This window comes from Mercurialis annua, linkage group LG8, assembly GCF_937616625.2.
Source record: "Mercurialis annua linkage group LG8, ddMerAnnu1.2, whole genome shotgun sequence".
Taxonomy (NCBI): domain Eukaryota; kingdom Viridiplantae; phylum Streptophyta; class Magnoliopsida; order Malpighiales; family Euphorbiaceae; genus Mercurialis; species Mercurialis annua.
The window spans coordinates 3,634,980-3,706,307 of record NC_065577.1 but is presented as its reverse complement, the minus strand read 5'-3'; the positions used below and the strand labels follow the sequence as shown (position 1 = coordinate 3,706,307).

The following is a 71,328-nucleotide window of genomic DNA, read 5'->3' as shown; positions in this document are numbered from 1 at the left end:
ATCTGAGTTCACTTACTAACAAAAGATTTCAAAACATCCTTTGGCTGGCCAGCTCTTTTAAATCACTTTTCATAAATCGTTTGAAATCATTAGTACAATTGTAGCTCAGAGTGATGACACCTCTCATCACCAAAGAGTTGCTCAAAATCGCATTTTTCTTTATCATTGTAAAGATATGATGCATGATCTATATTTCGAAAATCATTTTCTTATGCATTCCTATCGTGATTATGCAATGTCATATGCGATGTCTGAGCACAATCGTACTTTAAAAAAATCTTAAAAATTCTTCATACTTTTCATAAAACATAAGTTTACTCCAGATTGTACACTCTGCGACTATTAACGGCTTTCTCTATTATTATTGGGTACATTTTAAATTTTTGTATTGCTGTCACCTTCTGTCATTTTCCTGACTATTCTCCTATCACATCAATTCTTTCTCCATATCTCCGATAACTTAATTTAATTCAACATTTTCTACTGCTGTAATCACCACATCTACTTCTGCAACATTCTATTGCTGTAAAAACGCAGGTACCGATGTTTCACATCGATTCCCTGTCGATAATCCATCTCTTTCTTCACAACTTCTAAAACGTAATATAGGGATTACGTTTACAACAAATGTATTATATGGTGTTTATTATGTTATTGCTTTTGTAAGTTATGTTTATATATTCTTTTATTAGTCGCGTGTTTAACAACAGCGCTTCCTATAGGTTCTTACTTCTCTGAGGTATTATCCTATAGGTACATTCTACTCGTTATGCTCTATCATGCATGCAGTAAACATATACACAACAATGCAACATATAAACACAAATACTCAAAGCATATTAATCATTTATACCTCAGGGTGCCTGATGTAGAACGCTAGGTTTCTTAATAACTATTCCAATGTGTCGACCCTTAACTCTTCTACTGGAGTTGGCTCCGCCTCTATGCACGGAGTGGGGGTTACTTCTAATACCAGAGGATCGACAAGTATAATCTGGATAGAACGTACATCTGAAAAAGTAGGGTCGAACAGGATTGCCATCCCACTCGCGGTCAGCCTCGATCCTACGAGCCATCATAGTGAGCGTCCCAAGGTGCTCGTGAACATACTCATATAGCTCATCAAATTCGAGTCCCAAATCCCTAACGTATCTACGGTTAATCGTCCTATTATCTTCATTAAGGTTTGGAGCTCTTTTGTCCATGCGCAGAAAGTCAGAGGAATATAGTCCCACTGGTAGTATTCCTCTAGAAAAGGAGCGCATTTGCCTCCTAACCTGATTCAAAACCACTTGTGCCTGGCCATTTACTAGCCCTCCATCTTCTCTCAAATTGCGGTACCTCTGCACATTGGACCAAAAATGTTCACTTCGGTATTCCTCAACGTCTGACTCATCTAATAATTCTTCTTCCTCTAAGTCCTCCTCTGGATCCTCCTCAGGATTCTCCTCACTTTCTTCACTGTATTCTATCTCTGATGAGTGAGTTCTACCTCTAACCCTAGAAGAACTGTCAATTTCTGATTCTGACATGAAACCATTCTGATATATCTCAGGTGATCTCCTAGCATCTGAGTGTAATCCATTCTGGTGGACTTCAGATGGTCCGCCTATTTCGTTGTGAAATCCATTTTGACAGATAGGAGGTGCTTCCTCCCATTCCTCTGCAGCATGTGACTGAGCTCTGTTCTGCCCAGACATGCTAAAAAGAAACAACTCCAATGCCAGCGACCATCTGAGCCCTCTTTTTCCTCTCTTAACTTCAATATCAACTTATAAAGTGCTATAAATATTTAACATTCAATCATTATGTACGTAATTCGCAAATACGTAATCACTGAATACCCCTTACACAAGTAATAAACACTCAGTTGCCTCATCCGCTCATATACACATATATTCATCACTTCTTCATTTAACCATCTCGGTTTGCGCGCTTTATGGAACTTACTAATAATGCACACATCAATCAAATGCAAACAACTAAGGTTTGACTCTCTTGCTGCAGTAGTTCCTAGGTTTACTTACTGACAGAGTTTCACAATTCAGACAGACATCCAAAACAAACTAGCAGTGGTAACTGGACCAACTGCTCTCAAACAATCATCAAAACAAACTTGCAGTGGTAACTGGACCAACTGCTCTGATACCAACATTGTCACGACCCAAAATATTAAGCCGCAACCGGCGCTAGGGAACGGGAGTGGTAGCTCCGGAACCCGTAGCAAGCCTTAAATCACTATTAATTTTTCGCAAATAATAAACAAATAGCATAAAGCAACAGAAGCAAGTATACATAACATGTATACACAAACATTTACACTAACTGTTCTGTTATCCTCGCGGGCTCTAGTTACCGTACCTCGTACGAACTGGCCTCGCGGTATTATATACACCAGTTAGTGTATCCAACATATCACTGGCACCTAGTGCCATGCACCACATATAAAACACGTAGCCTACAGAAACATATAAACTGGGCAGCAAGTAATATGTACACTCAATGTGTACTGCTGTCTAGGCTACGACTCTGTCACACGGGACCACTACTGCAGCATTCGCAGAAGTCAGATACCAAACATATACAACTGACTTCTGGACTTCAAAATTGGCCTCTAACTAGGTCCACATACTAAGTACCTGAAAACATCAAAGGTGAGGGGTCAGTATTTGGGAAAATACTGAGTGAGTTTGCATTTACTAACGGTATTATTATAGAAATATAGCATCGCATTTTAAATCAACATTAATACAAAAATACATATGAACAAGTACTCGATCCTTTCGAAACTAAAATCCTGAAACATAACGTAACTCACTATTATTCAAATCATACTGATTCCATTAGTCTGACCCGGGAGCGTTCACGTTCAACCACGTCAGTCAGAACATATCTCTTAATCCCAAAGAGGTGGGTCCAACCCACTGGTAGGTCCAACCTACTAGATACGGGGCTCAGGTTACACTGTAACCGAGTTCACTCTCGTATCGCATCCATATCATAGCTTTCATAATCAAACCATGCATGCATCTCAAATCATATCTTATAGTCAGACACGCTAGACTGACTCAATTACTGGTGATCACACAGCCTATTGACACCCAATAGGTAGCTAGTTTCGTTGGATCGTATACTAGATTCTCGTACATAAAACTTAATCAAAACATGTAGCATATCAACAATTCATATATATATAGTGCGATGCATATAAACAATATATATATATATATATATATATATATAATATGATATCAAAATAATATTAATCGACAATACACGAAAGTAAAGTGCAACTCACAGTGACCGCAATCCAATCACAAATATGGTCGATGCAATGATATGCCCTCGCTGTCCCACATCTACTGACCTCTCTGCTCGCTGACACGTCTGATAAATAATTAATGTTTAATGATTAGACGTGAATCTCGTATTCCTATACGTATAATGCTTTTAAGTTTTAAGGTTTAGTTTCATTTCGATGAAGTTTTAAGGAGTTTTCAGGACAATGCGCAGGTGCTGCCTGCACACTGACACTGTTTAGTAAAACGACGATCTCTCCCAATTGAACCGTCGGATCGAGCTGAAATTTGACAGACGCGTTCCTAAGAGGCAAATCTATAAACTGACCGTTGGGATTTTGAATCTGCCAAGTTTAGGGTAGTGTGCGAACGCACACAATGAGTGTGCGAACGCACACCCTAAATTTCAAGGAGTGTGCGAACGCACACTCAATGTGTGCGAACGCACACCCTTGACAGCCCCCCGGAAAGTCGTTTTCCGGGGCTTTTCAGCTATCCCGACGTGCTATACATCCAACTATACGAAACCCGCATCTCGGTTTTCATTAAAACGCTATCAAAACTTCAAAAACGTTAAATTCGATATCTAATCCTTATTTCCTTAAAACAGCCCATATATATCGAATTTTAACCAAAATTCTCGAAAATATACCTTGAAACGAAGCTTAGGATCGATAGAGGATTCGATTCTGAAGAAATCGCCGCGAAAATCACTTGAATCGGACGTCGAACGGCGAAACGGCGGCGAAACGATCGAGAACGATGATTTGCTTCTGGAGCTTTCCTTTCTCTTCTGATTTCTTCATTCAAATGGAAATCTCATATATGTATGGTTAAAAGTATGTTTTAATCCCTCTTTTCTTTCTTTGTTACAACTTATCTTTAAAACTTTTCTTTTATACGATTTAGTCCATAACTAAATCGTTGACTTCTCTTATTATAACTTATACGTATTATTTATATCCAATAAATAATACGAAGCTCGATATCAATACTTTCCCGTCAAAATCTAAAATTTCCATTTTCGATACAAAGTGGCTAAATTACCACTTTGGTCCTTATACTTTATTTTGGACTTTTCTTGACATTTTTCCTTTTAATTCCAATTCTAATTTTAGAATTGAAATATAACCTTAAATTTTCTCATAGTTAATTTCCCAAAACCGACCTACTTGAAACTTATTTACTTTATCTTTTTCAGAAATTCTTCTGATTTCACCATTCTGGCGAATCAAAACTGGACACGTGGTCCAATTAGCTAATTAAGTATTTTGGGGTATTACATTATCCTTCCATATGTAGAGTTTGTGACGCGTTTTGGGCGGATCATGTGGGATTCGGTCTTTATTAGCATATCACCGAATCTTAAGAGATTCGGCGTCTCCTTCATATCTTCGGATCTTCAGGGGGAGTCCGGTATCACCTGAGAGTGGATCTCCTGCAACTCGGCTCCATTATATTTACAATAGGATTCGGTATCCATCAATGACTATAAAACTTTTATTTAATAGTAAACTGAAAAGGATTATTCAGTAAATTTGCCTGTCCACCCTCCATCCGTATTTTTATATATAGTATAGATTATGTGGATGATTTGTATACATGATTTCTACTTTTTTGTTTGGAATGTTTGTTGATGATTTGTGAATGAACGTGTGCTTTTGATTTGAATTAGGAAGAATGAGTTATGATGTTTTGACCTTTGGATATTAGTTATTTGGTATTGATGGGCTGAGTATTTTTTTTTGTTTTTGTATAAGAGTGTTTAGGGCATTTCCAACCCAAAATCCATTTTTGAATTTGAATTTACACACTTTTAAGTTTGCTACAATATTTTTACTCCAACACATTACCCTATTTTTCACATTAAAAGAATATTCTCTATATATTCTTCTTTATATTTAATACTACTACATTCAACTATTTACCATTTCACATCTCTATTTATATGTTAAACACATACATTCTCATCTATTCATTTATTTAATAATGCTTAAATAATATTAAATTAAATTTTAATTTTTTTACGATATTGGTGGATCGAGGGGAAATTTATCAGATTATTAATTAAATAATTTTAATTTTAATAATTAATATTGTTTATTAGCTATTATTTTAATTTCCATTTTAGGATTAGTTTAATTTTAATATTTATCTAGCCGCTTTAATGTTTAATGTAATGTAATGTTTATGTTTAATGTAACGTAATTGTTATGTTTAAATGAAAAATATGTTGTTTAAATTTTATGTATTTAATTTAAATAATTTAATTATTTGTTTTATTTTTACCAATAAAAATAATTTAGATTACATTATTAAAAATTTAATTGGTATTTAATGAAAAGTTAGACCAAAATAAATATTTACAAAGTTAGCTATATAAATTGTAATTAAAACGTAAATATTTAATTAATAAAAAAATGGGTTTATGTGAATAGTGCATACCAAAAAGTGGGTTGCTACTATTCACAAACAAAGAAATGGGATGAGAAGTAGGTATGGGCTGGGGTTGAAAAAGAAAACCAATACCCAAAAATGAGTATGGGTTGGAGAAAGTCTTATATACAGCCCAATTTTTTCGAGTTAAATTTACAAAATCAGTTGAATTGTCGTTTGCACCGGTTGAATAAGGAATCAGTGGGTAATAAATCCAACTCGCCCACTAATTCGGTTCTCAAAATATTGGCTCAACCACTATTTCAATTTTCAAAACACTTGTATTTATTTTTTACAACTTAAATTTTATTTTATTCACTTATATTTATTTAACAGTTATATTTATTTAAGAGTCATATGAATTTCTCTCTAAAAAAAAACAGTCAAGTAAAATAAAATCAAAATAACTGTAATCTTTTCTCTTACATTTTTATAACAAAACCCTAAAAGGTAAATGAAGTGTGCAAACTTGGATCCGAACTCAATCGGGTCAAAACCTAACTCCACTGTATAAAAGCAATTCAGGGTCTCCTTTCACAATAGAAAACTTCATCTTCTCCACAGCCGCCGCTAGCTTACCCTAAATCAATCTCCCGGTTCATATTGTTTTTGCTCGATCTATGCGCATAACATGTTTGTGTTAAAGTCTCATAGATTCTAAAAATTCCCGATCTTAACTAGTTTTTATTTTTAGTCATTTTTATGTGTGAAGAAAAGGCAATAAATTAGAGTCTCTGGATTGCAATTTCAATTGCAATTGTAGCGCTGTACGTTGCCGATAATAAATCAGGTCACTGAGATTCTGGCATTTTCCTTAATATTTTTACTGAGGTTTATGCATTCAGATGTGCTCAAATTCTTATAAGCTTGCAAACTTTAGGTTATAATAATTATTTTGTTAGATCTTGCTGTTAATGACTAGGCCTTTGATGGATACAAATTTGTCCGTACCATCTGAAGATTTTCTTAATCTTTTGATGTATCATACATATTAATTCTGAGGCCTGTTGAAATATTTGATTGTGCTGTGAAGAGTTCTATTATACCATCAAACTTTGAAAGCTCATAGAAGCTTGTTGATGTCAATTTTAACTGAATATTCTGAGCTTAATCTTGCTAATTTAGTTCATTTATTTTAGATTGAGAATTTGTAAGTAATTTTTTTTAATTTTGGTGATTTGATTTTTTGTTGAAGGCAATAATTTAGAGTCTCTGAATTGCTGATTATAATAGCAATTTTAGCGCTGTACGTTGCCGATATTAATTTCGGTACTGAGATTCTGGCATTTTCTTTTTCTTATGAGATTTATGCATTCAGATGTACTCACATTTAGGGAAATTTTTATTCAATTTGGTTAATTTACTTTAGTTTTTCGTATGAAATTTCTGAATTAAACAAACCAACGAATTTTGTAATGCTGTTTTTGTAGTTTTTTTTTAAAAAATTAATGTAATTTTCTAATATTTTTTTATTTTGATACTAAATGTCCTGGTATTGTATGAATTAGTACAAAATTATTTATTAATTTGAAATAGTTGTTTAAATGAAATTCATTCATTTTGGTTAATTGAAATAACATACTTCAACTCCATGTTTTTTTCGAACTGAAACTAAAATTCTTGAACAATCATTTGATGAGAAAAAAACTGCAACAATATGATGGATTTTTATCCGTGATTCTTGGTATTTAAGTCTCTGATGATTATTCACTGGCTGTCTATTTAATTTTTTACTATTTCTTTTGAAATTGAGAGAGATATGATGAAAAATTAATTGGCTGTGGTTCTGATTTCACCATGACTGAATACCTAATTTTCGCACACTGTCTGATCTCTCTTTATTCAAAATATTGTTCTTTTGTTTTCTTTAATTATTTTTAAAATTTTGTTTTCAAATGAAATTAATCCGCTCTATGATTATATTATGATCGTTTATTTAGGGTCGATAATCAAAATATTAAGGGCTTCTGCAATGATGATTATATGATAACCAATTCACATGTCAGACTTCAGAGATTTTTCAAATCAATGAGAAGAGATTTCATTCTTCTGAGCAGATTATAATAGTATATTTTATGAAGTCAATATAAACTACTACATATTTGTATAAACTATTTAATATTTATATCGTCAATAATCCAATATAAAAAAGTTACTATAGAAATGGACATATCGATGACATTTTCTTGTTTTATTAGCTCGGCTTATGTATTTGTCCATTTAATTAGTGATTTTTTTATTTTACTTCTCTTCAATTCTCATGCACGTTACAGAATTATTTTGTAGTAATTAGAATAACTTCTGTGTTACTTGTGTATATGGGTTTTTGACAAAAAAATATCCCTTTAGTTTATTAATTATGTTTTTGTCTCGGTTCGTAAAAATTATATTTTTATGTCTGCGGTCCTATCAGTCTGCATTAGCCCATTGTGTGCTGGTACTACATCAGATAAAATTAGATAAAATCAGCCCGTAATTACCTATTGCGGGCTGGTAGATTTCTAAGCACAGAAATATAATTTTTGTCGGTTAGGGCACAAAAACATAAATAGTAAATTTTTGACAAAAAAAAATTTCCTTAATTTATTAATTATGTTTTTGTGTCTCAGTCCGTAAAAATTATATTTTTGTGTTTGCGATTCCATCAGCCCGCAATGGCCCATTGTGTGCTGGTATTACATCAGATAAAATCAGCACGCAGTGGCCCATTGCGAGCTGGTAGATCTCTAAGCACATAATATAATTTTTGTCGGCTAGGTCACAGAAATATAATTTTTATCGGTTAAGGCACAAAAATATAATTTTTGTTGGCGAGGGCAAACTCAGAATTTTTCCCATCAGGTGCTAATATAATTTTTGTATTAATAAATAGTGAAATATGTCATTAACCCTGCCCTTGTGTAGCATTCATGCAATATATTGGGTTATTGATATTGTTGTGCCTATAAAGGCCTATTAACAATATGATGGATTTTTATCCGTGATTCTTGGTATTTAAGTCTGATGATTATTCACTGGTTGTCTATTGATTTTTTTATTTGAAATTGAGAGATATGATGATGAAAAATTAATTGGTCCGTGTTTCTGATTTCACCATGACTGAATACCTAACTTTTAGCACACTGTCTGATCTCTCTTTATTCAAAATATTGTTCTTTGTTTTGTTTTTTTTTAAATTTTCTTTGAAATGAAGTAAATCAATATACGAGAGCTTTAATTTCTGAATTTTATTTATTTTCCGATAATTAAACTGTTACTTCAGAGATTTTTCAAATCAATGAGAAGTAATTTCATTCTTCTGAGCAGATTATAATAGTATAGTTTATGAACTCAATATAAATCAATAGTATATTTCTATGAACTATTTAATATTTATATTGTCATTAATTTAATATGATTTGATTTGGTATAAAAGTCAATAAATTAGAGTCTCTGGATTGCTGTATTGATAGCAATTTTAGCGCTGTACGTTGCCAATAGTAATGATTTGATTGCTGAGATTCTGGCATTTTCTTGTTTTCTTAGGTTTTGTGCATTCAGATGTACTCGCATTTTGATGTTTTTAATGGTTTTTTGATAATTAGGATTTCAATACTAAAGATGTACCTTTATATTGTCCTCTTTGATTAGTGTATTTTGTTTTTGTTCTTATTAGCTCGGGTTATGTATTTGGCCATTTGATTAGTAATTTTTTTTATATTAGCTTCCCCTCAATTTTCATGCAGGTTGCCCAATTATGTTATAATTGGGATAACTCGCAGAAGGGTTTTATGAGTTACCTATCTCTGCTTGGTCGCAGAATTGTTCTGCGAGTTACACCAACTCACATAATATTTCGGGACCTGCATAGGGTTTTAAGTGCAGATTCAGAATTTTTTCCATGCAGGGGCTAGTACAAAATTTTTTATTAATAAATTGTTAAATGTCATTATCCCTTAGTATTGAATTGGTCAATTAATTAGTTTAGTTAAAACCAATGTTTTTAAAACCGGACCGGAAATCGAACCGGCTTCATCGGAGGTTCACGGTTCAACCGGTTCAACCGGATTCAACCGGATTTTTGAATTATAATAAATATAAATTATTTAAATTGAAAATATATGTATTATAAATAAAAAAACATGATATAATATTTAAATTAAATTATCTATTAATTTTTTTACATAAAATATAATTATAAATGATAAATTTTTAAGAATATATAGAATAATTTTTCTAAATGAAAAAAATAGTTTTTTTATTTTAATAAATAATAATTATTAAATTAAAATTATACAATTAAAGTTTATAAATAAAAAATATGACAAAATATTTAAATAAAGTTAAAGTTTATAAATAAAAATATGAGGAATATTTAAACAGAATTAATTACTAAACATGTGAAATACAATTATAATTGATAAACATAGTGTATATAGAATAATCATATTTTATGAGAAAGAAAAAATATAACTTTTAATTTAACATGTCATCATATTTTTATTTAAAATAATTTAATATAAAAAAATATAATTATAATTTATAAATGATAATATTCAAGAATATATACAAAAATTATTTTATATGAAAGAGATAAATTTTTTTTTAATTTAGTAATTATTAACTTATAAATATGATATAACATTTTATAAATAAAAAATATGATAATATATTTACAAAGAATTATAATTTATTTTTTGTGAAATATAATTATAAATAATTAATATTTAAGAATATATAATATTATTAGAAAGAGTGTAGTTATATCTTTTGAGTAATAATATATATTAATAAAAATTAAAAGTCATATAAGAGGGAATTAATATGTGTAAGAATAATTAATGTGTGTAAGAATTTATATGAGAGAGAATAAAAGACACATGGGAGAGAGAAAAACAAAAACACATGGGAGAGAGAAAAACAAAGACACATGGTAGGGACCACAAAATGCTTTTTCTATCAAAAAAGAATGCTTTTTGACCAATTTTTACAAAACCGGATTTGGCCGGTTTTTATGCTAAATCCGGTTTTTCCGGTTAAATCCGGTTTTTGACCGGTTTTGACCGGTTTTTAAACTATCAGATTTTAATCAAAAACCGGACCGGACACAGAGCCGGTTCCCGGTTAACCCGGTCCGACCGGCCGGTCCGGTCCGGTTTTCAAAACATTGGTTAAAACTGACCATGTATAGCATTTTATATGCAATATATTGGGTTTTTGATATTTGTATGCTTAAAAGGCCTACTAAATTTTCCGTTTAGTATCTGTTTGAAATTTAATTCTATTTTAGTACCTGAGTCCACGCTTTTTGTATTGAAACAGTGTGGGGAACACTTGGCGTATCAAATTGTTGAAATGTGGAACGCGAGGTCCATGCACTAAATTAGAATTAAATTTCAAATGGGCATCAATCTGAAATTTCTTATGTTTTATAGGCACTAAATTATTAAAACCCCAATATTTTATACATGTCTTTTTTTTATCTAAATTTCAAATACATGCTTATTTATTCTGTATTTGCCATTTGTAATGTTGCATTAGTGTTTTAACATAAAATAAAAGCAAAATTGCGCCATTATAAAAGGTGTATGAGTTATGAATTTGCATACAGTTGAAATATTGAATAAAAATCTATTTGTAATAGTGGTTAAATGGGTTTTGTTTAAAAATGGCCAAAAATCACCTTCCAAATTAATAAGTTAGTAAGTTTTAGCTGTATTGTGGTCTTTGGCTTTTTTAATTTAAAATTATTATCATTGTCATAAACAGATTTTCTTTAATGTTAATAGTTTTTTCTCTTTAGTATTATTAATCTGTTTCTAAAATGTTTTTTTTAATTTGAATTCAGTTACGTATCAGTGTAATATATCTAAGTGAAATGTAGCCTCATTACATTGTAATTTGATGCTAGTTGTTGGTCATTTCATCATCTGCGGAAATGTTTTTCAGGTTTTACTAGCTGCGAATTCGGATATAGTCAGTGTATTTTTTACATATGTTAGTTGTTGTTTTAAGGCCTAATTACTTAAAAACGACCCACCTTATAATTTTTTTTCATTTATACCATGAACTAGGAAAATTTTCAATTGTACCCTATTTTCAATTTTTATGTTTCATCTCTACCCTAATGAGTTAAATTGATCTATTTTTTTTTTGAAAAAAGAGTTTAAATTAGTCATTCATTTTCAATTTATATTATAATAAAACGTTAATTTTAATCATTTATTTATCTTGTTTTTAATATTTTTATCTTTAAATTAATCAAATTATCAAATTTTTTATTTTGGGGTATAAATGAAACATAAAAATCAAAAATAGGTTACAATTGAAAATTTTCCCAAGTGATGGTATAAATGAAAAAAAAATTCAAAATGGTTGTTTTTTAAATAATTAAGCCTTGTTTTAATACAACAACTTTTGATTTAGCTTGTTAAACATTTGTAAAACTGAAAGGATGTAGTTGAGAGTTGTAATAATTTTCAATCGACAAATTTGTTTAAAGTTCGCAAAACTTCTTAAGATCGTAGTTGATAATTTTCAAGAGTGGATGCTGAAGATTGAAGATAAAAAGATAGTAAATAGTACTTGTTATAAATTAAATTATATTTAATGAATTAAATAGAAGTAAAATTAGCTCTCCATATATAAAAACGTTTGTACCTATATTCTGTTCAATCAGTATTCTATTTATTTTGACAAAAATATGAAAAACTGAACAGAAGTCGAAAGTTGTAATTATTTTAATTGATAAATTTGTTTAAGTTCGCAAAACTTCTTAATTGTAGTTGAACATTGTCAGGAGTGTAGTTGCTGAAGACCAATCTTTTAAAAGCCGGACCAGACCGGCCAGTTCGACCGTTTCAACTGTAACAAGGAGGCTAGTCCGGTCCAATACTACCTTAAAACCTGGATTTCCGGTTCAACCGTTTTGAACTGGAAAAACCGATAATAACCAAAAACCGTAAGAACCTGTCAAATTTTCAAAACCGGCCAGTTCTTAAAAAATTTAGCGCAACACTGTGTTTTTTTGTTTGAAACTTAGCACAACACTGGTTTATTCTATTTTTACCATTCAAAAAATTAAAGATCCATTTGTATTTCTTGATTACATTACTATTTTTGAAATAAAAGCGTGAAAATGGATAAGAAGAAGAAAACTACTTGTTGCATTAAACAGAAATTCGGCCAACATGGTTTCAATTTAAAATGAAAGTTACCTATGAAGCATTCTTTTTTGATTCAATGAGATAGATATTCATTTGACAATTTCACATATTAAATCCATAAACTCATGAAGAAAAAAAAACCGGCAGATGATAGAAATAAGAGAATAAAAGAGTTGGAGATTGGAGGGATTTGTAATTTTAAAGAGAGAATAATTTTTTAGCTTGGGCTTTGTAAAAATAATGAACTTGTATAATAGGGAACTGTTAGGTATTCTCATGCACCCAAAATGTGAAATTTCAAAGCATGCTAGTATAATCTGTTTATTATAATAAAAATGGTTGGACCGGCGGTTCAACCGGTTGGACCAGTTGGACCTTTAGCCGGTAGGTATACCGGTTCTGTCACCGGTTTGATTTTTAAAACACTGCTGCAGACAAAAAGCTAGTAAATACTACTCCTTTTTATAAATTAAATAGAAATAAAATTAGCTCTCCATATATATAAAGAGACAAAACATATCTGTATTTAAAATTAATATTATAATATACTCTCTCCTTCCCAAATTGATAGGCAAAATTTAATTTTCTTTGTCCCAAATTATAGGCACTAGATATTTATCTCACTAAGTAATTGTCAAACATATTCCCATTAATTATAGGGAATATCTTGAAAAGACAATAAAAATCACTAAAAAATAAAAGTTATCACTATATTAAATGAGGACAAGTATAATATTTTATTATATATTAAGTCAATTTATTTAGAAAATCTAAATTTCTTAATACCTGTGTTTGTCATGACCCAAAATAATTGAGCCGTAACCAGCGTTAGGAAACGGGAGTGTTAGCTCCGGAACCCGTAGCAAGCATCAAACCACTATTAATTTTTTTTTCTCAATTAATAAACAAATACCCCAACACAACAGAAACAAATATACATAACATATATACACAAATATTTCCACTAACTGTTCAAAACCTCGCGGGCTCTAATTGCCGTACCCAGTACGAACTAGCCTCGCGGTACTATATACATAAGTTAGTGTATCAAACATATCACCGACATCTGGTGCCGTGAACAACATATATCGTGCATAGCCTACCAAAAAGTTATAAACAAGACAGCAAGTAACATGTACAATCAAAATGTACTGCTGTCTATGCTACAACTCTGTCAACACTGGACCACTACTGCAGTACTATGGAAGTCAAAGAACTATACATACGTAGCTCACTTCCGGATCCTAAAATTGGCTTCTAGCTAAGTCCACACTCCAAGCACATGAAAACATCAAAGGTGAGGGTTTAGTATTTGGGAAAATACTGAGTGAGTTTGCAATTTACTAGCGACATTATTATAAAAACATAGCATCGCATTTCAAGGAAACAATAATATAAAATAATATATATAAACAGGTATTTGATCCGTTTGAAACTAATATCCTAGTATGCGACATAACTTTCGAATAATCAAATCATACTGATCCAAATGGTCCGATCCGGGAGTGTTCACACTCTACCTCGTCGATCGCGACCTATCTCTTAATCCCAAAGTGTGAGTCCAGCTCACTAGAAACGGGGACTCTAAGCTACACCGTAGCCGAGTGCTCACTCGTATCGAATTCGTTGTCCGACTTCGAAATTCATATCATATATGTATATCAAATCGGTTATCATATGCAAACATACTAAACTGACTCGATACTGGTGATCACACAGCCTATTGACACCCAATAGGTAGCTAGTTTCTTCGGATCGCATACTAGTTTCTCATACATAAACTTGATAGAAACATATAGCATTTAATCAAATCACATGTAATGCGATGCGTATAAACAATACACGTATATATAAAATATAATATAAAATAACTTTAATATGTAAATCACGAAATTAAAGTGCAACTCACAGAAACCGCAATCCAATCAATGACGTGGTCGATGAAATGATATGCTCTCGCTATCCCACGCTTACTGACCTCTCTGCTCGCTGACACGTCTGATACATAATAGTTTACGTTTAATAGTTAGACGTGAATCTCGTGCTTTTATATGAATAATACTTTAAATTCTAGGGTTCCATTTCATATTTATTCTTATTTACATATTTGGTAACTTTTAAACGACTTAACGAATACTAGTCCCCGTATTCAAGAATCATATAACGTTCTTAACATTTTCTGTTATCGTTCATTATTAAAAACGTCGAGCTTAACTTGAGACTTATGATTCTCAAAGTCTGAAATTTGTATTTTAGAGCCAAATTATTCGAAACGTCAAATGCATAAGTCAACTACAATCCGAATGCACGTTGGTACGAGTCAGGGTGCACGGGCGTGCATTTTTGTGGGTGCACGATCGTGAAACCAGGTACACGTTCCTGCACCTCATGACGTGCTACACACACCTACGCTCAAAACCCATAACTCCGTTTTCACCAAAACCCTAAATTCAAGCTTATATCGATAAAAATTCAAATCCTTAATATATAACTCAAAACAGCCTCCTATTACTCAATTTCGACCTCCAATTTTGAAGAATTACCTTAAAACGAAGCTTGAGATTGATAGATGACGAGATTCTGAAGAGATTGCCGCGAAAATCGCTCAAATCGGACGTCGAACGGAAAAACGGCGGCGAAACGGCGGTAGTCGAGGAAGCTTCTGGATTACCTTTCCTTCTTCCTCTGATTATCTTTCTTTCATATTCAAACCTTTATATATTAAGGTAAAAAGGCTGTTTTGATCCTCGTTTTCTTCTTTTATTACAAAATGTCCTTTGAAATTTTATTTTGTACGATTTAGTCCATAACTAAATCAATTAACACTTCAATTATGACTTATACGTATTATTTATATCCGATAAATAATACGAATCCTGATATAAATATTTTCCCGTCAAAACCTATAAATTTCTATTTTTGAGCCGTAGTGGCTAAATTACCACTTTAGTCCCTGCACTTTATTTTGGGACTTTTCCTTGACATTTTTTTCCTCTTAATTCTAATTCCAACTTTAGAATTGAAATATAATATTAAATTCCGCATAATTACTTTCTCAAAACCGACCTACTGAGATTTTATTTACTTTAATCTTATCGGGAAACTTTCTGATATCGCCACTCCGGCGATTCAAAACTAGACACATGGTCCAATTAGATGATTAAATATTTTGGGGTATTACACTCAACATAAGAGGTCTTTGATCAAAAGTGTATGTTTCAGAGCCAATCACATTCTTACAATCCTCTTCAATATTAAATTTAAATAGAAACATATAAGCATTAATCCTTACCACATTCTTCAAGCCATTTTTACCGCATTTGTTCTTCACAAACGAAGCAATTCTCTCATACTTTGGAAACATCCCCAACACACACCCTACAATTGCATTCTTCCATTTGGATTCTTTATTAACTGTTTCCTCCGTTTTGAAACTAACGATTTTATTCCCATCTTTCACAGTTGGAGAAACAAATTTAAGATCACCAAAAGTACTTCTCAATCGGTTCTCAGGGAAAAGCGCTCTCCATATTTTAGGAGTCTCCTCAATCTGCACACTCACATTTGTCTCCTCAATTTCATTATTAGCAACAGCTTCTTGATTCAAATCCAGATTATCACCAGATTTCTCCAAATTAGGGTTTCTTGAATTACTTTCAACACCAAAAACCTTAACAACTCCAGAATCAACACCAGTATCTTCTTGATTGATCACCATAATATCAGAATCCCTCACTTGAACTGAGCTAGTAGTCACACTAACCTTTTTCATAGGTTTCTTTCTCGCCATTGAAGCAGAGAACATGAGCTTAGGGAAAAGAAAACCGTTTCCAGAGCAGAGCGTTCAGAGAAAAGAAGAGAGAGAAAAAACGCTTACCTAATATTTTTTTTGTCTATGTAAAGCGATATACGAATCAGGCGGCTCATTTATTGGCCCGAAATGTTTGTTTCTTGTCAGGTTATGAGGATTGTTTTTCAAACTATCATGAATTCTTACTTTTATAACTATTTTTTATCTGCTTAATGAAAAGTTTCATTTAATATTCACAAAAAATGTAAAAGACGTTTCTCCTTTTCAAATTTAATGTGAGATTTTACAATATAATCTTATATCTTATTTGAACAATTGAAGAAGTCCAATCGTATATTAATTAAAATTCCAAATGCAAGAGGAATATCCTTTTCAGAACAGTGTCCATAAAATAGAAATAATCTTTATCATGTCTCATTTTGCAACTCAAAAAATATCATTCTATAACCACAAAGAAAAAGTAGTTCCTTTGAAACAAATATTTTATACATACATTTTTATAAATAGATATAAGTTTTTGTTAATAATGATAATTGGTGACCGATTATAATCTTATATCTTATTTGAACAATTGAAGAAGTCCAATCGTATATTAATTAAAATTCCAAATGCAAGAGGAATATCCTTTTCAGAACAGTGTCCATAAAATAGAAATAATCTTTATCATGTCTCATTTTGCAACTCAAAAAATATCATTCTATAACCACAAAGAAAAAGTAGTTCCTTTGAAACAAATATTTTATACATACATTTTTATAAATAGATATAAGTTTTTGTTAATAATGATAATTGGTGACCGATTATAAATGACAAAGAATAAAATGATTAAATAAATGATATCATACTATATATAAAAAATAAAAATACTCTTCCTAAAAAGATATTGATATTTAAGGTGGCAAAAAAAAGACCGCCTAGAAGTCCGAGGATCCACCTTAACCGCCCATAAGTTAGCCTCATGCGAAGTGGAGGTTCAGATTTTGGATGGTGGTCAGCAAAAGAGATCCGAAATCGTAAGCGTAAAAAGAGTCCCATATCCATTTCATTCTTTCCGGATTGGCAAAAACTCCAAATCGGACGAAAAGATGGAATAATAGGGGTGCCTGAAAAATCCAGCCCTTGGAATAAGGAGAGAGACAAGTGACTAACAGTGGTTAGGCACGAGCGAATCTCAGATTCCTTTACCTTAGTATGAGACTTTGACCCTATTGTATAAGTGATGGAAGACTCAGAACTAGACTCAGACATAGAAATGCTTGACGAAGTCAAATATGTATTCATGAAAATGAGGAGGAAATTTCAGATAATTTCGTATCGGCTACGGTAGGTTGGGATAATCGTATCCCTCAAAGGCAAAAGGGTGACCAAAAGTCACTATCAACGATAGATTGATCAGTTGTCTTACTTGACCTTTCAATTGAAAAAAAAACATGGGAAGCAATCCAAAAAGATAGCTTTCAACTAGTTCAGTGGATAAGATGGCTGCGCATGCTATGCTTCCCCTCTTTATTCCCAAGTACAGGGTGAGCCCCATGCAAAACCTTCAATTGTTACGCCTCTAATTCATCTGATCCCATTTATTTCCGTATGAATCCTGAAAGTACAATAATAGAGAGCTATAATCAAAATAAATATGAAGAATTGATGAAGATGGGTATTAAATCAGGAGGTTCAGAAGCGGGTATGAATCAAATCAGGGTCCAAAGGACATGTAGCCGGGGATTTTCAAATTCAAATGAAAGAGAGAGGCAAAGTCTTTGGAAGAACTTATTCCCACTTGCTCGGTCTCCCTTGCACTAAGCTCCTCAGCACAAGAAAGAAAGAGCCTTATGAATGGAATCTTAAGTATAGCTCATCGCCATTCCACTCTCGGTCGAATGAAATCAAAGTGAACATATGTAAAAAAGCAATTTAGATAAGGCTTTTTCATCTTTAGATAAGGGTTTTTTCATCTAAAAAAGCAATTTAGATAAGGGCTTTTTTTTTGTTTCCTAATTTTTTTTCTCTCCCTTCTCTCTCAAATAGAAAACCCTAGCCGTCAAGCATTTATCCTTTGTTTTTCGCTTCGGCTGCCGTCAATGGTTTATTTTTTCCGTTGGCGGTAGCCATTTATTTTTTATTACTTTAGAATTAAATAAATGACCGACTCCTTTTCATCTTTTTTATTTTGGTTGGTAAATCTATCGACGAGGCGCATCAATTTCAATAAATATACAAATAAAAAATCAGAGATGGATCAAGCCCTTTCAAGATTGAAGATGAAATCGTTATAGGTTATATTAGTTTTTTTTTTTATAACTATTTTATAGTGATTGTCTTTCTTTTTTGAAAATTTTATTGTTCTTTCTATATGAAAAATTTGTTGTTTTTTATGAAGAGTTTGTGAGTCTTTTGTTAGACAGAAAAGGATTGGACTTATTGTGTTAGAGCGGTTATGTAATTTTGATTTTGTTTTGTAAGGCGATCTGCGAATCAATGTTTATATCTTGTTTCATGTCAGGTCATTGGAAACGATTGTATCATTTCTGAATTCTTACACCTGTAACTGCTCTTTATTATTAATGAAAAATTATTCGATTGTCAAAAAAAAATAAGGGCTTTTTCTTCACAAAGATTTAAGGTTATTTTTTTAAATTGTTCTCCATTTATAAGTTCGTTGTAATTGTTCATTTTCTTTCCTTTTTGTCTTACAATACTTGTTCATATTAGTAAATTATAACTTTTTTTCTTTCTAAATAGTATTGATTTAAAGTCCACTATTAATTATCATTATTTTCTTAAAAAATTAGTAATAGTATTCTGTAAAACTATAATAGAAATAAATAAAATAATTTTATTAAAAATTAAGATATAATTGTGTTTTGTTATACTATAAAAACAACAAACTTAATAAATATATCGGGACTGCGAGAGTAGTAGATGATTGGCATTATAGTTTCTTCGTACTTCATCATATTTTTTTTTCATATTAGATGTGAACAACACACAATATAAACGATCCCAATAATAGTGAGCGAGTCATTTCAATAACAGTTCCTTGAAAAATAACTATCCTCCAAATCCGTCACTAAAAAAGACTTTTCAATTACATTTAAAATGTATAAAATTAAACTTAAATATTTTAAAATAAAAATTAGACTAAAATATTTATCACTCTAATGTTAGAATTACTAAATGAATAATTTATTCTATTTACAAGAATCACACAATCCCTTTCAAACTTTTTTCTGTTTACAAATTATTTGTGTCAATATTTATTTACTTTTTTTTTTCAGAATAAAAATATTTTAAAAATTTTCATCAAGGTTTATACAATAGACAGATGCAAATATTTATTCAAAAAAGACAGCCCCTGTCCACATGTGAACCAATTATAAACTGCCACGTTCTTAGTCCAGGCATCAGCCAATAACCCTAATATAAAACGCGCTGATTTAAAGGATTTTAGAAAGTCTCAAGAACACAATATCCAGCAACTTTACATCTCTTTCTTTCTCTAGAACTCTCCTCTAAACGCCACCGTTTCAACAACCATGCCTCGCCGTAGCTCCGGTGGTGAGATTTATCGTCTCTTCAAAGATTCATAATACGTTAATTATCATTAATTTGTATTATTATTGGTCACTTTCGTTTAATTATATAGATTTTTCGAAGAGAAAGTTAAGAGATCTTGGTCTGCTATTAGGGTTTTATTTGGTCTGTTATTAAGTGGGTTTTATAGGAATTTGAATAAAGCTAATTTATTGAGTTTAGCTGCATATAGATCTTGGCCTGAAATTAGGGTTTCATTTGATTGTTTGTTTAATTATAAAATTTCACCTTTTCATTTGTATGGGTTTTATCAATTTATTGTTAGAATTATTTTGTGTTGCTGTTGTTTGAATTGAAGAAATAGGGTTGATGCTATAAATTTTGCACTACGTTGAGTTATGTATTCTGTTTGTGTATATTGCGGTTTATTTATTCAATTTGTGTTGCTATGTTTGATGGTATGTTGCGATATTTACGGGCCATTTTCTTTTGCAGGAAGATCTGCTCCTAGGCCTGCTGCTCGTGCACCAGCTCGCAGCCCCCCACCACAAACAGGTACCGTTGTTACACATATTTGCTGATTGAGCAAGTATTTTTCAGAATTAGTGTTTCTATTTTGTTTATTTAGCAGAATAGTTAATGGTGTTTTGATAATTTTATGCAGTTAATCATGCTCCTCCTCCAGCTCCTGCCCAGAGCGGCGGCGGCGGATCATTGCTTGGAGGCATTGGTTCAACCATAGCTCAGGGTATGTGAAGAAAACATTTGCACATCATGGATTGGGTTTTTTGCATGTCTGTTGCTTCTTGATATTTAGTTTGTATTTAGGAAGAACTCTAAACATTTTGTTCTTTTTCTCTCTCGCAACAGGTATGGCTTTTGGTGGTGGAAGTGCTATGGCACACAGAGCTGTAGATGCTGTGATGGGTCCTCGTACAATTCAACATGAAACTGTCGGCTCTGATCCTGCCTCAGCACCCATTGCTAGCAGTATGGGTGATGCTTGCAATCTTCACTCAAAGGCCTTCCAAGATGTATGCTCTCTTTTCTCCTCTAGTTAACTGATATATACTTCTGCAACATAGTTTCTAGCATTGAACCCTAAATGGCGATAAACTTCTTGAACTTCTAATTTTCCATGAAAGATTTTATCTTTACTATGTTTTGGTTGGGGGTTTGTAAATTTATGACCTACAACTAATTATTCATGCACAATCAAACTTGATGATGTCATTTTAGTAGCTGATAGCACTAAAAATGCTTACATTAAGAAGTATAGATAAGGCAACAAATTAGAGTCTCTGGATTGCATTTTTAATAGCAATTTTAGCGCTGTACGTTGCCAATAATGATTAGTTGGTCACTGAGATTCTGGCATTTTCCTTATCTCTACTGAGGCCTATGCATTCAGATGTGGCTACATGCTTACAATCTTGACTATTATGGCATTTATTGATAGATTTTGGAAAATATTTCATGTGTACTCGAATAGTTGAATTGTTAATCACTATGGCCTTTGTTAGATACAAAATTGGCTGTACTATCTGAAGATATCTTTTGATGTGCAGTACATATTAATTATGAGGTCATTTGAAGTGTTATATTAATTTTTGAGTTGTTTTAGTGAAAATCAATGTGAAAGGCTACTATTATATGAATCATACCATCAATTGAAAGCATATTGTTTCATGCGGTTGTCAATTAGTGGATGCATTTGCATTTCTTGTCTTTGAATAGGATTGCCTGAGCTTGATGGAAATGTCTTGTTTTGGAGTTTTTTCTTTAGTTTATAACTTGTTTGCTTCATTTGCCAGTTTAATTCTAATTTTTAAAAGTTGATTTATAGATTGTTCCTTGTTAGAAATTGAATCTCTAATGACGTGATTTGAAATTTCTTTCTTGCAGTGCGTGAACAATTTCGGAAATGATATTAGCAAGTGTCAATTCTACATGGACATGTTGTCCGAGTGCAGGAAGAACTCTGGTGCTACCTTAAGTGCCTAAGCGACGGTATCTTCATTCTTTGCCATGCAATTGGACCATCAGCTTGAACTGCTCCTTTATTTTATTTTATGTTTTAAGATATCTATAAAGCTGTATCCATCTCTGGTTAAGGATTTCATGTCAATAATATCTGTCCGGATCTACTGAACATGGACCTTTCAAGTGTTATGAACTAATTAGCAAATTTTTTACGGTTGACATTTTTTTGGAAAGCTTGTTTTATCAGACTGGATAATTCATATTTGAATAATTGTCATGGATTATGTGATGAATGATTGTTGATGTTTATATCCATGTGCTAATGGGACAAGTATGATAGAAAAGTTATGGTTGATTAGGATATGGAAACTGATTTTTAAAATTTGATATTACAGCTTTTTACTGTTTTATGAAAACTTTATCTTGAAACTATACAAAATCCAAATTTGTTAATAACAAATAAGCTCTTGCCACATGACATTAAAAGAAATATTGTGTAGGGTGAGGCCTGCACCTTTCTTTCTTGGATAGGATTCCCTTATGTTTGAATAGATCATTGTTCATTGATCTATAAATTGAACTAAAAATGAACTTTTTTGATTTACACTTGTGATTCAAATCATTCAAATCATTTTAAAAACCAGCAAGATTATATATATTGCTGCTCCAACATAAGGATTCAGGTCAAGTTCCTTGTGCACCATGAAATCAATTCTGGCAGGGCTTCAATATTGTTGTTTCTTGGAGGGTCAAATTAACTTTGTAACTGTGTTAAACGGAGCCAACATATAAATGAGCCTTAAATTGAGTTGTATTTTGTATTGAATTCTTATTTGAATTATACTTGCACTTTTTTTTTTGATAATTGGGGAGGGGAAGCGCTTATGGGAGGAATCGAACTCACGACCTAACAGTTTGCTGTCAGCGCTTATACCATTTGAACTATACCTCGTTGGTAATTATACTTGCACTTAGACTCATGTTAACTTGATATTTTCTAACATGAGTTGGAGTTAAACTCTTAATTAATCTATTATAATTTTTATTTATTTTATTTTATTTAAATTAAACTTCTAATAATTTTATATTTTAAATATATATTTTACACTTAATGAAATTTATTATTGTAAATTTGCATGTCCCCAAGATAATTATAGATAGATAGATAGATTATCACATAAATAAAATGCACAATCATGAGTATATCAAATCAAAACATAGAAATCCTAAAATAATTATAGGAATGAGATTCCGTTTTCCATTTCCAATTTAAATTTAGCAACCAATCGTGCCCTAATGGTTATTTCAAGATGATCGTAAAGGTATGAAATCTCCTAGACATAATTTATAATAGACAGCTACCATATATCTACTATTTTCTATAAAACACATCTCACCCTCAACAGACCAAGCAGCAAACGCCGCAAAATCAAGGAGAAATAATCTGGAAAGTGTGAGGTTAAACACTTAAAAGTGAAGCAACAAGAAAACATAGCTACCAAATAGCAGAAAGTATAGTTGAATAGCAAGAAAAATCTGGCATATATCAACAAGTTCTAGCATCAACTCCTGCTATTTTCATTAACTGGCGTAAAGTGCGCATCAACTTAATTACAATAGGACATTTCCATCTCATACCTCAACAATTTCTTTAATGAAGCCCTGGAAGATAAAAACATAATGCAAACGAAATCGGAACAATCATAAGCATAGTTTGCATCTGCTTGAAAGTTACAGCAGCAAAGTTGGACTTAGTTTTAGAACTATAACTAGTATGCTAGAAACATCGATCAATCTTGCATTGACTTGACTTTTTCAGGGAGCTGGATTAACTGCTGCTGCACACGTCAAAAAAAAAAACAGATAACATGAGATTGAAGAAAAAAACACACGAGATTGGCAAAAAATACAGGCCGCTCTAAAAGAAAATATGTGGACATTGGCAAGGATTTCATTTCATAAAACAGACAAGCAACTGAACAAAACTACAAGGAATTCAAGAAAAGATCATACAGCTAAAATTGACTCTGAAGAAACAAAAACGTTACCTTTTTCAGTCGAAATTTATAAGACAGAAATTTCCCGGAGATATCATCATAAAACATCTTAGCCTGATAAGTCTTGGCATCACCTTCTTTATCAGTCTTACTTTTAGCCTCAAAGGTTGTGAAGTAAATGGTATGTGCAACCTTATTTGACTTCAAAATTTTTATAAGCTCCAAGTCTGCATTCTGCATGGTTCAAAAAATGAAAATATGCTTAACAAAAAGAGAAAAATGTAAGTGCTATTACAATAATATATAGTACATGCTGCTTGAAATAGAGAAATAAAAAAAATTGTGTTTACCATACAAACGAAAGTTTGAGTGGCATGTTTTCAAAAGGAAACAGCAGAGCATACACATACAATTGTTAAGTTAAACTATTTTACCGATTGAAATTGAGCTTTTGTTATATGTGGTAAAAATGGAGCAAGCTCTTGAGTGTCCGCTTGTATATATTAAACGTCGAAAAAACACATGAATTAAATAAATACTCTTATGCCTCAGCCAAAAAATCCATTATAGCACATTTTGCGAGTTAAAATGCTTAAAGGTACCTTTTTTCAATTTACATAAGGAAGTATAACTTCAATCAAAATGGAACCTAAAATTTAATGGTTAGAGGCAATAGTATCTTGTCACTTTCAATCTTATGAAAGGACCTTTATAGAATATGCTATCACATTGATCGACATCTAAATGCATCTTAGTTAGACATATAGCTACCACTGACGACCACAATGCCTTTTTTAATCTGAAATTTTGAGTTTAAAAAGAAAATATTAAGCATCGATTTGATACGAATTAATGGAAGTTTTGATATTAAATTAAAACATACTGTACATGTTTGGTACCACTCAGATTTAACCTGTGTTTCGTGTCCGTTTCCGTGCTATGTACTATAATAAAAGAGTAAAATTATGGAAATTATACGTACCTGGCGTTCATTATATCTGTTGATGGCCAAATCGAGGCCCTTCCGGCAGCCATTGAGAAAGTAACCGGGATAGTCAAAATCCACCGGAGTTATCATCCCAACAAATCCGAAACTGGGCAAGTCGGTGATGTCAAAACCCTGTAATGTTAGAAGAAAAGGAGTTAGTAAAATCTAAAGTAATTTTTACAACAGTAACCGATTATCTCATGAAAGCAAAAAAAAATGACCTCGGAATGTCTGAATTGGCGTTTGTATATAATATATTCTTCTCTCTGTTGGTCGTTCTCGAAATCAATAATACCACTGTCGCTGCTGATATCAGAATCATAATTAGGTACATCCGAATCCGATTCGGTGCCTTCCACTTCATTCCATTCTTTCGGTTCAGAATCAGAAGATTCCTCATCGTCACATATATACAAACCGGAGCCGTCGCTAGAATCGCCGCCTTCGTCGTCATTATCTAAATCCGAATCAGAATCGTCGCCTTCGTAATCATCAGAATCGCCGCCTTGGTAATCATCAGAATCGACGCCTTGGTAATCATCAGAATCGACGCCTTCGTCATCTTTCCGTACATCCGGATCAAAATCATCGTTGAGTTCCACAGCAGAGTCCTCCTGAAGCGAATCACAATGATCCACCACTTTGTCGTCGGTAGACGCAATATCAATTGAAAGCTCATCGCCCTTTCTGGAAACCATTACAGATCGACTCCTTTAAAAAAAGAAAAACCTAATGTTTTAGAGAAAAACAGAAGCAATTTATATAAGCGAATCAGAGAAAGGCCGTATTTACAAATTTATACCTTATAAATTGACACTCCTAATCCTTAAAGGATACATAAAAATGTATTCGCGGACACTTGACACTCCTTTGAAACTCCTAATTTTTAAAGGATACAAAAGACTTGAACATCTAAGTTGACAATCCTAATCCTTAGATACATATTAAAAACATAGAAAAATAAATATTGATAGGTGTTTTTAATCCTAAAAGGAATTGCACAAACGTATAAACCGCTATAAATACAAGAATATGACAACCTTCACTAACATTAAATAATTATATCATAGCTTTCATATTTTCAATTCTTCTTTGCCTTTTTTCGAATCCATCCTCATCTCCTGTCTTTTCTTTCTCTGCCTTCCCGTATCCATCTCTTGTCTTTCAAACTTTAAAATCCAAAAACTATAAATATATATTAGTTATTTACTATGGAAAATAATATAGATATGCTTTAACCATATAAAAAGAGTGATCTATTGATGTCATGGTAGTTCGAAGCGGGTCAATAAAATCATATAATAATGGTTTTAATAAAAAAAAAGAAAAATCATATTAGTTGATATTAAAGAAACCAAAATAGAAGCTATTTTATTCAATGAAGCGGTGGAAAAGTTTAAAGATCATTTAGAAAGAGGCAAAACTTATATGATCACTAATGGAGTGGTTAAAGCAATTGATTCATATTATCCTAATGTGAATGAAAGAATTGGATTGTCTTTGACACTTTATACCACTATGATCGAGAGTGAGATAATTATTCCAAAGAGATGTTTCATTATTTAACTTTACATTGTTTGATGATGTAGAAATCTTTTTTTGATGAGAAGACTATTTTAGATATATTGGCCATTGTAGAACATGTCAAATCTGCTTTCACGGTGCAAAGAAGAATGGGGATACCTAGAGGTGGCCACGGTTCAAAAAATATTGAAATCGGTCCGAAATCGTCTAAGTGGAGGTTCCATGATGGTTCGGAACCGGCGGGTTTCGGGCGGTTTAGAAAAAATTTTAAAATTTAATTATTAAAAATTTTAAAAAATAAAATGCCACTTGGAGATAATATTATAAAAAATTATAAAGTAGAACAAATGTTACTAACCAAAAAATTAACAAAAAAATATAATATATATCTTATCGCAATAATAAATTTATAATATAAATAAATAATATAATAAAATATATATTTTATATGATAATATATATATATATATATATATATATAATTTTAAATTAAATAATTTTTTTATCGACGGTCGACCCTTAAACCGCCGGTTCCGAACTGGAATCGCCGGTTCACGGTTCAAAATATTTGGAACCGGCCCGGAACTGCCCTGCTATTGTTCTGGGCCGGTTTTAGCTCGGTTCCGGATTTGACCGGTTCCGGGCCGATTCACGGGATGACCCGGCCCACGGCCAGGTCTAGGGATACCAACTCGAAAGATAAATACTTCTTCTTGATGATAAATTGGAAAAACTAAATTTAATTTTATAGAGAAATTTAGGTGACAATGAAAGTGGTGAAATAGAAGCTCTCTTTCAAAATTCTGACCAAAGGCCAATAATAGCTTTATCCAATGTCAAAGTAAAAATCTATGGTGAAGAATTACAACTCAAGTTACAATAATAGAGATTAATTTGGACATACTAGAAGTGGATGAACTACGTGAATAGTATTATTCCAATATGTTGGTAAACAAAAAAGTAAGTTTTCTTTCATCACCTAATAAATATACAAGGGTTTCAGAAGTTACATTGAAAAAAGGAATAGAAAATAAATATCGAGAGATTCAATGTTACTTTAAAGCAACTATATTGTCGGTTTTAAATAGCAATAATCCTTGGTATAGCTCTTATAACAAGTGCACCAAAAAGATATATCCAAGCAAAGGGCATATAAAATGTTTTAACTGTAATGATGAAAATCCTCAATACACTCCAAGGCATATGCTCAAACTACATGTCTCAGATTCAAACGAAGAAGCATATCTCACCATATTTGATAATGCTGAAATCTTGATTGGATGTCCGGTGTTTAAATATATGAAATTAAATATGGAGGGACCAAAAGACGATATGCAATTTACAAGAAATTAATGTCTTTCCAGTCAAAACAATATCGTTTTCTTGTGATGTTAAAAAACATAAGGGAGCTAATTATGTAAGGAAGCAAATGGTTGCATCAGATGTACAGGAAGTTGAAGGAAATAACTCAGCAAAAGAATTCAGAGATAAGGAGAAGTTTAAACACAATAATGAAATTATAGAAATTAAAGACGATGTCCTTGAAGCTGAAGAATATACAAGATTAAAGAAGAAAATCAAGATCGAGAAAGATTAAATATGTTTTACCATATATAATTTCTTTTCTCAAGATTGAGAAAGATTAAATAATTTACTGTTCATGTTATTTTTTTATTTCATTGATATCATTTTAAATAGATACATATGATTGATATACAAATAGTTAGTTATAATAAATTAAAACTTAAAGTAAGAAGAAGAATAGGTGTTAAGGAGCATACCATCAATCTTTTTGAGAAGCTTCTTGATTTTGGTTTTATATCCATCACAGTGACATTGTATATTTACTTTAAGAACACAAGTCTGCTGTCAAAACAAATCCAACAAAACCCAATAACCAAATTAGAGAAAATAAAAAAAAGAATCATGGCTCAATTTTCTAATAAGAACAGCCTTTTTAAAGTTGGAGAGATGGACAAAAGCTGGGCACAATCTATTGTCTAAAATTAATCTTTAGTTCAAAAACGCTAAAGACTTTAAGGAAAAGATTAAGGCTGCTAATATTTAAAACTGAAAAGCAAACCTTTTCTTCTAATTGCAGTCCAATAGCATTATACCAAAAGGTGGTGCACAATATTGATGGTAACCAATGAGAATAAAAATGTTATACCTCCGCGGTTGATGAACTCCTTAATCCTACCGACGAGATGCAAGTAACCATCCGAATCAATATAGGAGTATTCGAGATCTCCTGTATGAAACCACCCAAATGTCACGATCCGATTTCCATCCTGAAACTCGAGCCGAGACCAGCGCTATAGAATAGAAATGTTTGCTCCAAAACCTGTAGTAAGCCTAAAATTTCTATAAATTTTTCGTAAATATAAATTTAGATCGTACCTCGCATACGACTTGTTTTCAGAAAATACTGTTAAAACATTTTTCCGTTTAACGTAGAAACAATTATGAAAATATTCATATAAACAAAATTACGTTTTTAAAAATATCGGTTGAATAATCCTAGTTATTCTAACCTCCGCCAAATTTTGAAAACCTATACAGTGGTCCAGGAATTTAGCTCAAATGCCTTGCTTCATAGGCAGCACTGTCTCAGTCCACGCATCCAGACAATATATTTAATAAAATATATCGAACATTTTCCGTCTCAAAGCGTTATATTAAACATATTAAAAACTTGCACAACAGACACACAAACATAAGACAGTAGAATTAAACATGGGGTATTTGCCGACCAAAGACACAAAACTTGGCCTATCCGCAGAGGGACACAACTAAACATCATATGCCAAGTACGTAGCCACCTAGTAGAGATAAACAAAATTAGGTTCCTATCAGAGTATATCAACAGAAGAACCCTGACATGGCCACTGGCATAGCACTCCTATATACATACTACTGCAGCATCTAAGAGTTTAAAGTGTTATTTACATATTGACAAGAAAAGTTTCCCTCACAGAGAAAGGTGGAAGTTCGACCAGACCCGATAGGTAGGTACCTGAAAATAATACATAATAACGGAGTCAGAAATATAAATATTTCTGAGTGAATAGATAAATTTACAATTAAATACCAAGATCGCATATAGTTAAAATATGTTATATCAAAATATTTCCAGTTCTCAATCCAAATGAAACCCTAGTCCTGTTATGTTATAATACTATCATATATAATGCATATGCTCAGATCTTATTTAATACAAGATATGCTGTATGCATAAGTATCACAATCATTTTAACACTTTATAAGGTTGCTGGGCCGGAACCTAAGTCACTACCACCTCAGGACTATCAGTTAGGTTTAAGCCGCTTTGCAAGCATCTAGTTTCAAAACCTAATTTCAACATATATGCTTATAATATTTACCTCTCATCTAGTTCATTAACACTGGTGATCACACATTCCTATTGTTGTCCAATAGATAGCTCGTTTTAGTGGTTCTTCCTTGGCTAAGTTTCACACTTAGTGCAATTTCTGGATTTAAAAACAATTGAATACTAATATTCAGAAGTAAACAAATGAACTCACAGACACCGCTAGATCTTATACTTATTCCTGTTGTACGTGTGTTAAACTCATGTGGTCGGGGTCAGACTGCTGGCTAGCTAATCGGACTAAACACTCAAAATAAACAGGATAAAACACATCAATATATGTTTCATATATAATTTTTAGGTCCATAAACCCAGTTTTAGGTGAAACATATAATCATTTAAGCACATATCACTTGTAGTTCGTTTCTTTTAAATCCATATTATAAATTCTCGTTTTAAGAAAACGCTCAAACTTCTCTCTATAAGTTATTTTAAATATAGCAAAATCTAAAGAAAACAATTTGTAGTATAGACTTAAAATAAATGAGCATCTGACGGTTTTCAAAATAAACGCTATAAAAGTAGAAAAGCAGAGAAGCTTACAATCCATGATCTCCAATTTTAGCACGTGCTGCTAGTTTACCAAAGCGACGATTTTTATGAAATTGAATTTATGAGAAGTTAAAGAACGTGGACTGTTAGAAAAAAGTGAGCATCTGACAATTTCTGAAGAAACATTATAAAAATAGAAGAACACAATGGTTACAACCCCAACAGAAATCAACAAAAACTCAAAAACTGTTAGAAGAAATCAATGTCAAACAATTTACTTATATAAAATCATATGTACCGCAATAATATTTTTCTTATTTTTTTAACATTATTTTCAATGACAATTTTAATTATAGTGCCAATTTTAGTTTTTCAATTACAAGAGCTCTCTTCAATTTTTAAAAGCTATACGTGGATTTATTTAAGACCTTTTGAAATTTTTTATGTGTCTTAAAAACCGTTACAATTGTTTGATTTTATTTCAAAATCTCTAATTTAAGGTATAAACTTCGGCACGCTTACACATTTAAAAACACTAATCTTATGTTTTCAATTCTTAATCTATATTTTAATCTTTTTCGAAAAATATCACTTAATAATAAGTATAGATATAAATAAATTTTTTATGTTATAAATATAATAACCATATTATTAATTTATGCAAACAATAATTCACATATTATTGCATAAGCAACTCGTTCTGAGTAGGAATCTATATTACTATTATAAAACTGAAGCCATTTTACTGTACATTGAACAGTAAAATGGCTTCACTTTTAATTACACTGCCCTTTGATGCTTCGGCAGCTGAAACAAGGAGTCCTCTACTTTTTATAGGGGTCATTCTAGGGAGAAATACTTGTGTGAACCTAGTTCGCCACGTAGGATTATGAACTCTCCATTAAATACATGACACGTGGCGTAATTAAATACTATAACCAATCAATAAATAGCATTTAATTCTTATTAAAAGATCACTAATTAATGTTATATTTATTGATTGGTTATGATATTTAATTACGCCACGTGTCATGTATTTAATGGAGGGTTCATAATCTTACGTGGCGAACTAGGTTCATACAAGTATTTCTCCATTCTAGGGGGTGTTGTTGGCAGAACTCATCCATGTTTCTTTTGACACCTGGCTTGGTACTAATTGCTATCACAATTATTCTATAGCTTGCTGGCAGCTTTGTGTCCATATACTATAGCATACTACCAATTCTAACCCTGCCATAAACCACTATATAAATCAATAAAGGAAACTAACAAAAACTCAGCTTCTGCTTGATTTCTCTTCTTCATCAATAAATCTTATTTTTAATAGTGTGCATTTTCTATAGCAGAAACGTCTGTTGTTCTTTTCTAATGAAAGTTTTGTCACTTTTTGCAGGATCCATAGAGTTTTAACTGTTTCAAGATTTCTACTGTGTATTTATTTTTTATCTCTTACTTAATCATAATTCATGGCAATGCCTGAACCCTTATTTTGATTTAAATAATTATAATTACATTTACATATGTATTAGATAAGTTTATATGTAGTTATGATGACAAAGAAATTTTTTGCACGAAACTTGGAACAATCGTGATGGACATTGAAATTTCTGAGTCCCAACACAAATGTGATCATGTCGATCTTGCTCACATCAATAAAAATGATGAAGAAACCTATTTCAACAAAGATTATAATAAAAAGAATATCAATTGAAAGATAGAACACTTGACAAAGACAAGGACAAGAACATTAAAATTATTTGTGATGCTAATTAAATGACATTAAGTATAACTATTCTCGCATCGCGGTTCACTAGATCTCTGTTCTCCGTTTAGCAGCCAGTTTGTGCACAACGTTTTTAACTGACTATGCTCTTTCCGCTGTTTGCAGGCGAAACACAGATCTAACTAGCGTCTCCCTGAGGCGGCTTCAGTTAGAAGCTGTTTCGTCGCATCACACTAAATCGAAAAATCGTATTGTTCCAAAAATCCGCGGAGATCCATTATCATCCCTTAGTCTGCCATCTTCGTTACGGAACTTCACTGTTCCTTTATTCTTGAATGTCTGGACGAACTGCAAAACCCATGGGCTAAATTCTTGCATGATTCATGAATTGTGTTTGTTTTTTTTTGTCATTTAATCTTTAATTTCTGAGAAAGGGAAAACGGAGTGTTATTTTGTTTTTCAGTATAAAAAGAGGGTTTTCTTTTACTATACCTTCAAGGTTTTGTATTTAGTTGCTCATTCAACTCATCTGACGGTGTTGGAAACGTGCGCCTATGATCGAATGGCCACGATTGCGCAGTGCTATGATGACTATCATAGTTTGACTGTTCGAATAAACGGCTGAGATCGAGCTCCACTGTTATGAAATATGTTTATAGAGTGCAAATTGAATATATATATATATATATATATATATATATTATTTCGTCCATGCACATAAATTATTGAACAAAGGGTCAACGCGCCTCCTAAACTTGTGTCACGGGATCATCTAATTCAATTTATACTTTTTTTAGCAAATAACCCCAAAACTCTTCATTTTCGGGTCAAGTAACCCTATAATTGTATTTTTAAAACGCGTAAAATACAAATCGGAGGTGAGGGATGCAAAAAAGTAATTAGATTCTTCCCTAATTGTTGCGACAAAATTATCCTAAATCCGTTTTTTAAAATAAAAATATAAATTATGGGGTTATTTGACCCAATAATGAAGAGTTTTGGGGTTAGTTGCTCAAAAAAGTATAAATTGGGCTAGATGACCCCGTGTCACAAGTCCAGGGGGCGCGTTGACCCTTTGTTCATAAACTATTTGTTCCGAGTCGAAAATAACATGTCAAATTTGTATTTTTAAAATTATAAAACAATACTATAGTAACTATAGTTTAACTATTTATATAGACCACATATAAAATATAATTAATAGATTTTTATATATTACATAACACATGAATAATTTCAAAAAATTACTAAAAAATGACTTAGCTACATTTTTATTTTTTATTGAATAATATGACCAGATAAGTATAATAATAATTTATAATAAATAAATATTAAATATTAAAATTCTAGCTAAATTTTTAGGCAAATTTTTTATATTAACTGTCACTTAATTCGTTGAGAAAAAAAATTATACCGAAGCAACGCGAGGGTTCTTTACTAGTAATTTTTTTATATTCGCTGCAATCCTTACCTCTGTAAAATACATACTTGCAAGTAATATTTGCGGGTTGAATTCATCCAATACATTTGGACTTAATTGAAAAATAAAGTTTTGAATTGAGTACAATAGCTAGGGTTAATTTACTATAAAGTAAAGATTAAGGAGTTGAGTGATTATTATCTTTATTAGTTGATGCTTATATGAATGTTAGTAAAAGTAAAAGAACAACAACCTACCCTAGATGTGTTTTCATCTATCATCTTCCCCGTCTCTTTCTGCGAACATAAAATATAACCCAAGAAAAACTCAAACTCTCTATCTTCTAGATCTGCAACAAATTCAACAAAACTGAGCCCAAAAATCTAACCTATTTATGTCCTCTTTCAAATGAGAATATCAAACTAAATAATTAGGGACTATATGTATCTAATTTGAAGATATCTGACATGAAGGTCTAGTTGAATTAGTATGACTCGAGGTATGTTTTTATCATTGATTAGAATTTTATTTTAAGCAGTAATCCTTTCATATACATGTTATTCTTAAATGTAAAAAATTTAATTGGATAAATTAATATCATGTATAAAGAGTTTGGTATAGGTTATGAATATATAATTGAAGATTTAAAGCGCAGAAAGTTCAATTATAGCAGGATTTACGGATCTATAACCGATCCAAAAAAACATTTTGGGCTGATCTTTTGTAGATGAATTGATGTTTAAATTGTTTTTGAATTTTTGGATGTATAGATCTGCTTTGTTTGTAGGCTGTGCATAATTATTTCTGAAAGTTAGCTGTTTGAAACCTTAAACCTGGTGTAGATTTACATCAATACGTTTTTCTGCCGATTAGAAGGGGAAAATCGACGGCGACAATCATTCAGCCGTGAGTTGCGACATCCGACCACCACAGAGGCGGAGATTCTGATGCAGCCGGCAGCATCGACGGTGACGGTAATTAATGGATTTTGAGCAACCGTAGTAATTTTTTTTTAAATCGGAAACCGTAGTAATTCGATTACCAATTTTTTGGCCCTTTGTAGTTATTATTTATTTTAGTGGTCGTCGCCGTTTGTAAACTCTTTCCGTTATAACAGTGCAGGGTTTTGACGTCACCGCCTTCCGTAGATTCTGTCGGCAACTAAGTACGGTTAATCTTGACATTAGTAATTACTTTTCTAAAGGCTGCACAAAGACATTGAGTTGGCCACTAACGAATAAGAATCAAGATAGGTATAATTGACATATATCCTTTTCTTCTACTCTTTTATTTCAATTTAGCCCAAGTACAATTTTAGGAATTGGGATTCCTTGAGGGGTCACGTCTATTATAAAATGAACGAGTACAATTTTAATCAAATTAATATACACCGTTTGTTTTCGTAAACATAATCCCCTCAAGTTTAAAATGAGTTTGACGGAATTCCAATCCCAATTTTAGTACTAATTACGGTTACAAAACTGACTTTAAAATTGGGTACAACTAATCATCATTTTTCATATTTTGATAAATCATTACCCTTGAGTTATTTTTCAGTAAAAACACTGATGCGAACATCACAATAAATACGCTTCCATTTGAAAATAATTTTATTCAACTTACTGTAGAAAAGCAAATTAGTCCAACAAAACAATTAAAATAAGTCATTAAAAGAAACTACACAAGTACCATGTAATTAAACATCGATGATAATGAAATATTGTTATAAATAAATTAATTTTTGAATTTTTCTTTTGCTCGAAATTTCATGTTAAATTTTTTTAGGGAGGGCAACGACTTTGTCAACGCTTTCTTTTGGGATGTACTTCATCTTTGTATAAGAAAATCTATCAAACTGTTAAGTTAACCGTGCAGTAAAAATCTATCTTTTGAATTTTGATTCTCAAGCTGTTAAATTAACCGTGCAGTGTTGGGAGTTGTGAAAGTCAAGTCCAATAAAGTGGGCTTCCTGCAGTTTTCACAGCCTTTGACGCTAAAGTGAGTCTACCCAAGAAGAAGATGCCAAATTAATTTATTCTTTCAATTAAAAGGTAACTATTTGGTTTCTTCATAATTTAAATTTATTTTTTTACCCCTTATGTTATAATTTTATTCAATAAAATTCACCAAATTATTATCTTATTTATTATGTCAAATTCAAGGTTTTATGACATGTTTATTCATTTTTTTAATCCACATAAGATATTTTATAAATAATTATCTTATTTATTATGTAAAATTTATTGTTTGTGATACTTTAAAATTATTCTAATCTCCGTTTGTTTATATAATTATTAAAATTATAAAATAAAGCTATAATTATATAACATATCTAATTTTAAAATTGTAATTAAGTTAATAGTGGTTATCAGTTGGTAGTTTATATTTTAATTTGGTTAAATTATTTCGATATAATCCAACAGCCCCTCTGTCGGATCCAAAAAATTTATATGGGAGGGTTTATATATACACTAAAAATTTAAACTATATAAATATATAATTTGTTTAGTTTGAATAATATTAAAATAAGAAAAAATACTTCTTTATAATTATTCTCAATAACTTTTAATGTTGTCAAAATATTGATAGTTAAATCGTTATAAGTATTATCATATACATTTTTTAAAATTAAAACGCTACTAAACAATAATTCAATCATATATCATTTGTTTTGTTATAAATGTATTGAATCAAAAAATCTAAAAATTAATTAATTTCATAATATCTCAACATGACTCGTTGAAAAAATTCTGAATAAAATTTTAAAAATTGAATAGTCTATATTCTAAAAATTTAGTAATTATTGATCAACACAAAATGCCCTACTTTAATGAAAACTTCAAATTTGTAAGTTTTCATTTGAAAGTCATAATGATGAATAGTTTCACACCTCTCCTACCCATAATCCATTAAAAAGACATGTGGAATTTTGTTAAATATAAAATAATTTTTATTTTTAAAAAAAATTAAAAATTTAAAACCCTTTTGTCTTCCTTCGTCTTTCCCAGATGAGGAAGACGAACATGTCTTGAGGAAGACGAATGGGTATTTTATATTTAGAAAAATTATTTTATTTTTAAGAATTATTGAATATAAATTCCTTTAGTGGGTCGGATAGTGGGACAAAATCATTCAAATATCGGAATATCGTCAAAAATCTTGTAGAGTCGAGACGGCGTGGTTGTGGATATGAATTTTTATCAAATAAATATATTTATTTATATTAAATAAAAGATTATTGTTAAGTTTTATAATTTTTAAAAAGAATAGTTTTATTTTTGTTTTAAATATAACATTAAGCCCTATTTAGATTATATGGTAAAATTTAAAGTATTCATTTGAACTTTTTTTCAAGTGAAAAGAGGTCAATTGGATGCTTAAGGGTGCAATTGAAAGTGAAAGGTCGTAATTTAAGTATATTTGGTGGTTTTACAACGTGAGTTTGCAAATGCAAACAAATTGGGTCTAAAAGGTGGGTTTTTTTTAGAAGATAAACCATACAAAAATAAGATTTACAAATCTAATAATCATAACAAAGAAACTCTAAATAAATTTATTATAAATTTAGGAAACTAGATCCTAGTGTTAAAAATTCAAGTTATAAATAAATTTTTCAGATGTAAATATAATAAAAATCAAATTTCAACAACCCTTGTTTCGGTTGATTTTTAGACCATAAAGAGATCTGAAAGGGCACTCAAAGAGTGTGGTATCTCGGATAATAATAAGACTTGAATTTTCATATAAACATCAAGAAGTACTGTGCAAAGTTCACAATTTAAAGAAGACATAATTCATATGGGTAAATAAATATATAGAATTATAGATAGAAGAAACAAAAAAGAAGACGGAAAAATCATTGATAATATATGACACAGCCATATATATTTAGTGATAGTTGAAAAATTTAAAGAGATTTGATGGCCAAAATCACCTATCTAAAGAAAGATGTGAACTTTTTATCCCTGCACCTTTTTTCTTTAAAATTTATGAATTACCTCCTTTTCAATTTCCACTTATTGAAATTATTTCTCTTTGAGATTGTTATGATCTTACTCTAACTATGATTTTCTTTCTAAAATTTATGAAATATCCTTTTTCAAAGTTTTACCTCTAAAATATATATATCCTCAAAAAAATATCTTAAATATATAATTCTCACACTTTTTTTGGAAAAGGATAAATACTCACACTTAGAAAATGTCTCTCTGAAACGTTCTATGAACTTTCTGTCTAAATTTTTTAGGTCTCTAATTTTTAGGTCTCTAATTCTTTTGAATTATTTCTTTTCAAATTTTGTGTTTTTCTAAAAATTTGAAATTTCACTCTTCGAAATTTTATGAACCTCTCATCAAAATTACCAAATTATCTCTATCCAAAATTTACAAATTTGTACTTTTAAAAAAAAAAACTCTTTAAAATTTTGAATTATCTTATCTCTCTAAAATTAATTAATTGTTATATTTTTCATCATTTGTCTCTATATTTTTTTTTTGAAGAGAATGAGACAAATCTGAACTATACCTTATTTTAACATGCTTTTTAATTTTTTTAAAGGTATTTCTTTTGGAGAACTGAGCCGCATAATTCGTTAGCAAAAGTTTGTAGAAAAATAGTTCACCTGATTATGAAATTCAATATCTTAAACATAATAATAAACTAAAACTTAAGCAATCCTAATATTAGAACGATTTGAAATCTGCCTTTTCAATCATATGAATTAAAAATAGCTACTTGGACAGAAGGAGTAAATAGGTACTTAAAACACAACAAATGGAACGCGTAACAGATCCACTCAGATCAAAGGTAAACAAACTATAGAAAAACAAAACATCATCATCATCATTCGAATGCTAATGTATCAACTGTAGAAAACTTTTGTCACATGATTTTCTGTGCAAATATTATGTGTCAATTCAAATGGAAATCTCAATAAGAAAACTTGTCACAAGATAATTATGTGCAAATAGTATTTTTGTCAGTATACAAGCTATTGTTCTTCGTAGGGTAAAGCATCACTTCTCACTTCTCGGAAACACCCTGTAGATAAAACAATCATCAAGAAATATTTAGAATAAAATAAGATTGTTTGCACCAAAATTAAAAATATGGCTTAAAGGCCATAAAGCCCCTATTCTTTTCAAAAGATAAAAGAGGTATTATTAATGATTGGCTTAGATTAATTTCTAGAGGTTGACTAATGTTGATTTCAGAAGTTGATTTCTAAAGGTTGGTTTCTAAAGGTTGATTTCTAGAGGTTGACTAATGTTGTCAGAAGTTGATTTCTAAAGGTTGGTTTCTAAAGGTTGATTTCTAGAGGTTGACTAATGTTGACAGAAGTTGATTTCTAAAGGTTGGTTTCTAAAGGTTGATTTCTAGAGGTTGACTACTCTAATTCAAAAAGTCCAAGCCCGGTTGCAGAAGATTAAGCCCAAAATTGAGATGGCCATTAAATATTAATTTAAATGGCCCATAAGCCCAAGAAGTCCATTCCAGAAGAAAAGAAGTTAAAAAGCACGTGCAGCAGAAACAAAACACGATTGACAGTTTTTGAAAGTGGGGAAGAACGTGTGCAGTTGAAACATGAAGCAGTAATTTTCAAAGGAAAAAGCTATAAATAAGAGAAGAGCAGCCAATTTGCAGCCCCCGATCAAATCCAACAAAAACCAGCCCAAAGGCAAAAACACTCAGCACTTAGCATTCTCAATTTTCTTCAATCAGTAAAGAACTTTACGATTGAACTTTTGCAATTTCTACTCAAACACTTGTATTTTCATTTTATTCAATTAGTAAACATATTTACAGTTGAATTTCTTTGTTTTAGCATTACTTGATTGGAGTACTTGTTATAAGGTTAACCAAACCCCAATCGCTCGTTTAAGAAGTTAAGTTACATTTTGGAATCCGCTTCCTGGCACGCCCGCATTTCACACGCTTGTTGTTACAAACGCAAAACGCCAGTAACAATTTTTCCAACTTATCGGCTGAAATCAGATTTATGAGATGAATATACACTACTTAAATGCAAATATTGGGCCAAAACATGTTAATGAGTGTAAAATTGAATGAGATAAAGAGATAGCACCGAACGAGGACCTGTTGCTGCTGTTGCCGTGGGTCTGAAAGGTAAGACAGCTGCTGTCCCGCCTGAAAATTAGAACATGGCCGAAGATCTTGAGAAGCTTGTTCTTGCGGTGAATCTTGGTGGAGCTGCTGCCGTGATGATTTTATCGCCGCCGTTGTAGAGAAGGGAAGATCCGCTGCTACTACCGCCGGCGTGAAGAGAACTCCCAGCTGCTGGACTTGTGGAGCTGGTCGGCGAGGGCGAGGAGCTGCCGACTGCTGGCAGCGTGGTGGCCGGCGGTTCCTCCTTCTCAACTTCAAGATTTGACATATTTTGGGGTCTATCAAATTTTGGATTAGGAGAAGAATTGGGTTTAATTTTTGAATTAGGGTTTTGTTTTAAACTTTTTGGAGAAGATGAATTTGAAATTTTTTGATCTTCTAAAACCTTTTCACACACTTTTGAAACATTTGAGACCATGTTTTCTAGATAATTTTCACCTTTCCATAAATTTTTATCAATTTCAGAAAATAAAACCTTAGGCCTAACCATTGTGAAAGCTAAAATTTTAAATTTTGGCTAAAAGAAATACATATAAATGGCTTTATTTCTAAAAAGCCAATTATATAGGGGGCATTGTTTGCACCAAAATTAAAAATATGGCTTAAAGGCCATAAAGCCCCTATTCTTTTCAAAAGATAAAAGAGGTATTATTAATGATTGGTTTAAATTAATTTCTAGAGGTTGACTAATGTTGATTTTAGAAGTTGATTTCTAAAGGTTGGTTTCTAAAGGTTGATTTCTAGAGGTTGACTAATGTTGACAGAAGTTGATTTCTAAAGGTTGGTTTCTAGAGGTTGATTAATGTTGACAGAAGTTGATTTCTAAAAGGTTGGTTTCTAGAGGTTGATTTCTAGAGGTTGACTAATGTTGACAGAAGTTGATTTCTAAAGGTTGGTTTCTAAAGGTTGATTTCTAGAGGTTGACTACTTCAGAAGCTAATTCAAAAAGTCCAAACCCAGTTGCAGAAGATTAAGCCCAAATTTGAGATGGCCATTAAATATTAATTTAAATGGCCCATAAGCCCAGGAAGTCCATTCCAGAAGAAAAGAAGTTAAAAAGCACGTGCACCAGAAACAAAACACGATTGGCAGTTCCTGAAGGTGGGGAAGAACGTGTGCAGTTGGTACATGAAGCAGCAGTTTTCAAATGATGAAGCTATAAATAAGAGAAGAGCAGCCAATTTGCAACCCCCGATCAAATCCAACAAAAACCAGCCCAAAGGCAAAAACACTCAACACTTAGCATTCTCAGTTTTCTTCAATCAGTAAAGAACTTTACGATTGAACTTTTGCAATTTCTACTCAAACACTTGTATTTTCATTTCATTCAATTAGTAAACACATTTACAATTGGATTCTTTGTTTTAGCATTACTTGATTGGAGTACTTGTTATAAGGTTAACCAAACCCCAATCGCTCGTTTAAGAAGTTAAGTTACATTTTGGAATCCGCTTCCTGGCACGCCCGCATTTCACACGCTTGTTGTTACAAACGCAAAACGCCAGTAACAATTTTTGGCACGCCCAGTGGGACACTAAGAGTTATGGCTAGAACTCGAAGTGAAAAAGGAAAAGATGTTATTGTATCCCAGGATACAGTGGATGATCCTACTGCTACAAATGTAGGACATGGAGACTATGTGGCTCACATGGTCAGAAGCATTGAAAAAGAAAATTTGCCTCTAGGAGAGGCGAGTGATGATGTGCCTCCTGGCTTTGGAGAGCAACAGACACCAACTCGGCGAAATTCTGAGCCAAGATTGGTAGAGGCTTTAGACATGCTGTCAAAAGCCATGTTAGACATGAAACAGACTCAGGCTAGCTTTAACCAAGCACAAGCCGAGTTGACCAAGAAACATGAGGTAATGGATAAGAAGCAGTTCGAAATGGAACGCTATTTGGCAGAATTGATAGTTGCTGTCAAAGTGTCATCTCATGGTGGTGATGTACCAGAGGCTGTTAACACGGCCAAACAAGATCCTAAGGGACACGGGGGGCAGCCATCTGGAGGAATCCAGGAGATTGGGAGCACTAGTCATGTGCCAATCTTAAACCCGCCCTCTGAAGAAAGGTACGTTCCTCCTCACAAAAGAGATGAACCTGTGTATTTTAATTCTTTTAAAACTAATAATCAAACTGGCCGGAATTCCAGGCCGTTTAATGCAGGTGCTAATTGTCCGACTTCGGACGACCTAGAGGTTAATCAAAATTTTCCTCAACCTCTGGGCACGGGGGGCAATTACATGCCCCAAGAGAGAAATCAGCCTCAGGTGCCACCCCAACCTTTGGGAAGGCAACTAGACATGGAGGCTGTAAGAGAAGCAATTCAGGAGTTGTATGGTCCAGGTCTAAGGCAGATTGACCGACCGCAATTTCACAAGCCTTATCCAGATGTCATTGACAGGGAGAATCCTTACCGTAGAGGCTATAAAATTCCTAACTTCTCTTTATTCTCTGGAGAGGATGGCCACTCCACCATTGAGCATGTGGCGAAATTCACAATTCAATGTGGGGTCTTGGCCAACCTAGATAACATTGCAAATTTCAAGCTGAGATTATTTCCAAATTCTTTAACAGGTACTGCCTTTACTTGGTATGCTACTTTGCCCAGGAACTCAGTGCTCACATGGCAGGAGATGGAGAGGCTTTTCCATACTCAATTTTACCGTGCAGAGCCAGAGGTTTGCATAGCAGAATTGTCAAGAGTTTCTCAAAGGTCGGGAGAGGATGCCGACATGTATATACACCGCTTCAAAAGAATGAGGAGCAGGTGTAAAATTGTTCTACCAGAAACTGAGTATGTAAAAATGGCTCAGAGGGGCTTGGACATTGAGCTTCGAAAAAAGTTCCAGGGGATGGAATTCAGGGACTTCTATGAGTTAGCTGCTAAAGTCTCTGAATATGAAGAACTCCTAAGAGAAGAAAGCCACAAGAAGAAGGTGGCAATGGGCACTTACTATCAGGAGGTGGGAGCATATGAAACCGCGGTAGCCGACCTCACGGCCACCGGTTCATGTACCTGCCCTATGTTGATCAAAAAAGCACCTGATGGGTGGAAGAAACAGAATTCCAATGCCCAACCTCTGTATACTTTTGAGGTTTCAAAAACAGAAGAAATTTTTGATTTTCTGTTGAAAGAGAAGTTCATTACTTTGCCTCCGGATCATAAAATGCCTTCAAAAGATGAGTTGAAAGGCAGAGAGTATTGCAAGTTCCACAACTCCTGGAACCACTCAACCAATTCATGTTGGGGGTTCAAAAATATCATACAGGATAGGATTGCCAAGGGAGTTTTAAAATTCCCAGAAAAAAAGGAGGCACTGGTAATAGATGAAGATCCTTTTCCGGCTGTGGCGTCTGTGAATGCCAGTGACCTCTCGGAACTTGACTTGAGGTTGTTATTAGATATAAAAAGAAAGCTCAGAATCAGGGAGCAAAATGACCAAAGAGTCAGGGGAGAGCAATTCGAACGGGAAAGGAGAGCAGAGGTAAAGCGGGATTACAGAGGAGAAAGAAGGCAGGTATCTAGAAACTCTAATAATTTTGTTTCTACTAACCGCCCTCTTTTGAAAAAACAAAACAGGGCCTCTTACTATCAAAGGAGGCCAGAAAGGCATGTCTTCCAGGAGAGGCGATCCTTCGTGTGGAAGAGGGAAGAACAGCCAAAAGCTCCTTTGGCACCTAGGGAGGAAAAGCCAAAAGCTCCTTTGGTACTTAAAGAAAAACAGTCAGAGGTTCCTTCTACCTTTGAAAACCGAAGAAAAGAACAAAGATTCGTGGTACCACCATTGGTCTCTCCTAGTCCAAGGTGGCATACCAATTATCACAAGAAGTTTCCGCCTCCACTAACAAGAACTCAGAAGAGGAGGCGCCAGAGGTTGAGGGCTGCTGCAAGAAACGAGTGGCAGTCCAGGCACTTGGAAGATCCTAGAAAAGTTGTTGAGGAAAAGGGGTCAAAGAAGATCTTAATTGAGAAAGAGCAATCTGGAAGCCAAAAATCTTCAGAGGCAGTGGAAGTGAAAAATAAAACTTCCCACGTGCCTTCGAAGAAGGAAATTTCGGATATGGAGTTGGAAGCTTTTCTTGAAGGAGAATTTGCAGGAGATGGCATGAACTTAGATGATCTCCTAGAAGACGACATGGAGTTGGATGATCTCGTAGATGAGGAAATCCTAAAGGAGGGCATGAGACTAAACGACCTCTTGAAAGAGGATACTGATGATACTCCACCCGTTAAAGAAAGCGGCAAATTTCAGAGGAGGTCTCTAGAGAATGGCGACTCAGAATCAGACACAGAAGGTGATAAGAGGAGATCCATCAGAGTGGGTGAAATTGAGATTCCCCTCACTTGTAATGCTTTCTCCTTGATTCTTCCAAGTGATTTCAAAGGTCCTGACAACTCTGAGGAAGTAGAAGAAATTCAGAGAGAGGAGGTATCCAAACCTCCAAAAGATGAGTGCCGCAGCCAGGTCACCATACAAGAAGCTGCAAATGGTGGACCGAAGAGGGTGATTTTTGACAAACCTGCAGAGGCAATGACCAAACATATTAAGCCTTTGTACATAAAGGCTCACTTCAATGGCAAACCAACCTCCAGAGTCTTGATTGATAATGGTTCTGCCGTGAATATTATGCCATTTAACATGCTACAACCTCTAGGAAAAACTACAGAAGATCTCATCTCTACAGAGGTTAGTGTGTCTGCCTTTACTGGAGAGCTCACAAAAACTATTGGTGTTCTCCCAGTAGAGGTAACTGTAGGGAGCAAAACTTCCCTATCGGCGTTCTTTGTTGTAAATTCATCAGCCAGCTACCAAGCTCTTTTGGGACGAGATTGGATTCATGCCAATTGGTGCGTTCCTTCATCCTTACACCAGTTTCTGCTCTTTTGGAAGGGAAATGAGGTGGAGGTGGTATGGGCAGACACAAAGCCATTTACCACTGCCACCAACATGGTAGAAGCCCGTTATTATGACTCATGTGTTGGCCCCATCCAATTTACTGGGAAAAGTAAAAAAGGGCAGAAGAAAGAGAAATCCGACAAACCTCTAAATGTGCATGAAGAGGTCAAAAGAAAAGCAACTGAGATACTTGGATCAACGGCTATTATTCCATACAACAAGCCGTGTTCCTCCATCACCATTGAAGAAATTAATGATTAAGCTCACCTCTAGTGAGTTTGCAGCAGCTGCATCTGCTATCTTAAAAGAACGTATGCAGTACATTATGGAAGGAATTATGGAGGAAAACAACTTGGCAGAGGTTCTAGATGCTGAAGTGGTTTATGAAGAAGAAGAAGTTTCTGAAGATCATGAGATTGGCTTGGAGGAGCTAGAAAAAGCACCTCCCTGGATAGATGATGAAGCCATTCATGTTAGAGAGGAGTTAGAAGAAGTGAATCTTGGAACCTCTGAGGAACCTCAGGTAACTTTTGTTAGTAAAAACCTAGAGGTTGGTTTAAAAATAAAATTAACTGTACTCTTGCAGGAATACAAAGATTGCTTTGCATGGCAATATTCTGATATGCCGGGGTTAAGCAGGACATTGGTAGAACATCGGCTACCTATTAAGCCCGAGTTTCAGCCATACCGCCAACCTCCAAGAAGAGTGTCAAAAGAAGTTGAATTAAAGGTAAAAGAGGAAATTGAAAAATTGTGTAAAGCAGGCTTTATTAGGCCTGCTAAATATAGTAATTGGTTAGCAAATGTTGTTCCAGTGGTTAAAAAGAATGGAAAACTTAGAATATGCATAGACTTTAGGGACTTAAATGAAGCAACTCCTAAAGATATTTATGCTATGCCAATTGCTGACACTCTTATTGATGCTACAGCTAATCATTCTCTTTTGTCTTTTATGGATTGTTTTGCTGGATATAACCAGATTATGGTGGCTAAAGAAGACATCTCCAAAACGGCATTTAGATGTCCAGGATCTATTGGGACATTTGAATGGGTGGTCATGCCGTTTGGTTTACGTAATGCTGGTGCAACATATCAGAGGGCTATGAATGCCATCTTCCACGACCTCTTAGGTAAAACTATGGAGGTTTATATTGATGATGTTGTTGTAAAATCAAAACTAATGAAAGATCATTTGAAAAATCTAGAGGAAGCATTTAGGAGGATGAGAGTTCACTGTTTAAAACTCAATCCTTTGAAATGCGCCTTTGGTGTAAAAGCTGGAAATTTTTTGGGGTTTTTGGTCCATGAAAGAGGCATTGAAGTGGACCAAAACAAAACCAAAGCTATTCGAGAAGCTAAACCGCCTAGAAATAAAACAGAACTTCAGAGGTTTCTTGGGCAGGTTAATTACTTAAGGAGATTTATATCTAATCTTGCAGGAAAAACAAAAGTGTTCTCAGAACTGTTGAAATTAAAAAAGGAGGATGTCTTCAGATGGGAAACCATCCATCAAGAGGCTTTTGATGAAATTAAAGATTATCTAATGAAGCCTCCTGTATTGATGCCTCCCAAAAAGGGTATACCTCTGAGGTTGTACATTTCAGCAGCCGAAGGTTCAATTGGGTGTCTGCTAGCCCAGAGCAACCAAGATGGACATGAACAGGCTATTTATTATTTGAGCCGTTCGATGACATCTACAGAGGTTAGATACACTCCTATCATGAAATTGTGTCTGGCTTTGTTTTTTGCCTGCACTAAGTTAAGACACTATCTGCTTAGTAATAGAGTCTATGTGGTGTCTCAAACCGACTTGATGAAATATATGCTAAACAAACCTGTTTTATCAGGAAATATTGGAAAGTGGTTATTAAGTTTGGCAGACTTTCATTTGATTTATCATCCCCAGAAGTCAGTCAAAGGTCAGGCTCTAGCAGATTTCCTAGCCGACCATCCATGTATAAACCTAGGAGATGAAAGTAAATTTGACTTACCGGTTTTTATGAATGAACATAGACCTTGGATGCTTAAATTTGATGGGTCTAGTACAGATAGGTCTGCGGGTGCTGGAATCATAATAGTATCACCTTCTGGAGCTAAGACCTCCTTGTCTTTTAATCTTGACTTTGAATGTACAAATAATCAATCTGAGTATGAGGCTTTGATTATTGGATTAGAAATCCTCCTAGATCTAGGTGCTAAAAAGGTCAAAATAATTGGAGATTCTCAATTGGTTATTAGACAAGTGTCCGGGGAATATAAATGTATGAGTTACTCTTTAACTTCTTATTATGCTATTGCTATACAGTTAATAGAGAGTTTTGAAGAGGTTGAATTAGTACATGTTCCTAGAGAGGAAAATTGGGAGGCCGATGAATTATCACAGCTAGCATCTGGCCTACGTCTGTCGGAGGAGTTAACTCACCGACTAGTAATGGTACAAAGAAAAACTCACCCTTCAATTTTTAAAAGAGGAGTACAACTAGACATTTTCAATATTGATGATAACTTAGTACAGGATTGGAGGAGAGACATTAAAAAGTACCTGGAGAATCCTAGCAAGAAGATGATGTATAAAGTAAGAGTGAGAGCTGTTAACTACGTGCTCATAGAAGATGTTTTATACAGAAGAGGATTCGACAACCTATTGCTAAGATGCCTTGGAACTACAGAGGCACTAGAGGTCATGAAACAAACTCATGAAGGAGTTTGTGGAGCACATCAATCCGGAGTGAAAATGAGATGGCTGATCCGAAGACATGGTTACTTCTGGCCATCTATCCTAAAAGATTGTATGACTTTTGCAAAGGGTTGTCAATCGTGCCAAAGGTATGGAAACATACAAAGACTTCCAGCTGCTGAGTTGAAGTCTGTCATCAAACCATGGCCATTCAGAGGTTGGGCCATAGATTTGATAGGTAAAATATATCCTCCATCTTCTAAAAATCACAGTTTCATAATTGTAGCTACTGATTACTTTACCAAATGGGTAGTCGCTAAGCCATTGGTAAAGACAGAGCAAAAAGATGTTATTAAATTTATTAAAGAGGAAATTATTCATCAATTTGGAATTCCACAATCAGTAACTACTGACCAGGGCACAATGTTCACTGGTAAGGAGATGCAAGAATTTGCCACTGATTATGGAATAAAATTATTGACGTCTACACCTTATTATGCTCAGGCCAATGGCCAAGCTGAATCTTCTAATAAAATTATCATCAACATAGTTCAAAAAATGTTGGAAGAAAATCCAAAGGATTGGCATCGGATTTTATCAGAAGCACTCTGGGCATATCGCACCTCTAGGCGAAATGCTACTGGAGTAAGTCCATTTATGCTAACCTATGGTCATGATGCAGTGTTACCCATGGAGGTGGTGGTGAGGTCATTGAGAGTAGCTAAGCAGAATCATTTGACTCCAGAAGATTACAATGAAACCATGATGATGGAGTTAGAAAATCTAGAAGAAGGGAGACTTCAGGCTTTAAACAATATGATTATACAGAAGAAGAAAGTCTCCAGAAGCTACAACAAGAAAGTTAGACCTAAGACATTTCAAGAAGATGAGCTAGTATGGAAGTTGATCTTACCCCCTGGTACTAAAGATAGAGAATATGGGAAATGGTCTACTAATTGGGAAGGGCCATTCTTAGTCCACAAGGTGATGAAGGGGAATGCGTACTGGCTATCAAGTCTAGAGGGTGAGCCTCTGTTACTGGCGTTTTGCGTTTGTAACAACAAGCGTGTGAAATGCGGGCGTGCCAGGAAGCGGATTCCAAAATGTAACTTAACTTCTTAAACGAGCGATTGGGGTTTGGTTAACCTTATAACAAGTACTCCAATCAAGTAATGCTAAAACAAAGAATCCAATTGTAAATGTGTTTACTAATTGAATGAAATGAAAATACAAGTGTTTGAGTAGAAATTGCAAAAGTTCAATCGTAAAGTTCTTTACTGATTGAAGAAAACTGAGAATGCTAAGTGTTGAGTGTTTTTGCCTTTGGGCTGGTTTTTGTTGGATTTGATCGGGGGTTGCAAATTGGCTGCTCTTCTCTTATTTATAGCTTCATCATTTGAAAACTGCTGCTTCATGTACCAACTGCACACGTTCTTCCCCACCTTCAGGAACTGCCAATCGTGTTTTGTTTCTGGTGCACGTGCTTTTTAACTTCTTTTCTTCTGGAATGGACTTCCTGGGCTTATGGGCCATTTAAATTAATATTTAATGGCCATCTCAAATTTGGGCTTAATCTTCTGCAACTGGGTTTGGACTTTTTGAATTAGCTTCTGAAGTAGTCAACCTCTAGAAATCAACCTTTAGAAACCAACCTTTAGAAATCAACTTCTGTCAACATTAGTCAACCTCTAGAAATCAACCTCTAGAAACCAACCTTTTAGAAATCAACTTCTGTCAACATTAATCAACCTCTAGAAACCAACCTTTAGAAATCAACTTCTGTCAACATTAGTCAACCTCTAGAAATCAACCTTTAGAAACCAACCTTTAGAAATCAACTTCTAAAATCAACATTAGTCAACCTCTAGAAATTAATTTAAACCAATCATTAATAATACCTCTTTTATCTTTTGAAAAGAATAGGGGCTTTATGGCCTTTAAGCCATATTTTTAATTTTGGTGCAAACAATGCCCCCTATATAATTGGCTTTTTAGAAATAAAGCCATTTATATGTATTTCTTTTAGCCAAAATTTAAAATTTTAGCTTTCACAATGGTTAGGCCTAAGGTTTTATTTTCTGAAATTGATAAAAATTTATGGAAAGGTGAAAATTATCTAGAAAACATGGTCTCAAATGTTTCAAAAGTGTGTGAAAAGGTTTTAGAAGATCAAAAAATTTCAAATTCATCTTCTCCAAAAAGTTTAAAACAAAACCCTAATTCAAAAATTAAACCCAATTCTTCTCCTAATCCAAAATTTGATAGACCCCAAAATATGTCAAATCTTGAAGTTGAGAAGGAGGAACCGCCGGCCACCACGCTGCCAGCAGTCGGCAGCTCCTCGCCCTCGCCGACCAGCTCCACAAGTCCAGCAGCTGGGAGTTCTCTTCACGCCGGCGGTAGTAGCAGCGGATCTTCCCTTCTCTACAACGGCGGCGATAAAATCATCACGGCAGCAGCTCCACCAAGATTCACCGCAAGAACAAGCTTCTCAAGATCTTCGGCCATGTTCTAATTTTCAGGCGGGACAGCAGCTGTCTTACCTTTCAGACCCACGGCAACAGCAGCAACAGGTCCTCGTTCGGTGCTATCTCTTTATCTCATTCAATTTTACACTCATTAACATGTTTTGGCCCAATATTTGCATTTAAGTAGTGTATATTCATCTCATAAATCTGATTTCAGCCGATAAGTTGGTGTCAACTGAAAAAATCTAAATGGCAGCGAAACTTCTTGGCAGGGGAGTCTTCAGTGAGCAGCTTGTAATTTCTGCATGGAATGGCAGACTCCAGCAGCTATTCTGAGCAGCAGCTCGGTAGGGAGCTATGTGGACAGGGGCACTTCCTGCACTCAACTAGAAACAAGTCTCTTCGAACAACTTGTGTTCAACATTGAAGGTATCTATTCTCCCTTTTTAATTGTCAAAAGTTAACATGAATGTCACTATATTTTGTTTACTTCGCAGAAACTTTCAAACATATATGTATAAGAATGCTAGAAATTCATGTGTTTTGCCAATATCTTTGTTGTATAAAATTGAATTTATGAAGTGTGCCGAAGTCAAATACCAATTTCACATCTTTGAAAAACTGAAATTTGGTTCAAATTTATGAATTGGTTCCTTTATATCGGCAATATCAAACTAACAACAAGTTCTAATTTTTCGTTCTTTACGGCTAACAATCCATCTTTTAGTTTAGCCACAATCTACAATCCGACTCAACAAATTATAATAATAGAAAGTAAAATTTTGAATTTCACTTGTTTCTATTATCATGTGTTCGAGTGGTTTGGATATGAAATATTTGGTGTATTGGCAAAGAAACTTTGAAGTGAATCATTATGTGCAATTTTGCTCGAATGGTTGAAGTTTTTGATTAGTCCTTAGAGATTCTGTAAATACTTTGAATCTTTTATCTCTATCAAATTGGCTAATTTTCTTAAGCCGTTTTGAAGTTCAGGAACTCTCCAAATAGCTGAATAATAAAATAATATGTTCAGGCCATATTTGTGTTTTAAGCCTAAACTTATCATTTTAATATGCTATGTGTCTAATCAATTTTGTATAGATATTTGAGCAATAGTAAAAAAATATAAATTGGCTACGTAGTTGGTTTATACACTTAGATGTATCATTATTGAAACTTCCAACTGCACTATTTTTCTTAGCCAATTTAAATTTTGAAATTTTGCACATAAATGATTAACTAAAATTCTCTGACTTACAGGATAAGAAGATGGCATTGTCGACTCCTGAGATCCTGTGTTTTTCAAATTTCAACCTTTGCATGTTGCCATCCAAGAAGAACATCATGTCATTAATTTATAGGCTGTTTGCCCAGAGTTTGTGAAAGTGAAAGCGGAGTCTGCTTGCCGATAAAAATGAGATAAGCTGGAGCTGTAGCATCTCTTTTCAAATTTCCCTCCATCTCACTTGTTGCACATTGCTCAGAACTCCTCCACCAACTTTGACATTATTCAGCAGTATTTGTATATCGAACTAATTAAATAGTTGATAGTTGTAATACTTTAGTATCTTAAAAAGTTGTTGGATGATGTTCCTTCTATTTATCTCAGACATTTTTCTTACACGGCCTTTTGGCCAGTACTTGCTTTGTGACACTACACCTGCACCTATACACTTGTACATGCATTGCATCACAGAGACGCCATTCAGGTACTTTCTAAACTTCAAATGTCTTGGTGTGAAGATGGCTCTCCAGCCATTTGTTTGCTTGTCGTGTTCCACACCAAGATTCACTTACAGGTACAGCCATGCATTGCATTTTCACTATGTGTTTATGTTCCTGGTATGAAGATGGCTTTAGCCATATACTTGTGTAGTGATGTGATGTCCATACCAGGACTTGTTTCACGAACAAATCACATATGTCACTTACAGCCATGCATTGCATTACAGGGCCGTTTTTCTTTGCTGTTGAATGTTGTTGAATTTTCTTTTTATCCCTTTAGCTTAGTTAGCCAAAGTTTAAGAAGTCTTAGCAGAATAGAGACCTTATAAACATAGTAGGAGTTTGACTTTCCACCTTTGACAGTCAACTCGTGACATCAACTTCTAGAGGATCAACTGACCAGTCAACTTGAACTTCTAGGAATCAACTTTTAGAAGTCAACTCCTAGAACAAACCTCTGGAATTAATTTTTAGGAGTCCACTTTTAGAAGTCAGCTTCTAGAACTTCTAGGAATCAACTTTTAGGAGTCAACTTCTAAAACTTCTAGGAATCAACTTTTAGGAGTCGACTTCTAGAACCAACTGCTGGAATTAATTTTCTATAGTCGATTAATTATAGCCTCACCAATTTAGCTAAAGTAGCCAAATTTTAGAATTTTAATTATCAAAAATGGCTAAAAGCCATTACATTACATCTTGTGCCAAAATCCATAAGTTAATGAAAAAGTACAGGTTTAGCCGAAATAGCCAAACTCCTAAAAATCTGATAATACATTTGGCTAAAAGCCACAATGTTACAACTCATGTACTGATATTTGCTAAAACAAGTTACATAATCTGCAGTACATGTATGGCTAAAAGCCATTAAGTCATTTCTAAGTTGTATTTCTCCCAGATGGTGGGAGTGTATTTCTTCAAGTACTTTCCATTAATAAATTTTTTATGAGGCTCACCCTCTAGACTTGATAGCCAGTACGCATTCCCCTTCATCACCTTGTGGACTAAGAATGGCCCTTCCCAATTAGTAGACCATTTCCCATATTCTCTATCTTTAGTACCAGGGGGTAAGATCAACTTCCATACTAGCTCATCTTCTTGAAATGTCTTAGGTCTAACTTTCTTGTTGTAGCTTCTGGAGACTTTCTTCTTCTGTATAATCATATTGTTTAAAGCCTGAAGTCTCCCTTCTTCTAGATTTTCTAACTCCATCATCATGGTTTCATTGTAATCTTCTGGAGTCAAATGATTCTGCTTAGCTACTCTCAATGACCTCACCACCACCTCCATGGGTAACACTGCATCATGACCATAGGTTAGCATAAATGGACTTACTCCAGTAGCATTTCGCCTAGAGGTGCGATATGCCCAGAGTGCTTCTGATAAAATCCGATGCCAATCCTTTGGATTTTCTTCCAACATTTTTTGAACTATGTTGATGATAATTTTATTAGAAGATTCAGCTTGGCCATTGGCCTGAGCATAATAAGGTGTAGACGTCAATAATTTTATTCCATAATCAGTGGCAAATTCTTGCATCTCCTTACCAGTGAACATTGTGCCCTGGTCAGTAGTTACTGATTGTGGAATTCCAAATTGATGAATAATTTCCTCTTTAATAAATTTAATAACATCTTTTTGCTCTGTCTTTACCAATGGCTTAGCGACTACCCATTTGGTAAAGTAATCAGTAGCTACAATTATGAAACTGTGATTTTTAGAAGATGGAGGATATATTTTACCTATCAAATCTATGGCCCAACCTCTGAATGGCCATGGTTTGATGACAGACTTCAACTCAGCAGCTGGAAGTCTTTGTATGTTTCCATACCTTTGGCACGATTGACAACCCTTTGCAAAAGTCATACAATCTTTTAGGATAGATGGCCAGAAGTAACCATGTCTTCGGATCAGCCATCTCATTTTCACTCCGGATTGATGTGCTCCACAAACTCCTTCATGAGTTTGTTTCATGACCTCTAGTGCCTCTGTAGTTCCAAGGCATCTTAGCAATAGGTTGTCGAATCCTCTTCTGTATAAAACATCTTCTATGAGCACGTAGTTAACAGCTCTCACTCTTACTTTATACATCATCTTCTTGCTAGGATTCTCCAGGTACTTTTTAATGTCTCTCCTCCAATCCTGTACTAAGTTATCATCAATATTGAAAATGTCTAGTTGTACTCCTCTTTTAAAAATTGAAGGGTGAGTTTTTCTTTGTACCATTACTAGTCGGTGAGTTAACTCCTCCGACAGACGTAGGCCAGATGCTAGCTGTGATAATTCATCGGCCTCCCAATTTTCCTCTCTAGGAACATGTACTAATTCAACCTCTTCAAAACTCTCTATTAACTGTATAGCAATAGCATAATAAGAAGTTAAAGAGTAACTCATACATTTATATTCCCCGGACACTTGTCTAATAACCAATTGAGAATCTCCAATTATTTTGACCTTTTTAGCACCTAGATCTAAGAGGATTTCTAATCCAATAATCAAAGCCTCATACTCAGATTGATTATTTGTACATTCAAAGTCAAGATTAAAAGACAAGGAGGTCTTAGCCCCAGAAGGTGATACTATTATGATTCCAGCACCCGCAGACCTATCTGTACTAGACCCATCAAATTTAAGCATCCAAGGTCTATGTTCATTCATAAAAACCGGTAAGTCAAATTTACTTTCATCACCTAGGTTTATACATGGGTGGTCGGCTAGGAAATCTGCTAGAGCCTGACCTTTGACCGACTTCTGGGGATGATAAATCAAATGAAAGTCTGCCAAACTTAATAACCACTTTCCAATATTTCCTGATAAAACAGGTTTGTTTAGCATATATTTCATCAAGTCGGTTTGAGACACCACATAGACTCTATTACTAAGCAGATAGTGTCTTAACTTAGTGCAGGCAAAAAACAAAGCCAGACACAATTTCATGATAGGAGTGTATCTAACCTCTGTAGATGTCATCGAACGGCTCAAATAATAAATAGCCTGTTCATGTCCATCTTGGTTGCTCTGGGCTAGCAGACACCCAATTGAACCTTCGGCTGCTGAAATGTACAACCTCAGAGGTATACCCTTTTTGGGAGGCATCAATACAGGAGGCTTCATTAGATAATCTTTAATTTCATCAAAAGCCTCTTGATGGATGGTTTCCCATCTGAAGACATCCTCCTTTTTTAATTTCAACAGTTCTGAGAACACTTTTGTTTTTCCTGCAAGATTAGATATAAATCTCCTTAAGTAATTAACCTGCCCAAGAAATCTCTGAAGTTCTGTTTTATTTCTAGGCGGTTTAGCTTCTCGAATAGCTTTGGTTTTGTTTTGGTCCACTTCAATGCCTCTTTCATGGACCAAAAACCCCAAAAAATTTCCAGCTTTTACACCAAAGGCGCATTTCAAAGGATTGAGTTTTAAACAGTGAACTCTCATCCTCCTAAATGCTTCCTCTAGATTTTTCAAATGATCTTTCATTAGTTTTGATTTTACAACAACATCATCAATATAAACCTCCATAGTTTTACCTAAGAGGTCGTGGAAGATGGCATTCATAGCCCTCTGATATGTCGCACCAGCATTACGTAAACCAAACGGCATGACCACCCATTCAAATGTCCCAATAGATCCTGGACATCTAAATGCCGTTTTGGAGATGTCTTCTTTAGCCACCATAATCTGGTTATATCCAGCAAAACAATCCATAAAAGACAAAAGAGAATGATTAGCTGTAGCATCAATAAGAGTGTCAGCAATTGGCATAGCATAAATATCTTTAGGAGTTGCTTCATTTAAGTCCCTAAAGTCTATGCATATTCTAAGTTTTCCATTCTTTTTAACCACTGGAACAACATTTGCTAACCAATTACTATATTTAGCAGGCCTAATAAAGCCTGCTTTACACAATTTTTCAATTTCCTCTTTTACCTTTAATTCAACTTCTTTTGACACTCTTCTTGGAGGTTGGCGGTATGGCTGAAACTCGGGCTTAATAGGGAGCCGATGTTCTACCAATGTCCTGCTTAACCCCGGCATATCAGAATATTGCCATGCAAAGCAATCTTTGTATTCCTGCAAGAGTACAGTTAATTTTGTTTTTAAACCAACCTCTAGGTTTTTACTAACAAAAGTTACCTGAGGTTCCTCAGAGGTTCCAAGATTCACTTCTTCTAACTCCTCTCTAACATGGATGGCTTCATCATCTATCCAAGGAGGTGCTTTTTCTAGCTCCTCCAAGCCAATCTCATGATCTTCAGAAACTTCTTCTTCTTCATAAACCACTTCAGCATCTAGAACCTCTGCCAAGTTGTTTTCCTCCATAATTCCTTCCATAATGTACTGCATACGTTCTTTTAAGATAGCAGATGCAGCTGCTGCAAACTCACTAGAGGTGAGCTTAATCATTAATTTCTTCAATGGTGATGGAGGAACACGGCTTGTTGTATGGAATAATAGCCGTTGATCCAAGTATCTCAGTTGCTTTTCTTTTGACCTCTTCATGCACATTTAGAGGTTTGTCGGATTTCTCTTTCTTCTGCCCTTTTTTACTTTTCCCAGTAAATTGGATGGGGCCAACACATGAGTCATAATAACGGGCTTCTACCATGTTGGTGGCAGTGGTAAATGGCTTTGTGTCTGCCCATACCACCTCCACCTCATTTCCCTTCCAAAAGAGCAAACTGGTGTAAGGATGAAGGAACGCACCAATTGGCATGAATCCAATCTCGTCCCAAAAGAGCTTGGTAGCTGGCTGATGAATTTACAACAAAGAACGCCGATAGGGAAGTTTTGCTCCCTACAGTTACCTCTACTGGGAGAACACCAATAGTTTTTGTGAGCTCTCCAGTAAAGGCAGACACACTAACCTCTGTAGAGATGAGATCTTCTGTAGTTTTTCCTAGAGGTTGTAGCATGTTAAATGGCATAATATTCACGGCAGAACCATTATCAATCAAGACTCTGGAGGTTGGTTTGCCATTGAAGTGAGCCTTTATGTACAAAGGCTTAATATGTTTGGTCATTGCCTCTGCAGGTTTGTCAAAAATCACCCTCTTCGGTCCACCATTTGCAGCTTCTTGTATGGTGACCTGGCTGCGGCACTCATCTTTTGGAGGTTTGGATACCTCCTCTCTCTGAATTTCTTCTACTTCCTCAGAGTTGTCAGGACCTTTGAAATCACTTGGAAGAATCAAGGAGAAAGCATTACAAGTGAGGGGAATCTCAATTTCACCCACTCTGATGGATCTCCTCTTATCACCTTCTGTGTCTGATTCTGAGTCGCCATTCTCTAGAGACCTCCTCTGAAATTTGCCGCTTTCTTTAACGGGTGGAGTATCATCAGTATCCTCTTTCAAGAGGTCGTTTAGTCTCATGCCCTCCTTTAGGATTTCCTCATCTACGAGATCATCCAACTCCATGTCGTCTTCTAGGAGATCATCTAAGTTCATGCCATCTCCTGCAAATTCTCCTTCAAGAAAAGCTTCCAACTCCATATCCGAAATTTCCTTCTTCGAAGGCACGTGGGAAGTTTTATTTTTCACTTCCACTGCCTCTGAAGATTTTTGGCTTCCAGATTGCTCTTTCTCAATTAAGATCTTCTTTGACCCCTTTTCCTCAACAACTTTTCTAGGATCTTCCAAGTGCCTGGACTGCCACTCGTTTCTTGCAGCAGCCCTCAACCTCTGGCGCCTCCTCTTCTGAGTTCTTGTTAGTGGAGGCGGAAACTTCTTGTGATAATTGGTATGCCACCTTGGACTAGGAGAGACCAATGGTGGTACCACGAATCTTTGTTCTTTTCTTCGGTTTTCAAAGGTAGAAGGAACCTCTGACTGTTTTTCTTTAAGTACCAAAGGAGCTTTTGGCTTTTCCTCCCTAGGTGCCAAAGGAGCTTTTGGCTGTTCTTCCCTCTTCCACACGAAGGATCGCCTCTCCTGGAAGACATGCCTTTCTGGCCTCCTTTGATAGTAAGAGGCCCTGTTTTGTTTTTTCAAAAGAGGGCGGTTAGTAGAAACAAAATTATTAGAGTTTCTAGATACCTGCCTTCTTTCTCCTCTGTAATCCCGCTTTACCTCTGCTCTCCTTTCCCGTTCGAATTGCTCTCCCCTGACTCTTTGGTCATTTTGCTCCCTGATTCTGAGCTTTCTTTTTATATCTAATAACAACCTCAAGTCAAGTTCCGAGAGGTCACTGGCATTCACAGACGCCACAGCCGGAAAAGGATCTTCATCTATTACCAGTGCCTCCTTTTTTTCTGGGAATTTTAAAACTCCCTTGGCAATCCTATCCTGTATGATATTTTTGAACCCCCAACATGAATTGGTTGAGTGGTTCCAGGAGTTGTGGAACTTGCAATACTCTCTGCCTTTCAACTCATCTTTTGAAGGCATTTTATGATCCGGAGGCAAAGTAATGAACTTCTCTTTCAACAGAAAATCAAAAATTTCTTCTGTTTTTGAAACCTCAAAAGTATACAGAGGTTGGGCATTGGAATTCTGTTTCTTCCACCCATCAGGTGCTTTTTTGATCAACATAGGGCAGGTACATGAACCGGTGGCCGTGAGGTCGGCTACCGCGGTTTCATATGCTCCCACCTCCTGATAGTAAGTGCCCATTGCCACCTTCTTCTTGTGGCTTTCTTCTCTTAGGAGTTCTTCATATTCAGAGACTTTAGCAGCTAACTCATAGAAGTCCCTGAATTCCATCCCCTGGAACTTTTTTCGAAGCTCAATGTCCAAGCCCCTCTGAGCCATTTTTACATACTCAGTTTCTGGTAGAACAATTTTACACCTGCTCCTCATTCTTTTGAAGCGGTGTATATACATGTCGGCATCCTCTCCCGACCTTTGAGAAACTCTTGACAATTCTGCTATGCAAACCTCTGGCTCTGCACGGTAAAATTGAGTATGGAAAAGCCTCTCCATCTCCTGCCATGTGAGCACTGAGTTCCTGGGCAAAGTAGCATACCAAGTAAAGGCAGTACCTGTTAAAGAATTTGGAAATAATCTCAGCTTGAAATTTGCAATGTTATCTAGGTTGGCCAAGACCCCACATTGAATTGTGAATTTCGCCACATGCTCAATGGTGGAGTGGCCATCCTCTCCAGAGAATAAAGAGAAGTTAGGAATTTTATAGCCTCTACGGTAAGGATTCTCCCTGTCAATGACATCTGGATAAGGCTTGTGAAATTGCGGTCGGTCAATCTGCCTTAGACCTGGACCATACAACTCCTGAATTGCTTCTCTTACAGCCTCCATGTCTAGTTGCCTTCCCAAAGGTTGGGGTGGCACCTGAGGCTGATTTCTCTCTTGGGGCATGTAATTGCCCCCCGTGCCCAGAGGTTGAGGAAAATTTTGATTAACCTCTAGGTCGTCCGAAGTCGGACAATTAGCACCTGCATTAAACGGCCTGGAATTCCGGCCAGTTTGATTATTAGTTTTAAAAGAATTAAAATACACAGGTTCATCTCTTTTGTGAGGAGGAACGTACCTTTCTTCAGAGGGCGGGTTTAAGATTGGCACATGACTAGTGCTCCCAATCTCCTGGATTCCTCCAGATGGCTGCCCCCCGTGTCCCTTAGGATCTTGTTTGGCCGTGTTAACAGCCTCTGGTACATCACCACCATGAGATGACACTTTGACAGCAACTATCAATTCTGCCAAATAGCGTTCCATTTCGAACTGCTTCTTATCCATTACCTCATGTTTCTTGGTCAACTCGGCTTGTGCTTGGTTAAAGCTAGCCTGAGTCTGTTTCATGTCTAACATGGCTTTTGACAGCATGTCTAAAGCCTCTACCAATCTTGGCTCAGAATTTCGCCGAGTTGGTGTCTGTTGCTCTCCAAAGCCAGGAGGCACATCATCACTCGCCTCTCCTAGAGGCAAATTTTCTTTTTCAATGCTTCTGACCATGTGAGCCACATAGTCTCCATGTCCTACATTTGTAGCAGTAGGATCATCCACTGTATCCTGGGATACAATAACATCTTTTCCTTTTTCACTTCGAGTTCTAGCCATAACTCTTAGTGTCCCACTGGGCGTGCCAAAAATTGTTACTGGCGTTTTGCGTTTGTAACAACAAGCGTGTGAAATGCGGGCGTGCCAGGAAGCGGATTCCAAAATGTAACTTAACTTCTTAAACGAGCGATTGGGGTTTGGTTAACCTTATAACAAGTACTCCAATCAAGTAATGCTAAAACAAAGAATCCAATTGTAAATGTGTTTACTAATTGAATGAAATGAAAATACAAGTGTTTGAGTAGAAATTGCAAAAGTTCAATCGTAAAGTTCTTTACTGATTGAAGAAAACTGAGAATGCTAAGTGTTGAGTGTTTTTGCCTTTGGGCTGGTTTTTGTTGGATTTGATCGGGGGTTGCAAATTGGCTGCTCTTCTCTTATTTATAGCTTCATCATTTGAAAACTGCTGCTTCATGTACCAACTGCACACGTTCTTCCCCACCTTCAGGAACTGCCAATCGTGTTTTGTTTCTGGTGCACGTGCTTTTTAACTTCTTTTCTTCTGGAATGGACTTCCTGGGCTTATGGGCCATTTAAATTAATATTTAATGGCCATCTCAAATTTGGGCTTAATCTTCTGCAACTGGGTTTGGACTTTTTGAATTAGCTTCTGAAGTAGTCAACCTCTAGAAATCAACCTTTAGAAACCAACCTTTAGAAATCAACTTCTGTCAACATTAGTCAACCTCTAGAAATCAACCTCTAGAAACCAACCTTTTAGAAATCAACTTCTGTCAACATTAATCAACCTCTAGAAACCAACCTTTAGAAATCAACTTCTGTCAACATTAGTCAACCTCTAGAAATCAACCTTTAGAAACCAACCTTTAGAAATCAACTTCTAAAATCAACATTAGTCAACCTCTAGAAATTAATTTAAACCAATCATTAATAATACCTCTTTTATCTTTTGAAAAGAATAGGGGCTTTATGGCCTTTAAGCCATATTTTTAATTTTGGTGCAAACAGCCTCATAAAAAATTTATTAATGGAAAGTACTTGAAGAAATACACTCCCACCATCTGGGAGAAATACAACTTAGAAATGACTTAATGGCTTTTAGCCATACATGTACTGCAGATTATGTAACTTGTTTTAGCAAATATCAGTACATGAGTTGTAACATTGTGGCTTTTAGCCAAATGTATTATCAGATTTTTAGGAGTTTGGCTATTTCGGCTAAACCTGTACTTTTTCATTAACTTATGGATTTTGGCACAAGATGTAATGTAATGGCTTTTAGCCATTTTTGATAATTAAAATTCTAAAATTTGGCTACTTTAGCTAAATTGGTGAGGCTATAATTAATCGACTATAGAAAATTAATTCCAGCAGTTGGTTCTAGAAGTCGACTCCTAAAAGTTGATTCCTAGAAGTTTTAGAAGTTGACTCCTAAAAGTTGATTCCTAGAAGTTCTAGAAGCTGACTTCTAAAAGTGGACTCCTAAAAATTAATTCCAGAGGTTTGTTCTAGGAGTTGACTTCTAAAAGTTGATTCCTAGAAGTTCAAGTTGACTGGTCAGTTGATCCTCTAGAAGTTGATGTCACGAGTTGACTGTCAAAGGTGGAAAGTCAAACTCCTACTATGTTTATAAGGTCTCTATTCTGCTAAGACTTCTTAAACTTTGGCTAACTAAGCTAAAGGGATAAAAAGAAAATTCAACAACATTCAACAGCAAAGAAAAACGGCCCTGTAATGCAATGCATGGCTGTAAGTGACATATGTGATTTGTTCGTGAAACAAGTCCTGGTATGGACATCACATCACTACACAAGTATATGGCTAAAGCCATCTTCATACCAGGAACATAAACACATAGTGAAAATGCAATGCATGGCTGTACCTGTAAGTGAATCTTGGTGTGGAACACGACAAGCAAACAAATGGCTGGAGAGCCATCTTCACACCAAGACATTTGAAGTTTAGAAAGTACCTGAATGGCGTCTCTGTGATGCAATGCATGTACAAGTGTATAGGTGCAGGTGTAGTGTCACAAAGCAAGTACTGGCCAAAAGGCCGTGTAAGAAAAATGTCTGAGATAAATAGAAGGAACATCATCCAACAACTTTTTAAGATACTAAAGTATTACAACTATCAACTATTTAATTAGTTCGATATACAAATACTGCTGAATAATGTCAAAGTTGGTGGAGGAGTTCTGAGCAATGTGCAACAAGTGAGATGGAGGGAAATTTGAAAAGAGATGCTACAGCTCCAGCTTATCTCATTTTTATCGGCAAGCAGACTCCGCTTTCACTTTCACAAACTCTGGGCAAACAGCCTATAAATTAATGACATGATGTTCTTCTTGGATGGCAACATGCAAAGGTTGAAATTTGAAAAACACAGGATCTCAGGAGTCGACAATGCCATCTTCTTATCCTGTAAGTCAGAGAATTTTAGTTAATCATTTATGTGCAAAATTTCAAAATTTAAATTGGCTAAGAAAAATAGTGCAGTTGGAAGTTTCAATAATGATACATCTAAGTGTATAAACCAACTACGTAGCCAATTTATATTTTTTTACTATTGCTCAAATATCTATACAAAATTGATTAGACACATAGCATATTAAAATGATAAGTTTAGGCTTAAAACACAAATATGGCCTGAACATATTATTTTATTATTCAGCTATTTGGAGAGTTCCTGAACTTCAAAACGGCTTAAGAAAATTAGCCAATTTGATAGAGATAAAAGATTCAAAGTATTTACAGAATCTCTAAGGACTAATCAAAAACTTCAACCATTCGAGCAAAATTGCACATAATGATTCACTTCAAAGTTTCTTTGCCAATACACCAAATATTTCATATCCAAACCACTCGAACACATGATAATAGAAACAAGTGAAATTCAAAATTTTACTTTCTATTATTATAATTTGTTGAGTCGGATTGTAGATTGTGGCTAAACTAAAAGATGGATTGTTAGCCGTAAAGAACGAAAAATTAGAACTTGTTGTTAGTTTGATATTGCCGATATAAAGGAACCAATTCATAAATTTGAACCAAATTTCAGTTTTTCAAAGATGTGAAATTGGTATTTGACTTCGGCACACTTCATAAATTCAATTTTATACAACAAAGATATTGGCAAAACACATGAATTTCTAGCATTCTTATACATATATGTTTGAAAGTTTCTGCGAAGTAAACAAAATATAGTGACATTCATGTTAACTTTTGACAATTAAAAAGGGAGAATAGATACCTTCAATGTTGAACACAAGTTGTTCGAAGAGACTTGTTTCTAGTTGAGTGCAGGAAGTGCCCCTGTCCACATAGCTCCCTACCGAGCTGCTGCTCAGAATAGCTGCTGGAGTCTGCCATTCCATGCAGAAATTACAAGCTGCTCACTGAAGACTCCCCTGCCAAGAAGTTTCGCTGCCATTTAGATTTTTTCAGTTGACACCAACTTATCGGCTGAAATCAGATTTATGAGATGAATATACACTACTTAAATGCAAATATTGGGCCAAAACATGTTAATGAGTGTAAAATTGAATGAGATAAAGAGATAGCACCGAACGAGGACCTGTTGCTGCTGTTGCCGTGGGTCTGAAAGGTAAGACAGCTGCTGTCCCGCCTGAAAATTAGAACATGGCCGAAGATCTTGAGAAGCTTGTTCTTGCGGTGAATCTTGGTGGAGCTGCTGCCGTGATGATTTTATCGCCGCCGTTGTAGAGAAGGGAAGATCCGCTGCTACTACCGCCGGCGTGAAGAGAACTCCCAGCTGCTGGACTTGTGGAGCTGGTCGGCGAGGGCGAGGAGCTGCCGACTGCTGGCAGCGTGGTGGCCGGCGGTTTCTCCTTCTCAACTTCAAGATTTGACATATTTTGGGGTCTATCAAATTTTGGATTAGGAGAAGAATTGGGTTTAATTTTTGAATTAGGGTTTTGTTTTAAACTTTTTGGAGAAGATGAATTTGAAATTTTTTGATCTTCTAAAACCTTTTCACACACTTTTGAAACATTTGAGACCATGTTTTCTAGATAATTTTCACCTTTCCATAAATTTTTATCAATTTCAGAAAATAAAACCTTAGGCCTAACCATTGTGAAAGCTAAAATTTTAAATTTTGGTTAAAAGAAATACATATAAATGGCTTTATTTCTAAAAAGCCAATTATATAGGGGGCATTGTTTGCACCAAAATTAAAAATATGGCTTAAAGGCCATAAAGCCCCTATTCTTTTCAAAAGATAAAAGAGGTATTATTAATGATTGGCTTAGATTAATTTCTAGAGGTTGACTAATGTTGATTTCAGAAGTTGATTTCTAAAGGTTGGTTTCTAAAGGTTGATTTCTAGAGGTTGACTAATGTTGTCAGAAGTTGATTTCTAAAGGTTGGTTTCTAAAGGTTGATTTCTAGAGGTTGACTAATGTTGACAGAAGTTGATTTCTAAAGGTTGGTTTCTAAAGGTTGATTTCTAGAGGTTGACTACTCTAATTCAAAAAGTCCAAGCCCGGTTGCAGAAGATTAAGCCCAAAATTGAGATGGCCATTAAATATTAATTTAAATGGCCCATAAGCCCAAGAAGTCCATTCCAGAAGAAAAGAAGTTAAAAAGCACGTGCAGCAGAAACAAAACACGATTGACAGTTTTTGAAAGTGGGGAAGAACGTGTGCAGTTGAAACATGAAGCAGTAATTTTCAAAGGAAAAAGCTATAAATAAGAGAAGAGCAGCCAATTTGCAGCCCCCGATCAAATCCAACAAAAACCAGCCCAAAGGCAAAAACACTCAACACTTAGCATTCTCAGTTTTCTTCAATCAGTAAAGAACTTTACGATTGAACTTTTGCAATTTCTACTCAAACACTTGTATTTTCATTTCATTCAATTAGTAAACACATTTACAATTGGATTCTTTGTTTTAGCATTACTTGATTGGAGTACTTGTTATAAGGTTAACCAAACCCCAATCGCTCGTTTAAGAAGTTAAGTTACATTTTGGAATCCGCTTCCTGGCACGCCCGCATTTCACACGCTTGTTGTTACAAACGCAAAACGCCAGTAACAGATAGTAATAATGCAAAGTGCAAACTATTACCTCAGGCTTCCAAATACTCTCAAATAAGCTTCTAGTAGAACCAGCCTGGCTTGATTGCCTAATTACGTATCCACAGCCCTTTGTGCTCCAGCCGATACCCCAAGAACTCCGAACTTTCCAGACATTTACGCCCTTAACTGTCTCATACCCGTAGATTAGTAGAGTATGTTTATCACCTGGTTTAGCCGTACTTCCTTCATATACCTCCTAATTACAGGTTTTTTATTAGTATCAATATCATCAAGTAAACATTAAAAATAAAAGTAATTAGTAATGAAAAATTTTCACCCCATCTCTAAGATTCTGCAGCTCATCAGAAACAGGAAGAACTCCCAACACGGGGCCTTGGTCTAACCACAGCAACACCTCATGCTCATCTACACTTTTTCGTTCAATGGCATCTTCAATTATGAAGAAGGGATTTTTCGCCTGAAATCGAACTTTCATTCAGTAAGAAAGTAGGGGAATGAAAACCACAAAAAAATTGCGAAAGGTTAGACAACATGATTGAGATTCTTAGGCAAATTTTAAATCCTTATTATAAGTTATTTAAATTTAATAACAGAATGAATTTTTAAATCCCAATTATAAGTCTACATAGTTACCTTAGGTTTGTATTTCTTAGGCAAAAAACCAAGAAATTTGCAATTCCTCTCCAAGCATATTCCCTCGCTTCGTAAGATCCTAGTTACTTGATTATAATTCGTTATAGCAAGACTCTTTGCGTTTGGTTTAATAACTCTGTGTAATAACCATTGTGGGGACAAGCTGATTTTCTTCCTTGGATTCTTAATATTGTAGAGCGCCTCTGTAACGGCAGATACCTGGATACTCCAGCAAGATGCTTTAAATAAAATAAAATAGTGAGCTGAAGATTTATGCAAATCAACAAGAATTTAAGAAAGACCATGCCCACATTATGTTAAAAACATTTTGGACAAAATAGTGAGCTGAAATTGTGAGTCATATACCTTGTATTTGAAACCGTAAGGGAGATATTACAAACCGAAGCCAATCCCTTTTAACTGGGAGTAAGAGATGCGCCGGGCCCATCAAATCCTGCAAATTAAATTAACAAACAATTCATTCTTAAGCATTACATTTTTTCACAATATATAATAATTAATAAAAATTAAAATTGTATTACCGTGGGTCGTTTCTCTTTTATCTGATTTTTAAGTGAGTTTTTTCCTTTGAACTTAACCATTGGAGAAACTGCGTATTTTTTTTGACAATTTAGCCAATTGTGAATGATTAATTAAACATAATAAATTCCCCATACCAAACACAGGCCAATCAAATATCTACAAAGAGTTTAAAGAGATAGCTACTAACATAATTAAATTAATCCTCTTGTCTAATGTTTCGTATGAAATATTGGATTATTTCTCTTAAAATTCATTCTTGTTTCTCTTTAAATATCTACAAAGAGCATAAAGAAACATCATAGGTTTTCATACCAATGCATCAGATTCATAATAGTCCACATCAATTCTTCATCAAAAGCTGAGTTAAGCTAGAAATGTAATTGGAAGCATATGGGGCGCATACTAGAAATGTAATTGGAAGCATATGGGGCGCATAGTTACATCATCAAACTGACCAAGTAAACAGTTACTGAGAATAAAATCAGGCATTACTATTACCAAACATGACTAATTGGGGAAATCTTGGTTCCAAGCAAGAAACAATTAACATGTAATTCTAAGAAACAAACAAGAAAACATTAAATCAATTAAGACTAAATAAATAAGCAAGACACAATTAAATCTAAATCAAGATTCAATCAAGATTGAAGAAACAAGTAAATCAATCGGATAATCTACTATCAAAATCAAGATTCAGATTCGCTTACTATCAAAATTAGCTATTGAGTTAGCTAAATATAATGTTAAAATTGAAGGATCAGAAGACCAAATACCTGTAATTTCAAAGAGCAGCGATTAAATTAGGTTTGAGAAATCCTATGAGAAGAAATGAGTTTGTGAGAGAATTCTATTTTAATTGCGTGAATTTCTTATTTTGTTGTTACTCCCGCAGTCTTTACTTTTTTAACTGTGACGTTGGTTATGTAAATGGATCCACGTGTCATTTTCTTATTTAGTATTCAAAATACCTCAGGGCTCAGAGCATAACCAATTAATTCTTTTTAAGTAGCGCTGTGGAGAATGCCCTGCAACAGACAAAGTGTTCTAAGGCTGTGGAGAATGCCCTGCCACACAATTTGACATTGTTGCAAACTGAGAGGAAAGCTGATGACAGTGAAGAAGAGTGGGGAGAATTCTTACATTTTCCTGGCAAACGGTTTTATGATTTTCTGAGACCCGTAGAGAAATTCAGGTATGTCTATTTTTTTTAATTCTTTCTAAACATTTTATATTTTGTTTAATTTATTATATAGTTTGTTTTAGAAGCTCCAGTTTTTAGATTACTGAAATAGCAGACAGTTGAACTTTTGATTTAAAATAAGGTGAATTCGTGCTTCTCTTTATTTGAATGTGTGATTCTTTTGATCGAAGAAAGTTGGAAAATGCTGTAGTTAAGTGGACTTGTGGCGAGGCAAATCGATACGGAATTTGGTCTGTCTAAGGGGGTTATTATAGAGGAAGGGACTTTGATAGCTTACTGATGTAAAAGGAATTAAGGATGTCATAAGCTGCTATGGTACTTCAGGAAGTTGTTTTCTTGTTGACGAGGATTAATTGTTTAGCATGTATCCATTATATTCCTTACTGGATTTGCCTTTTGTTTTAACTTCTAGCCGTTGAGAGTTGCTTGTAGATGACTACTTTTGCATCTAATATGTAGGAAGATAAAACAGTGGGAAGCAGCTGGGGATACTGATCTTTGATACATTAGCAAGAAACCTTCAATCTTTCTTCTCCATCCTTTTATTGCAATTGTATGTTAATTTGAATGTGAATTCCTGCATCGACTCAATTCTTCTGAACAAGAGCTCTGCCTGTACAAAAGCTGAAGCACAAATGACATAGTTTAGAGAGACTAATCAATTCTTAAACAGAAGCTTAGAATGACTGAACTAAACAGTATAATTAAGTTGTCTGAATGTAGCTTTAATGTCAGTATTACAGATATTTGTCTTGTCTGCACTTCAAGGGTAGCTTATCTTAAATCTCACTTGGGGTTCTGGTTTTATTAGCCTAATAGTTAAGTATGAACGATAGCTGCTTTCAAATGAGTAATAGTTTGAATCTTCTATAGGCTGAGACGGCTAAGGAAGCTGGGGAAGACAGGTGTCTCAGACAAGCAGATACATTTGAAGATTTTTCACCAAATGTTCTCGATATCGCACTTGTTGACTTGCCCGGGATAACTAAGGTTCCTGTGGCGATCAACCCTCTGATATTGAAGCACGGATTAGAACCATGATCATGTCGTATAATAAGAAACCAAGCTGCCTAATTCTAGCCGTTACACCAGCCAATTCAGATTTAGCTAACTCAGATGCTCTCCAGATTGCAGGAAATGCTGATTCTGATGGTGGATTTACCTATGCAATTTTATGTGGATATTTATTTTTTGTTTTTTCCTCTCATAGAAACTCTCACATTCTGGTCTTCTGTTGATACTTGATAGGTTACAGATACAGAACTATTGGAGTAATTACAAGGTGACTATTTCTTTCCTAAATCGGATAGTGGTTGCAAATTAGCACTTTCTTGTGATTTCTGAAACATATCGTTCTTGGCTTCAGGTGGATATTATGGACAGAGGTACTGATGCTCGTAATCTACTGCTTGGAAAAGTGATCCCTCTTCGACTTGGCTACGTTGGTATGGTTAACCGGAGTCAAGAGGTAATAATATAAAAGAACTGTGGTGCATGCTTTGATTGGGTGATTTTAAGTCTACATAACATGTCTCATGTCTTATTCTTCCTTTACATGGATTCTTTGTCTAGGAAGATGACAAATACAATTTTGATGTGCTTAGGACTTAAGAGTCTATTTATCACACCGTGTTCCTTGATTTGTACGAGTATTTGTATTAGTTAATTTTGGTTTTGGACCATGAGCTGCTAATTACTAGTATTTAACAATTTGTTCAGTGAGGGTACCAGGAGATTGATGCATGTTGTAGTCTTGTTCTCCACATTGGATTATTGAAGATATACTATGGAATAAATATGAATACCGAAGTTCTCTTGTAACCTTTAAATGTGAGAAATTAAATTAAATTGCTTCAGTATTAAAAAAGAGTCGAAAATCCTGATAGTAGTAACATAACTTGGCATAACTATCTACCATGTCTGTTTCCGAAACAATTTGACCATATGCACATGGTTATTTTCTTGTTGGAAAGCTAATTGTCTGTCCAAACTGCTTGCAATCCACATTCAGCACTGGAAATTTTTGGTGCTTGTGACGAAATGTTTTTGACTTATTAATTTTTGCCCACCTTGCAGGATATTATACTCGATCGGAGTATCAAGGATGCACTTGCAGCAGAGAAGTTTTTCCGCTGTCGTCCAGTATGATTAACTTGTAAATTTTTGTGTAGGTATACAATGGGCTAGCTGATCGCTGTGGTGTCCTCAGTTAGCTAAGAAGTTGAACCAGGTAGATCATTGGAGAATTGAATACTTAGATTGTTAAACAGTCATGATCTATCATATGTTAGTATATGCTTCTTGTCTGCATGTACTGCAGTGGTTATTGCTTCCCCTTGCTCTCTTTTATCGCCTTATTAATTTTCCTATAATTGTTTTCATTGCTGTTGTTTCTATTTCAAATTGATAGGATTATGTGAAAGTGCTTGGCTAGTCCATATTTATGTTCCAGTCATGATTACTCTCACTATATCAATAATTTTTAAATGTAATAAATTAATTGGTGGTTTATTAAGCACCCAACTTCAAGATCTGTTAATCTTATCAAAAAAACAGAAATAGATGAATGTGAATGATAATTATAATAAGGAACTAACGAGCAGGGTTAAAATATCCTAATCCTATATCGATTTGTTTATTTTATCATCTTATAATCCTAAATCTTAATGTTATTTAGACATTTAGGGCATTGTTTAAATCAAATTTATTTTAGAATTCATTTCATTTCATTTGTAAAATAATTTTATTTGAAAATCATTTGAAAATGAATATTTTTGTTTGGTTTTCAGAATTTTAAATATGATATTAATTTTAAACAAAATAAAATAATTTGAATATTGTATTTCGAATTTAAATATAAATATAAATTGTAAAAATATTTTTAAATCAAACACATATTTTATAGAAATGTAATTGAATTTTATAAAATTTAAAATTTATTTAAACCAAATAAATCCTTAGATTATATAAAACAAAAGTTTCCGGTTACCTCAAACTAATCTTGGTATCTCAAAAAAGCATATCAGATATATACAGCTCACTTAAATAGTTTGTTGGAAGTTAAGAGGACTTAAATGAACCAACTTATTTTATTTGTACTAAAGTATAATTAGTACACACTCTTTGTTATTAGCCTCTCACATACTTACTGCACAGCACTAACACTCTTATTGTACATGTCACTATCACTCCCACACTCCCCATGCTTCACTTTCTTTCATTTATTTTAGGCATTATCACTAAAAAAAAACTCTTATCTTTTAGCCCCTTAATATTGTAAACTTAATAATTTTATCCATTTTTAGATGTTCCATTTTTAATTACACCCTACTTTTTTAATTTTTGAGTTTTTTTTTATTTTAAGAATGAAATCATCCAAATAACTAAATCTAAAGATGAAAATCATTTTCTATTCAAAAAAGTACAAATAACTCCTTCATCTTTAAAACTAACAAAAAAATTAAATTAAATTAAAACTAATATAAATTAATTAATTAAATTATAAATAAATGTAGTATAACGCAATTAAATTTTAAATTTTATTAAAAATAACAAAACTCCACACAGATTCTTCATTGTCCACCTTAGATTAAGCACACCCCATCTCTTCAAATTTAATAACCAATCTAAAAGCCTGCTTCTTTATATAAATTCGATGGTTTTAGTTTGGTGGGCGGTGGTTTGGTTTAGAAAAACAGAGAGAAAGTCTAATTCTAATGATTTATTTAGAGTGTTATTCAATAATTTTTTATTAGAGAAATATTATTAAACAAAGATTCTTTTATTATTATAACATTACATCCTTAATAAAAATTTAACTGTGAATAATACTATTTTAAAAATATGTTAATTATGAAAGATTTTTATGAATTTTTATTTAATATTTTAAGATTAATTGAAAACAAAAAAATTAAAAAATGTATAAAATTGGGATTAAAATTCCCTCAAGTTCAATGAACTTGAGGGGGTCATATTAACGGTGTAGATAAAAAAAGTATAATTTTAATCAAATTAATTTACACCGTTTATTCTATAATGAATGGTGTAGATTATTAATATGACCTCCCCAAGTTCATTTGAACTTGAGGGAATCTCAATCCAGAAAATTGACAATTAATACAATATTAAAATAGAATTGAGAAAAAAGATCAAAAAATTTTAAGCGATTAGGTCGTTATTTTATGCATACATACATCAGATGAAATGTACCGCCCATATATATATGGGGTGATATGTCGATTAATTAGCATCTAACTAAGGGGCCGTTTGGTTCAAGGTTGGG

The 71,328-nt window shown here is 34.1% G+C and overlaps 4 protein-coding genes, 5 non-coding genes and 1 pseudogene across 12 annotated transcripts; 8 read left to right on the top strand and 2 right to left on the bottom strand.

Moving 5' to 3' along the window:
- The first annotated feature begins 6,656 nt into the window (after positions 1-6,656).
- On the top strand, positions 6,657-6,741 carry LOC126662390 (small nucleolar RNA snoR117). Its single transcript, XR_007635767.1, has one exon. It is a non-coding gene; the product is annotated as a small nucleolar RNA snoR117 (small nucleolar RNA).
- Positions 6,742-6,757: 16 nt separating this feature from the next.
- On the top strand, positions 6,758-6,844 carry LOC126662389 (small nucleolar RNA snoR116). The gene has a single exon (XR_007635766.1). It is a non-coding gene; the product is annotated as a small nucleolar RNA snoR116 (small nucleolar RNA).
- A 517-nt stretch (positions 6,845-7,361) lies between these two features.
- On the top strand, positions 7,362-7,440 carry LOC126662379 (small nucleolar RNA Z199). Its single transcript, XR_007635756.1, has one exon. It is a non-coding gene; the product is annotated as a small nucleolar RNA Z199 (small nucleolar RNA).
- Positions 7,441-7,699: 259 nt separating this feature from the next.
- On the top strand, positions 7,700-7,795 carry LOC126662381 (small nucleolar RNA R64/Z200 family). The gene has a single exon (XR_007635758.1). It is a non-coding gene; the product is annotated as a small nucleolar RNA R64/Z200 family (small nucleolar RNA).
- A 988-nt stretch (positions 7,796-8,783) lies between these two features.
- On the top strand, positions 8,784-8,869 carry LOC126662393 (small nucleolar RNA SNORD18). Its single transcript, XR_007635770.1, has one exon. It is a non-coding gene; the product is annotated as a small nucleolar RNA SNORD18 (small nucleolar RNA).
- An 11,226-nt stretch (positions 8,870-20,095) lies between these two features.
- On the top strand, positions 20,096-22,494 carry LOC126660033 (uncharacterized). Its single transcript, XM_050353361.2, has 5 exons — positions 20,096-20,246; positions 20,718-20,777; positions 20,887-20,970; positions 21,093-21,256; positions 22,128-22,494. Exons 1-5 carry the CDS (start codon positions 20,225-20,227, stop codon positions 22,224-22,226), a joined length of 429 nt encoding a protein of 142 aa, XP_050209318.1. The 5' UTR covers positions 20,096-20,224; the 3' UTR covers positions 22,227-22,494.
- Positions 22,495-23,749: 1,255 nt separating this feature from the next.
- Positions 23,750-26,293, bottom strand: LOC126660030 (uncharacterized). 3 transcript variants are annotated; one of them, XM_050353358.2, is made up of 5 exons: positions 25,993-26,293; positions 25,412-25,901; positions 25,185-25,322; positions 24,254-24,436; positions 23,750-24,040 (listed from the first exon to the last, which is right to left on the bottom strand). In XM_050353358.2, exons 2-5 carry the CDS (start codon positions 25,886-25,888, stop codon positions 23,996-23,998), a joined length of 843 nt encoding a protein of 280 aa, XP_050209315.1. In that variant the 5' UTR covers positions 25,889-25,901; positions 25,993-26,293; the 3' UTR covers positions 23,750-23,995. The 3 variants fall into 3 exon arrangements, with proteins under 3 accessions (XP_050209315.1, XP_050209314.1, XP_055959993.1); XM_050353357.2 differs by having other exon boundaries at positions 23,750-24,043; positions 25,993-26,283; XM_056104018.1 differs by lacking the exon at positions 25,993-26,293 and having other exon boundaries at positions 23,750-24,043; positions 25,412-25,975.
- An 18,786-nt stretch (positions 26,294-45,079) lies between these two features.
- Positions 45,080-51,925, top strand: LOC126660035 (uncharacterized). Its single transcript, XM_056104083.1, has 9 exons — positions 45,080-45,289; positions 45,353-48,493; positions 48,831-48,917; positions 49,735-50,016; positions 50,229-50,340; positions 50,825-50,838; positions 51,172-51,286; positions 51,521-51,753; positions 51,917-51,925. The coding sequence occupies exons 1-9, from the start codon at positions 45,080-45,082 to the stop codon at positions 51,923-51,925; spliced, it is 4,203 nt and encodes a 1,400-aa protein (XP_055960058.1).
- Positions 51,926-61,664: 9,739 nt separating this feature from the next.
- On the bottom strand, positions 61,665-66,719 carry LOC126661471 (uncharacterized). Of its 2 annotated transcripts, none has more exons than XM_056104017.1 (8): positions 66,619-66,719; positions 65,845-65,912; positions 65,669-65,756; positions 65,303-65,541; positions 64,986-65,126; positions 63,183-64,904; positions 62,859-63,031; positions 61,665-62,027 (listed from the first exon to the last, which is right to left on the bottom strand). In XM_056104017.1, exons 2-6 carry the CDS (start codon positions 65,902-65,904, stop codon positions 64,578-64,580), a joined length of 855 nt encoding a protein of 284 aa, XP_055959992.1. In that variant the 5' UTR covers positions 65,905-65,912; positions 66,619-66,719; the 3' UTR covers positions 61,665-62,027; positions 62,859-63,031; positions 63,183-64,577. The 2 variants fall into 2 exon arrangements, with proteins under 2 accessions (XP_055959992.1, XP_055959991.1); XM_056104016.1 differs by having other exon boundaries at positions 62,859-63,015.
- Positions 66,720-66,840: 121 nt separating this feature from the next.
- LOC126661470 (dynamin-related protein 3B-like) lies at positions 66,841-69,380 on the top strand (annotated as a pseudogene).
- Positions 69,381-71,328: the final 1,948 nt, after the last annotated feature.

What these genes read in the sequence shown, in the direction of transcription:
- LOC126661471 (XM_056104017.1), bottom strand. Translation starts at nt 65,904, where the DNA reads ATGGTTAAGTTCAAAGGAAAAAACTCACTTAAAAATCAGATAAAAGAG. An exon ending in CTTACGGTTTCAAATACAAG is followed by an intron (nt 65,542 to 65,668) that starts GTATATGACTCA and finishes TTTTATTTAAAG; the next exon opens with CATCTTGCTGGAGTATCCAG. An exon ending in CTAAGAAATACAAACCTAAG is followed by an intron (nt 65,127 to 65,302) that starts GTAACTATGTAG and finishes GTTCGATTTCAG; the next exon opens with GCGAAAAATCCCTTCTTCAT.
- LOC126660033 (XM_050353361.2), top strand. Translation starts at nt 20,225, where the DNA reads ATGCCTCGCCGTAGCTCCGGTG. An exon ending in CAGCCCCCCACCACAAACAG is followed by an intron (nt 20,778 to 20,886) that starts GTACCGTTGTTA and finishes AATTTTATGCAG; the next exon opens with TTAATCATGCTCCTCCTCCA. An exon ending in ACTCAAAGGCCTTCCAAGAT is followed by an intron (nt 21,257 to 22,127) that starts GTATGCTCTCTT and finishes TCTTTCTTGCAG; the next exon opens with TGCGTGAACAATTTCGGAAA.
- LOC126660035 (XM_056104083.1), top strand. Translation starts at nt 45,080, where the DNA reads ATGCAGTACATTATGGAAGGAATTATGGAGGAAAACAACTTGGCAGAG. An exon ending in CACGGCAACAGCAGCAACAG is followed by an intron (nt 50,017 to 50,228) that starts GTCCTCGTTCGG and finishes ATGGAATGGCAG; the next exon opens with ACTCCAGCAGCTATTCTGAG. An exon ending in TTATAGGCTGTTTGCCCAGA is followed by an intron (nt 51,287 to 51,520) that starts GTTTGTGAAAGT and finishes TATTTATCTCAG; the next exon opens with ACATTTTTCTTACACGGCCT.
- LOC126660030 (XM_050353357.2), bottom strand. Translation starts at nt 25,888, where the DNA reads ATGGTTTCCAGAAAGGGCGATGAGCTTTCAATTGATATTGCGTCTACC. An exon ending in GCCAATTCAGACATTCCGAG is followed by an intron (nt 25,323 to 25,411) that starts GTCATTTTTTTT and finishes CTAACATTACAG; the next exon opens with GGTTTTGACATCACCGACTT. An exon ending in ATAAATTTCGACTGAAAAAG is followed by an intron (nt 24,044 to 24,253) that starts GTAACGTTTTTG and finishes TGACGTGTGCAG; the next exon opens with CAGCAGTTAATCCAGCTCCC.